This window comes from Dermochelys coriacea, chromosome 2, assembly GCF_009764565.3.
Source record: "Dermochelys coriacea isolate rDerCor1 chromosome 2, rDerCor1.pri.v4, whole genome shotgun sequence".
Taxonomy (NCBI): domain Eukaryota; kingdom Metazoa; phylum Chordata; order Testudines; family Dermochelyidae; genus Dermochelys; species Dermochelys coriacea.
The window spans coordinates 28,962,703-29,034,791 of NC_050069.1; positions in this window are offsets into that span (position 1 = coordinate 28,962,703).

Consider the following 72,089-nt stretch of genomic DNA (forward strand, 5'->3'; position numbering starts at 1 on the left):
TTCCCAGCTCTGACACCACAAAGCCTTACATCTTTGTCCCTGTTCCCATTCCTGCCCTTAGCCAAACATGATTCCAATTTCCCACCCCCATTCCCTCTTCCCATTTCCCCCTTTAGCAAAATATGATTCCAATTTCCCCCACCCCCATTCTCTGTTCCCATTTCCCACCCACACACACACACTTACTTCCTGATTGACTGCAGACTATATGGTAAAACTTGAGTTCTGCTTAGCTATACCTTAACCAATCATTTTCCTGAAATTTAACTAACCAATCCTAATATATTGTAACCTGATTATGTAACCAATTATATCCAACCACCTTAATTAGTTTACACACGGCAAAATTAATTATCCAGGAGACAGGAACAATCACAGAACCAGACAGAGATTATACTGACAAACAATAGCAAAGTGGGAACTATAATGACAAAACAATACAGAATTTAGGATTTCACATCCCAGCTATTGATAAGTGAGTTCTTGCCAGACAGGATGCTGTCAAACTAAGTTTCCTTTTACATCTTCTAGGCACTTCCCTTTCTCTGGAGGCGATAGGCATTACCAGGACAGGATTGTATTCCTAACAGTCCAATAGCACCTTCTTTCAATGTGCCTAGTTTGGGATGTGACCGGTCACTTCCCAGCTTATGGCTGCCTTTGTTGCTTAGCCAAAGGCCTTAGCCTAAGAACAGGGCCTCAGACGCTCTCAGTAAGAGAAGGACCTTACACTGGCAGACAGTGATTTTGATTCTTTCTTTTATACCTCTATAACTAGCTAGGTGATAAGAAAACACCTAAATTCTGAGAGTATAGGCCTTTACAGACAGGCCTGAATATCTATATCCTAACACTCCACCGCTTTTTTTTTTCTTTTCCTTTTGGGATACTCCCGCCCAGGTATCCCTGGAAAAGCATAGGACATATGGTGACACATTTCCTGATAGGGCCAGGCATCAAGGTGGAAGGTGTCAATATTCCATTTGTCCCACTGCCCCTTGTGTAGTATAGTGCCCTGCACCTTCTCTCATACGGGCATACCACACCTATTTCAATTAGTGTTCCGGACTTCCCATTACAGTGGGCCTGAGAAGGTTGGGTCCAGGTTGTCTAGTACACTGCAGGGTTTGGAGGGCCTACTATATTACTTATAGGTTATCTCCATATGCAACGTAACACAAGTACAGTTAACAATACAAAATCCACAGCAACACCGAGTCCTGGCCACTGCAGTATGGTCCAACATCCGAGACACCCTGAAAACAGTGTCTCTCCTCCTTCGACAGGGTCATGACCTTCGGACCACTTGGCATGGAATCAGGCAGTATGCCCTGGTTTGATTATTCTCAGCAATAAGATTCACAGATACATTTGTGCACCAAAGTCCAAATAGCACCATGTAGATGTGTGTAGTTTGGTTATGGGTTGGTGTAATTGTGTCCCCAGTAATATGTACATTCCCAGCAAAACACCTTATACACAGTACACCCAATTGTCCACCCCTTGCATAGGCCATTGATTCTGCTCCTCCATAGTCATAGAAGAAGGGCACATCCAAACATCTTCTGTTAATTTACACTATTTTACACACCCCTCCACTGATTCCCAGTGAGCTCCTCCCCTTCTCATTATTTCCATTGGGCTTGTGGGGACCACCTTAGTTGCTATTCCATTTCCAGGTACCATGGTAGCTATTACACAGGTGCTGGCCTCCTAGTTGAGCATTTTGCATTCCCATACACATCTCCCCCCCAGCACCGTCAGCCTTTTGAAGCCATCCCTCATACATGTAATGAGGTTTTCTGTTCATTAAAACACAACAGTGCTAGCAACAAGACAAACACCACAGACAAACACAAAACACAGATCCATGGTATTGTGGGTTATTTTTCCCGTTGGCACCAGCTTGCTTGTAGAGTGTCTGAAAAACAAAAGAAACAATTTCCACCCCCCTGGTAGGGACAGATTATTGCTTAATAATAATAATACCACTTTCTTTTACAAATTTCCTTGCTAATTGCAGGAAAAACAGAAGAATTACCTCTAGTCTCTCCTTATTTTGTTCTATAGTCAGGCTAGTGAATTACCCCACTCACTGGTCATTTATGAAATTCATGAGGTGGTGTACCTCAGTTTCCCTTCTTGTACAACAGACAAAGTTTGCAATAGTTTCTCTGCTGTACCAAACTTTAAATTTATTCTCAGGTAATAGCTGAGACACAGCTTGAGATTTTAGCACTGTACACACACACACACACACACCCTACCTTAAGGTTAACCTGTCCCCCTTATTTTCAAGCTTGATTTGTTTTTTCACCTCCCCTTCCTGGATGGCCATAATCTGAATCTTCTAGTATCTTAAATTATGTAAATTAGGCTACCCAAGTTACACTGGGTGATTGTTTTTTCTTGCAGAGCAACCTAGAATCAGAATGGTTCAAAAGTAGGTGAAAGCCATTTTTGCCCTTTCTATCCTTAGGCTGCAAGTTTTGAGGTATGCCTTCCCCCTTTTTGAGTCTTTTGATGAATCTTAGCACATGTAGTATTTTATAAACATTACCTATGTGATCATCACAATCCACTTATAAGGCATTGAGTACTGTTCACATTTTACAGATGGGCACACAGAAGCAAAGATGCTTAAAGGTGATGTACAAACAATTTTGCAACAATGGTTTGTGCCTTCTTTGTTCTTGCTATAGAAAGAATGCCTAACCCTTCTGTTTATTTTTAATAGAAATATGGACTTGTGTGTCTTTTTTATTATTATTATTATTCTTACATTTGGAATATAAGGAGTGATAAGTGGTCTCCTCTGGCTTTCCTAGAGGTCTCAGAGAGGTGTATTCAGACACTAAGGAGAGCCTGAATCTTTAATAAAGGCAACCATTCTCATAAATAGTAATTAATGTGGTTGTGACTGGGCTCCTAGTGGGGAGCCAGCTATTGTCACTCAAGTAGGGTGAACTGCAAAGAATGGGGCAGACAATCCCCATACAACTGGTGGATATTCCAATACTTAGATTGACCAAGTCAGCATAAAATTGCTTCTTTATTACCTTACTCGTTATTCAGAAGTCCAAACAACACAGTTCCCTTAAAGTGATCCAGCCTCAGGCCTCCATCCAGATACCTATGTCAAATATGATGAAAATTTCTGTATATCTTATCTGCTCATATTAAAAAAAAGGTTCTACCAATCCCAAAGGATTGGACACATTACCTCCCAGGTTAATGAATGTTTTAGATCTTACCCAAATACATGCTACAGCCAATTCTTATGAACTAAACTAAAATATATTAAAAAACAAAAGAGAGAGTATGGTTAAAAGGTCAATATACGTACATTGGGGGTAGCCGTGTTAGTCTGTATCCACAAAATCAACAAGGAGTCTGGTGGAACCTTAAAGACTAACAGATTTATTTTAACATAAGCTTCCGTGTGTTAAAAACCTCACTTCTTCTGATGCAACTGAAGAAGTGGGGTTTTTACCCACAAAAGCTTATGCTCCAATAAATCTGTTAGTCCTTAAGGTGCCACCGGACTCCTTGTTGTTTTTGAATGTACATACAGACATGAGTTCAATGCATTAAGGTGCAGATTCATAGCAGAGATGGTGAGCTTTTTAGTTGCAAAGAGTTCTTTGATAAATAGTTCATAGTCCAATGACCAAATATCATATTCAGGGCATACCAGCATAACTGGGACCTCAGTCTTGTGAATCAAACTTCCCTGATGAAGCCTAAGCAGATCTGAGATCACAGAATCAGGACCCAAGAATCTCTTATACAATTTCATGTCTTTTGACAAATTGAAGTTCCTCAGAGAACAAAAGGTAATTAGGATGACTTTGAAGGAGGTCCACCACTCTTAGCTATACAAATTGTATTAGCTATACAAATTAACATAAGGCCATTTGCTTGTTCCTCCACCATTCACAGTACATTTTAAATAGAGATGAATACCGAGATATCCAGTGATTACAGTTCATTTAAATGCTAGATGTTGTTTGGATCTCTGAACTATTAGAATACAGCATAGAAAGGGACTGTTGATTACATATTTGACCCTACTCATACATATATAAATACACAAAAACACAAACATTATCTCCCCACATGTCTTTTAAGGGTTATTTATTTTGCAGGATGTTTAACCCTTTCTAGCTATGCATCACAGTGCTTAGAACAAAGTTTTATGCTGTTTGACCAAAAATACCTTCTCTCACAATTACTCAAATTTCAGCCTTTTAACTCCAGTGATGTTACAATTTCACTAGTTATAAAGTCACTGAGTCTTCCAAGCTAGGTAAGACCTGAATTTCTAGTGTAAATATCAGACAGAAATAATACCCAACACACACTTCGGCGCTGCTACTTATGTTGCAAAATGGCAAAATATCCTTTTTGATATTTAAGTGATTTTACTAAAGCCATAGTAGTGTTAGACTTGGAATCATTATTTATGTTGTGCCTAGAAGCCTAGTCATGGGACAGGACTCTATTGTTCTAGGTTCTATATGCATACAGAACATGAAGCCAATCCCTGCCCCAAAGAGTTACAAGTATTTATTGTCGCCGGTAGCATCGAAGATATGCTATGTGCTTTACAAAGAGAAATAAAAGTCAACCCTTAGTCCAAAGAGTTTGCAATATAAAGCAGCAGCTCTTGAGCTGTTAAAAGTTGAATTATATCTCTATTCTGTATTCCCTTGAATATAGAAGTTATTTCAGTGGTGTTGCTTATAAGCCATTTGATAACCATATTTCTCCTAGAAACAACAAAGGTGAGTTGTTTTGTTTCACAGATGCTTCTTTGTTTTCCATTTAAGATTGTTCTGTTTATCTCTATTCTACCATAAGTTTGACAATCTGAGCCTCTGAAGCTTTTATCATAATGCTAGTTAGTAACTGAAAGACTGGCAATTCTTTATTTTATTACTGTGCTTTTCTTGGTACTTCTTAAATAGGCAATGATACTTGGCTTATGAACTCTTCCTGGGCGCCATTTTTTAGTTGTGAGGACATAGTGCAGTACTTAGAAACAGGCAGAGCTTTAACAGTTCATCATGTACACATTTTTATTTATTGTAACCTGGGTTGGACCAGCATCTGCCATCTCTTATGTTCTTTTACAGTGCAACTGATAGACTTTATCGAATGAAATTTTTCACCACTGTGTTGGAGAATAACAGAGGAATTAGCCACACATTAAACTTATTTTTCTTACCTTATATCTACTCACAGCTACACATCTCTCCATAGACTGCATGAGAAATAATTTCACAATTTTTACCTTTAAAAAAACTTGGCATTATGAAGCACTCTGCAGCTCCTGAGCATCTCTTCTCTTACTGTGATTGCTGCTTTATTGGTTCAATCAGAATAATGTTGAAACAGTAGTAGTAGGTGAGAAAGAGGAAAGGAACAACAGAATATTCATGAAGAACCTCATCCAAAGCTCACTGAAATCACAGAGGGTATGTCTACACTGCAATTAAACACCTCTGGCTGTCCCACGTCAACTGACATGGCGTTTGGGCTATGAGGCTATAAAGTTGCTGTGTAGATGTTCAGGCATAGGTTGGAGGCCAAGGTGGGGAGGTTCCCAGAGCCTGAAATCCAGCCTGAGCCCAAACTTCTACACTACTATTTTGTATCCCTGCAGCCTGAGCTCCAAAAACCTAAGTCAGTGTTTAATAGCAGTGTAGACATACCCTCCGAGCCTTTACATTTAATTCAGAGGGCTTTGGATCAGCACAGAGGCCATCAGTTAGTGACAGTTGAATTACAGGACATGTCTAGACCAAACTCGTGATTGTAGTTTGAGCTGATGTACGCAGAGCTGACTTTAATCTAGCTTACTCCAGTCTTGGAACAGGGAAGCTGCAGCAAAACCTGCCTGAAACCTGCCTGAAATTGTGCATGGGCAAGTTCACACTGAAGCATGCACTATTGTTGCTTCAATACTCAGGACCCAAACTATCTAGATTAAAGCTACCTCAGGTATGTCAGTTTGAGCTGCAATTACACCCCCTGAATGAGTGGCAGAGTTAAAAGCCAGAAGGGACCACTATATCATCTACTCTGACCTCCTGTATGTCGCAGGACATCAGCATCACCCACGCACATCACAAACAACCTGGCAATATAATTGAACTCAAACTTGTCCAGCTCTCTTAGAACTAATTAAGTTATTTGCCCCAAAACTCCTTTTGGGAGACTTTTCCAGAACTTCACCCCACTGAGCATTAGAAACCTTCTTCTAATTTCCAGCCTAAATTTATTCATGACCAATGGTGCATCATTTCTTCTTGCATCAACATTATCCTTACTTAAGCAGGTCTACACCATCCTCAGTATTTACCACCTAACGTATAAATAGAGAGTGATCAAGTCCCCTCTCAGTCTTCTCATTATTAGACAGAAGAAGCAAAGCTCTTTCGGTCTCCTCTCCTAAGATAGGTCATCTAGCCCCCTGATCATCCTAGTAGCTCTTCTCTGCAGCTGTTTCGGTTTAAAATCACCTTTCTTGAATATGGGTGACCAGAATTGCAGAGTATTCCATGTGAGGTCTTACCAGTGCAATGTACAATGGCATGAATACTTCTCTAGTTCTACAGGAAAAGCCTCACAAATACATCCTAGGATCACATTTGCCTTTTTCACAGGCATATTGCATTAGTGGCTCAGTCATCTTGTGATTAACCTATACCTCCTCCTCTTTCACTTCCAACTGATGAGCCCCCAGCTCCAAAAGAAGTTATTGGACCCTAAGTGCATGACATGGCACTGTGTACTAATGAATTTCATGCCATTTCACTCATCTTGGGTGGCTCCACACGAGCGGTGATATGTCCCTGCTGCTCCTAGGCTGAGGCACCGTTGGGAGGTTCTGGCAAGGTCTCTGCCTGCAGGAGCTGCCCCTGTAGCTTCCATTAGCTGTGGTTTCCAGCCAATGAGACCTGCAGAGCCAGCACTCAGGGCAGGAGCAGCGTGCAGAGCCGCCTAGCCATGCCTGCGCGTAACAGCAGCAGGGACATGTCTCCGCTTGCGGGGAGCCACCCAAGGTGAGCGCCACCCAGATCTGGAACCCCGCAGCCCCTCCCGTGCCCCAACCCTCTGCCCCAAGCCCCCTCCTGTACCCAAACTCCCTCCCAAAACCCACACCCTGCACCCTCTCCCACATTCCAACCCCCAGCTTCCCCCCACACCCAAATTCCCTTCCTCTTAGTTAACCGGAATTTTTTACTTATTGCCCCCTCCATTTTCCCCGACATGCCAGATACCAAAGCTTAACTGTATTTGCAATCTAAAATGAAATGCAGGTTTAGACGTATGTCAAAAAGAAAAACCTCCTTTTGTACAACATTATGGCTTCTTCAGAAGTGCGGTCTCTCTGTTGATGATTCAAACATCCTTATTGGCACTTGATTGACATTTTGGACATCTTCATAAAACCACAATATACTATGTGAAGATTCATGTTTAGACTTTTCAACTGAGCTAGCTTTATAACTTCTCTTGAATTTATTTTTGATACACCAAATACAAAAATATGAAAATAAAGAATTATGAAGGAGTGTGGTTTTGTGGCTACAATGGATGGAGAACCAGTACAGCTCTCCCACTGACTCATTGTGCAGAGTGGGCTAAATTATTTAGGCACAGGTTCTCAAATTAGTTTCTAGTTTTGGGTGCCCAACTTTACACAGCTTGACACTGATTTTCAGAGGTACAGAGTACCTACATCTTCTCCCACTCTCTTACTTGTCTGGACCATTTCTGGGAATACTCATGGAAGATTTTAACTGCAGACATCTGTTAGCTAGCAAATAGAACCACAAATGCTTCATGAAGTTATATAGGAGACAAACCTAGGAGCCAAACCTAAAAAAAACAGAATAAATTATACAGGACTACACACCAAAAAGAAGATACTAATTCAGAATACTAAAAAAAAATGGAGGCTTGGAAATAGGGACCTATGAGCTTCTTGGATATAGCATAGGAAGGAACATGTATTACAAGCAGATGTCTGGGCTTCAAGAAAGAAAATTTCGAATAAGTTAAGAAATCTAGGAGCATCTCCTTAGTCTTACCCCAAATTTTACACAGCTTGATTTCAGGAGCTTTCCTAAATAAAAATTGAGTAAAAACTGAAGAAGGAAATTAGGAGTTGGCACCAAGTGAGCACCAGCCCAAGGAGAGGAACTATGGAAATCAACCAGTATTGGTAGTGACAGGAGGTTCCTGAAAGAGAAGGTGAAGGGGTAAGTTGATCACAGTGTAGAAATAGCTAAATAGGTAACTAAAGTTTGATAGAGGCCTGTTCAATCTAGCAGACAATTATATTACAAATTGCAATGACTAGAGATTAAAGCTAGACAAATTCATACTAAAAATAAGGTGCACATTTGTTTTAGTAGTGAGTGTAATTAGCCGTTAGAACATTAGCCAATGGTTGTGGTGGATTCTCCATCACAGGCAATTTTAAAATCAAGAAATTTAAAAAAAAAATCTGCTCTAGTTCAAACAGGAGATCATTCAGGGAAGTCCTGTGGTCTGTGTTAGAGGTTAGACTAGATGATTGTTATACTACTTTCTGGCTTTATATTCTATTTCATAATTATACTCTGAGGTTTAAAGATACCTGCACTGCAAGTGGGAAAAAGAATATTAACTGAAGCTTTGAAAATATAACAGGAAAGCGTTCACACAAGTATCCCTGTGAATAAAAACCACAGATTCATCTTGCTGGTATTTAGGAACCTTTTTATTCACTTCTGGTCAAGTATTAAGGGAAGGATAAGAATGTTTAGAGAAAGGAAAACCATCTTTCTTTCTAGCACCAATATTATAAGAAGTGACCCTCTGGCCATGTTGAAACCCTCTCTTAATTATTCTTGCACATATTAAATATCACTAAACTTCCCATGATTAAAACAATCATGAGCAATAAAACAGAATTTTTTAAAGAAACAGATCTTCTCAGATAATTTTGACTGATTTTTATTTTTCAGACTTACACAATGAGTGGGTAAGGAGAAAGATATTTGGTGCTTTCTGAAATCATACAAAAATAATTCAAGTTGCCCTAGACATAAGGACTATCACAGACTGAAAACAGAAAAAAGGTAGTAAGTAGTAAAATGTAGTGGGGCAGGGATATATGGCCGGTGGGGTACCACTGCAGTGTCCTGTTTTGGGGTATCTTCATTAGTGACTTAGAGGAAGCTAAAAGTAGTCTGGTGGCACCTTAAAGACTAACAGATTTATTTGGGCATAAGCTTTCATGGGTAAAAAACCAACTTCTTCAGATGCATAGAGTGAAAATTAGAGGAAGCAGCACATCACTGAAATCACTAGCTATACAAAATTGAAAGAAGTTGCAAAAAAAAACAATGAAACAAAGGGACCTAGATATATTAGAAACATTAGCAGAAAATAGTAACTAAGTGAGATACAGCTTCATTAGATAGTTAACTCTTCAAGACAGGACTGTGTTTTCTTGTGTCTTTGTGCAATGTCCAACACAATGAGCCCATAATCATGACTGAGTCTATAAGGTACAACTATAATGGAAATAATAATAAAAAAAGAATAGTCCACTTAGAAAAATGCAGGGTAGTAAATCAGAAATAACACAAGGAAAGTTACTCTGGGCTAGGTTGCGACTTGAACTGTTTGGCAGGAAGGAGTAAGAGTGCCCCTCTACTCAGGCAACCTGGACCTTTAGTGCACAATACATGCCAGTCAGGATCCCCAACAAGAGCAGTGAGGGCCAAGGGTGAGAGGAAGGGCAAACCCTGAGGCTAGGAGTAGCAGAGGAATTGACAGTCAGGTTCCAGGAACATGGCCAATACCAAGGGTCAGAGAGTCTGAGTCAGGCAGCAACGTCCATTTCAAGCCAAGGTCAAAGCCAGGAATTCAGGAACAGTCACAGCAGCTACAGGAAATCCACACTGTTGCCTACACACTTCCTGGAACACACTTGGGTTTATATAGGGCAGGAGCCATGGGACTGCTATCTGTCAAACCCTTGAGGTAGAGCATCCCATGGTCTGTGTCCATAGCCAGTCACGGAAGTGGAGCACAAGCTAGTTATAGCTACTGCTGGGTGGCACCCTGGAGCTGTCAGCTGCCAGCTGCCTGGTAGCTTTCCAGGCCTCAGTTCTAGACAAATGGGGCCTTAGAATGTCTGCCTACTGCATCCCCAAAGGGAAGGGGTGGCACTTTGGCTCCCTATCCCCAGCTTGCTATGTAGTGCAGTAATTAGTAACTTACTATGCTTGGGGAGCAAAGGAGAAATCATGGGAGGAATTGTAACTCAGAGTCTCACGATAACTCCTGGGTTGGTGCAGCTTTTCCGATGCCTTGCTTAGCACTGTGCCTCTAATCGTATTTTAGTCATTATGACCAAATGCATCCCTTCATTCATACCCTACAAACTATTGTAATAACCTTTGTCAGAAATATGGCTTGTGAGGTATTGTGAAAACTAAAAACTCACTGGTCAATATTATCATGGTGAAATGTATGTAGCAACATTATGTGTAAAATTAGGAAATCCTGCCTGTCTGATGTTAAAGGCACTTATTCAAACTCACATAGCCCTAATTAGGTCGAACTGGTCAAGCAGGCCTGTCTTAAACAAAGGGATGTGCATTTACCTCAACCTGCATATAAAATGTAAACTGAGTTCTCAGTCAGCAAGATGGTGAAGAAAGATGACAAAGAAAATCAGCATTTAAGCATGAAGCCTCCTTCTTCCATCAGATTCCATGTTTCAGCCAGAAAGACCTTTAACTAGGGGGTCACACTCAGGAAAATCCTTTTCAAAGGGTGACTGAACTACAAAACTGAGGGGCAAAAATGCTGCCAGTTCTTTCTCCCTACCCAACTCTCTCTTCGCACCTAAAAAAAAAAGACAAACAGGTATTGGACTTTGGGAGCAGATCCTGGCCTTACAGTTTAGTCAGTAATGTACTGAAAAGTGGTCAGAATTTCATCTTGAACCAAGTTCAGTTTTTTAAATTTAGTACTAGGAAGTATTTTATCTTTATTTTTCTTGTAACCATTTCTGATTTAATTCTGTAATATCTGTACTCACTTAAAACTTATTTCCTTGTATTTAAATAAACTTGTGTTATTCTTTAATCAAAACTAACTTAGTGTTGTGAACTGTGTGTAACTCAATTTAAGGTGGCAATCTGCTATATCTTGATCCCCTTAGGCAATGGACCTAACATATCAGGACTATCCAGGTGACAGCCAGACCGTGCAGGACACACAGTTTTGGGGAAAAAAATGGGACAGGGAGTATGATGGCGTAACCCTGCATGAAGTAATCAAGGATGATGGAAGCCAGAGCATGGCTGGAGTTTGCTGACTGTAGGTTAAGAGTTGCTGTGGCTGTACAAAGACGTTCTGGGTGTGACACGCATGCTGGCAGGCTCATTAGGAGCAGACCAAGTTGGAAGCTATAACAGCAAAGCATTGTAAGGCATGCAAGGTTGTAAGACAGGAGTGACATTGACCCTCACTTGCCTGGATTGCACCCACTTCTTTTTTTAAATGGAGGTGTCCTGAAAGATACCTGTTCTTGACTACCTGTGTTAGTTACATTTGTTCACATGATTTTACTTCCTTCCTTTTAAACCACTAGTATATTTCTATATACCATATCTCAGTATCTTTATCTATGGAAAGACTTTCTCAATAACCAGTGCAGCAAAAAGTCATTTGCAGCCTTCACGTGAAGGAGCTCAAAGACAGCCTTTGCTCTTAGACTTTGCTTTTAGTGGCAACAAAGAAGCTTAGTGTGCAGTTATAAGTTTAATTGAAATTATGTCTGATACTCACAATAATAAGAATCTATATGGGTTCAGTTGTCACTGACTTATGTTCAAATTACCTTTTCCCTCCCTTAAAGTTTGTGAGCAGTTAATGTACAGTGACTTACTTAAAATAAAAGTGAAAAAGTATATTAATTTGGTGGGGCCATTAAGTGAATGACATTAGATACTTGGCTCATTTGATTAGCCCATAGCAATACCACGAAGGAGACATTGTACATATGGCCCAGTTAGCAGGACTCCCATGCTGTTGGTGATGATAATCACACCAATATTATCCAGAGTATCTTATTTACACCAAGATTTAAGATGCAATCTCTGTAAGCTTGGTTCTAAATGAGCATCTCCCAGCACTGGTTGTTAAAGGTAGAGGTAAAATAGTGTTCTGTTAGTCTTATTAAAATTACATACAACAAAATTCTTACAAGATTAGAAAATGCCAGAATTAAGGCTCTCTGTGCAACTTTAATTTGCCCCCCTTATGTGACTTTATTGTGCAAGAGTCCTGTCCAGCATCACAGAGAAAGTCCGTGATAGAGCCAAGAATAAAATCCAGCTCACTTGGCTTCCAGTTCAGTGTCTTAACCACAAGAGAACAACCTTTACTGTAGAAGCTTCTGCCTCATTCACTATCTATCCTGTGCACTGAATGAAGCAGAAGATAAGTAGAAAAAATAGTGATTATATAATATATTTTATCATAATACAGACACACAAGGGTCATATTAAAGTTGCATATGCTTCTGCAGAGCAGATGGGAGGTCAGTGGATCTGGGAGCATGCTCAGCGTAATGATATATTCAGAAATGTTAGGATCAAGTCTTTTTACATTGAGCATGTGCACATGGTGATATTCAAAAGCTTCTTATTTGGTCATATCTAAGTAGATTTTCATGGCAACACAAAACCCCAGCACTATTCTGTCCCAAAATTTCCAATACCTTGTCCAAATCATTGCCATGCTCCAGCACTATCTTAAAACCCCCAAAACAATTAGACATTTGTTAAAAAGTCAAAAAAACTACTTACATTAATTTTCCCTAACCTCATTCTTGAAAACAGCTGAGCCATTTATTCTGAAACTTAAACATAAAAGTCAACCTGGAATAAAGACAAAGCTTGGAAAAATACAACCCAAAAACTTATAAAGCAACTGTAAACAATGGCTTAATATGGAAAATGTTAAGCAAACTTAATTATAACTGCAGCTGGTAGTGATATCTATAATGTAACATTTGGTCACAGTTCCAAGGTTATTTACTATAGACCAGTGGTTCTCAAACTTTTTTTTCGTGGACCACTTGAAAATTGCTGAGGGTCTTGGCAGACCACTTAATGAGCTTTCCAATTTTTTTGTTTGTACCATTAGCTAACTATTGTAAAGCACTTTGAATAAAAATGCTGTATAAAAAAACTTAATAATTAATGTTTTTTGTTCTACAGATAAAAGCACAGAACTCATATTTTACTATCAGTAGTCTTACCTTTCTAATGTGATGGATGTGCCCTCTCTCCCCCGCCATGGCAGCCCCTGAGCTGGGGCTGGGAAGGAGGGGGGACTCTCCCTCTCTCCCCCACTGCAGCAGTCCCCAAGTTGGGGCTAGGAAGGAGGGGGGTCTCTCCACCACCACAGAGGCTTAGGCTGGGAAGGAGGCCATCTTTCCCCAGCAGCCGCAGCTCTGGAGCTGGGGAAAGTCGCCTCTTTCTCTGGTTGCCGCAGCCCTGCACATCCAAAATTACCCCCACCTCCTCTTATCACCTCACTTCCCCCTACCCTCTATTCCCCCTAAGGCCACCATCTCACCTTAAATGTGCGTCTTCTCCAGGGTCCAGGCACCTAATTAGTGGAGCCACACCTGCACGGCTCCACTAATTAGGTGGGTGGCCCTTCATTCTCTTGTGTGCAGCCACCCTGGAATGCACCTTACAGGGAACTATCTGCGGACCACCTGAATGGAGCTCGCAGACCACTGGTGGTTCACAGACCACAGTTTGGGAACCTCTGGTATAGACTAGTGTATTGTTTAAAATATACTTTAACAATGATTTGGGTATAGTTATCTCAGTCTGCTTAAGAGTTTCACTAAGCTACCTAAACTACTATATGCCACAAGGGGCCACAACAATGGTTCCCGTAACCCACCCAGCAATATTGTTAATCTATCCAACTATACTCTTAGCCCAGCAGAAGAATCAGTCCTATCTCGGGGCCTCTCCTTTTGCCCCTCCACCCCCACGAACATGATACAGTTCTGTGGTGACCTAGAATCCTATTTTCGACGTCTCAGACTCAAGGAATATTTCCAACACACCTCTGACCAACATATTAACCCACAGAGACCTTCCTGCCAACACTACAAAAAGAAGGATTCTGGGTGGACTCCTCCTGAAGGTCGAAACAGCAGCCTGGATTTCTACATAGACTGCTTCCGCCGACATGCACGAGCTGAAATTGTGGAAAAGCAGCATCGCTTCCCCATAACCTCAGCCATGCAGAACACAGTGCCATCCACAGCCTCAGAAACAACTCTGACATCATAATCAAAAAGGCTGACAAAGGAGGTGCTGTCGTCATCATGAATAGGTCGGAGTATGAACAAGAGGCTACTAGGCAGCTCTCCAACACCACTTTCTACAAGCCATTACCCTCTGATCCCACTGAGAGTTACCAAAAGAAAATACAGCATTTGCTCAAGAAACTCCCTGAAAAAGCACAAGAACAAATCCGCACAGACACACCCCTGGAGCCCCGACCTGGGGTATTCTATCTGCTACCCAAGACCCATAAACCTGGAAATCCTAGACGCCCCATCATCTCAGGCATTGGCACCCTGACAGCAGGATTGTCTGGCTATGTACAGTCCCTCCTCAGGCCCTACGCTACCAGCACTCCCAGCTATTTTCCAGACACCACTGACTTCCTGAGGAACCGACAATCCATTGGTGATCTTCCTAAAAACACCATCCTGGCCACTATGGATGTAGAAGCCCTCTACACCAACATTCCACACAAAGATGGACTACAAGCCGTCAGGAACAGTATCCCCAATACTGTCACAGCTAACCTGGTGGCTGAACTTTGTGACTTTGTCCTGACCCATAACTATTTCACATTTGGTGACAATGTATACCTTCAAATCAGCGGCACTGCAATGGGTACCCGCATGGCCCCACAGTATGCCAACATTTTTATGGCTGACTTAGAACAACGCTTCCTCAGCTCTCGTCCCCTAATGCCCCTACTCTACTTGCGCTATATTGATGACATCTTCATCATCTGGACCCATGGAAAAGAAGCTCTTGAGGAATTCCACCATGATTTCAACAATTTCCATCCCACCATCAACCTCAGCCTGGACCAGTCCACACAAGAGATCCACTTCCTGGACACTACGGTGCTAATAAGCGATGGTCACATAAACACCACCCTATATCGGAAACCTAGTGACTGCTATTCCTACCTACATGCCTCTAGCTTTCATCCAGATCATACCACTCGATCCATTGTCTACAGCCAAGCGCTACGATATAACCGCATTTGCTCCAACCCCTCAGACAGAGACAAACACATACAAGATCTCTATCATGCATTCCTACAACTACAATACCCACCTGCTGAAGTGAAGAAACAGATTGACAGAGCCAGAAGAGTACCCAGAAGTCACCTACTACAGGACAGGCCCAACAAAGAAAACAACAGAACGCCACTAGCCATCACCTTCAGCCCCCAAGTAAAACCTCTCCAACGCATCATCAAGGATCTACAACCTATCCTGAAGGATGACCCATCACTCTCACAGATCTTGGGAGACAGACCAGTCCTTGCTTACAGACAGCCCCCCAATCTGAAGCAAATACTCACCAGCAACCACACACCACACAACAGAACCACTAACCCAGGAACCTATCCTTGCAACAAAGCCCGTTGCCAACTCTGTCCACATATCTATTCAGGGGATACCATCATAGGGCCTAATCACATCAGCCACACTATCAGAGGCTCCTTCACCTGCGCATCTACCAATGTGATATATGCCATCATGTGCCAGCAATGCCCCTCTGCCATGTACATTGGCCAAACTGGACAGTCTCTACGTAAAAGAATGAATGGACACAAATCAGACGTCAAGAATTATAACATTCAAAAACCAGTTGGAGAACACTTCAATCTCTCTGGTCACTCGATCACAGACCTAAGAGTGGCTATACTTCAACAAAAAAGCTTCAAAAACAGACTCCAACGAGAGACTGCTGAATTGGAATTAATTTGCAAACGGGATACAATTAACTTAGGCTTGAATAGAGACTGGGAATGGATGAGTCATTACACAAAGTAAAACTATTTCCCCATGGTATTTCTCCCTTCCACCCCACCCCCCACTGTTCCTCTGATATTCTTGTTAACTGCTAGAATTAGCCTACCTTGCTTGTCACAATGAAAGGTTTTCCTCCTTTCCCCCCCCTGCTGCTGGTGATGGCTTATCTTAAGTGATCACTCTCCTTACAGTGTGTATGATAAACCCATTGTTTCATGTTCTCTGTGTGTGTGTATATAAATCTCTCCTCTGTTTTTTCCACCAAATGCATCCGATGAAGTGAGCTGTAGCTCACGAAAGCTTATGCTCTAATAAATTTGTTAGTCTCTAAGGTGCCACAAGTACTCCTTTTCTTTTTAAGAGTTTCAGTAACTTAAGTGTAAATGAACCAGAGGCATTTTCTGTACATTTGGATGCTGGAAGCAACATTGGAAAAGGAGGAAGAGAGCTAGAAAGAAAACTTGAGCTGTTTGGCAGACATTCAGAACCATCACACGAATGTCCCCTCATTTGCAGGATTCTCAGAAATGAATGTTCGGGAATTATGGAATTAACTGATTCTAGACAGACACAGATGGCTTCAGCTGTAAAGATATTTGCTAAAATTCTTAAGCAGAGCACTGGAACAACAGGAATTGCATTGTGTCCTGAGTTTAATTCAGGCTATTTAGAACAGGTCCTTGTCTAAGTTTCAGTTAAATGAAATTGTAGGCATGATAGGAAGAAGCCTGCTATCACTGCATTCTAAACTGAAGAGTTTGTTAAATCTATACAAAAATTGGTGTACAACAAGTATAGCCCACTCTCCTGAAATATGTTAGTCTTCATGAAGATGGCATCTGTATTACTTAAGATATAAATGTTTCCAGTGTTTTCATCTCCAGAAACATTTGCCAGTCTGAAGCACAGCTCTGGTCTAGGTCTTTAACAAAACTGAATAACAATGGCCCCAGAATCAATCCTTAAGGAATCAAAGTATTGAATTCTCCAAACTGTGACCCATGCCACCTACAATGACATTTTATATATGCCTATTTACACAATTTTCTATTCAGTTTATATACCTGCATTCAACACATAATTTTGAATGTTTTTCTTAGCCATCTGCTCTCAATACACAAATACAACTTCATAAAAACAAACCCCTACAAACCCCTTGTGTCTTAATGGACTTATTGAATCTTCCAGCCTTAGCTGAAATCATCTTAACTGCTTCCTCTGAAAAGCTCTGCTTTGCTACTGAAATAGCAACACTAATTCTAAAAGAATATGTTCCATGTTCCATGCTCCTTTAGTTGATCGGATTAGAAGAGTGACAGTATAATCTAATCTGCATGCCACTGGTCAGATCCACTTTTAATTTCATGACGGCTATAATATGTGGTAGGAAAATGACTGTTTTAATGTTGCCATCTTTGACTTCAGCAGGAGAAGGATTGTTTCCACTGTCTATAATATGTATTAACACTATGAGATGTCTATTGTAGAGTTTCTTGTGGGAGTGCAGTTACATGTGCAGTTTGCTGCATCCTGCTTTTTTGATAGTCGTCTGAGGATATGTATCCTTATCTCTTTGATGGCCACTAGTTTGAAGTAGCTGATAGAAGACACTGTCAGTGGTTGGGAATCTTGCAGAATGTCCTAGTTGGGGAGGAAAGCAGTAGAGGCCAATGTGAAATGTTTGTCACATGTGTCAAGTTTCCTTCCCCACTCTGAACTCTAGGGTACAGATGTGGGGACCTGCATGAAAACCTCCTAAGCTAACTTTTACCAGCTTTGGTTAAAACCTCCCCAAGGTACAAACTATTTTACCCTTTGCCCTTGGACTTCCACTGCCACCACCAAATGTTGACTGGGTTTACTGGGAAAGCCGTTGTTTGGAAACGTCTTTCCCCCCCAAATCCTCACCAAAACCTTGCACCCCCCTGACTGGGGAAGGCTTGATAAAAATCCTCACCAATTTGCATAGGTGACCACAGACCCAAACCCTTGGATCTTAAGAACAATGAAAAAAGCATTTAATTTCTTACGAGAAGAATTTTAATATAAGAAAAGGTAAAAAGAATCACCTCTGTAAAATCAGGATGGTAAATACATTACAGGGTAATTAGATTCAAAACATAGAGAATCCCTGTAGGCAAAACCTTAAGTTACAAGAAAGACACAAAGTCAGGAATATCCATTCTATTCAGCACAGTCTATTTTCTCAGCCATTTAAAGAAATCATAATCTAACGCATATCTAGCTAGATTACTTACTAAGTTTTAAGACTCCATTCCTGTTCTGTCCCCAACAAAAGCATCACACAGACAGACCCAGACCCTTTTTTTCTCCCCCCCCTCCAGCTTTGAAAGTATCTTGTCTCCTCATTGGTCATTGTGGTCAGGTGCCAGCGAGGTTATCCTAGCTTCTTAACCCTTTACAGGTGAAAGGGTTTTTTAAAGGTGTTTACCCTTCCTTTTATTTTTTTGACACGTCCCCCAAATCACAGCTAGGGTGAAATGCTGGCTAGGATTTCCTCCTGGAGCTCTAGGAAAAAACAGATTTAATAAGACACATGCACCTCTAAATATACTACCAAGTATATAGAGACTAACAATATTTTCCACATCTCAAGGACGACTTTAACCAGTTGATTCTGGGAAACTTTCACAGGAGAGTGCATCAGCCACTTTGTTAGAAGCTCCTGAGATGTGTTGGATATCAAAATCAAAATCTTGGAAAGCTAAACTCCACAGAATAAGTTTTTTGTTATTTCCCGTGGCGGTATGAAGCCACCGTAGCGCAGCATGGTCGGTTTGCCAGTGGAAACGCCGTTCCCAAATGTATGGGTGTAGCTTTTCCAGAGTGTAGACAATGGCATAACATTCTTTTTCACTGACTGACCAGTTGCTTTCCCTCTCACAGTTTTTTGCTGAGAAACATTACAGGGTGGAATTCTTGAGCCGGTCCTTCCTGCATTAAAACTGCTCCCACACCACGTTCGGATGCATCTGTGGTTACTAGGAACGGTTTGTCAAAGTCTGGGGCCCTTAGTACAGGGTCAGACTTGAGTGTCACTTTAAGTTGGTTAAAGGCCTTCTGACACTCTTTGGTCCACTGAATGGCATTTGGCTGTTTGTTTTTGGTTAGGTCTGTCAGTGGGGCGGCGATTTGGCTGTATTACAAATCATCTGTAATAACCGGCCAAGCCTAAGAAGGATTGAACCTGTCTCTTTGACTTTGGGACAGGCCACTTTTGGATAGCATCCACTTTGGCCTGTACGGGGCTGATAGTTCCTTGACCCACTTGGTGTCCAAGGTAAGTCACTCTGTTTAGGCCTATTTGACACTTCTTAGCCTTAACAGTTAGTCCTGCCTCCTTTATGCGCTTGAAGACTTTTTGTAGATGTTCCAGGTGTTCTGCCCAGGAATCCAAAAATATGGCCACATTGTCAAGGTAGGCGACTGCAGATTCCCCTAATCCCACTAGGAGACCATCTACAAGTCTTTGGAAGGTGCCGGGTGCATTCCGCAGCCCGAAAGAGAGTACATTAAATTCATACAGCCTGACATGTGTGGTGAAGGCTGACCTTTCCTTGGCAGATTCATCTAGCGGTACCTGCCAGTACCCCTTAGTTAAGTCCAAGGTAGAGATGAATTGGCCCATCCCAGTTTCTCTAATAGTTCATCTGTGCGTGGCATTGGATAGTTGTCTGGCTGAGTTACAGCATTTAGCTTACGGTAGTCCATTCAAAAATGTATCTCCCCATCAGGTTTGGGAACTAGAACCAATGGAGATGCCCATGCACTGCCAGAGGGGCGGATTAAACCGATTTGTAACATATCCTGGATCTCCTGTTCTACAGCAGTTTTAGCTTGAGGAGACACCCGTTAAGGCTGGACTTTAATTGGGTGAGCATTACCTGTGTCAATGGAGTGGTATGCCCATTCAGTCAGTCCTGGGGTGGCTGAGAACATCAGCGCATAGCTAGTGCACAGCTCCTGGATCTGCTGTCGCTGCATTCGCCCGAGGGTCATGGAGAGATTCACCTCTTCCACGCCATCAGCACTTTTCCCTTCATAGTAGACCCCTTCAGGCCACTCAGCGTCATTTCCTCCCTGGGCTGTAAACTGACAAACTTTTAATTCTCTGGAATAAAAGTGCTTTAGAGAATTAATATGGTATACCATAGGCTTTCAGTTGGAGGTGGGGAATGCTATGAGGTAATTAACAGCTTCCAGGTGCTCCTGGACTGTGAATGGCCCTTCCCATGATGCTTCCATTTTATGGTTCTGGAGCGCCTTTAAGACCATAACCTGGTCTCCTACTTTGAAGGAACGCTCTCTGGCATGTTTATCATACCAGGCTTTTTGCTCTTTTTGAGCATCCTGTAGGTTTTCTTTAGCAAGGGCTAGAGAGGTTCAGAGGGTGTTTTGTAGGTTGGTTACAAAGTCCAGAATGTTAGTTCCTGGAGAAGGTGTAAATCCCTCCCATTGCTGCTTCACCAACTGTAATGGCCCCTTAACCTCACGGCCATATACAAGTTAAAATGGTGAAGACCCTAAACTGGGATGTGGTACAGCTCTGTAGGCAAAAAGCAACTGCTGCAACACTAGGTCCCAATCATTGGAGTGCTCATTTACGAATTTCGTATCATGGCCCCCAAAGATCCATTAAACTTCTCCACCAGGCCATTTGTTTGATGGTGGTAAGGAGTGGCAACCAAGTGATTTACCCCATGAGCTTCCCAAAGGCTTTCCATAGTTCCTGCCAGGAAATTAGTTCCTGCATCTGTGAGGATGTCGGAGGGCCAACCTACCCTGGCAAAAATGTCTGCTAGTGCCTGGCACACACTTTTAGCCCTGGTGTTGCTTAGAGCTACTGCTTCTGGCCATCGGGTGGCAAAATCCATGAAAGTCAGTATGTACTGCTTTCCTCTGGGTATCTTTTTTGGAAAAGGACCCAGAATATCCACAGCTACTCACTAAAATGGAACTTCAATGATGGGGAGTGACTAGAGAGGGGCTTTGACCTGGTCTTGGGGTTTTCCCACTTTTTGGCATACCTCACAAGAACGGACATTGGTAGAAACATACTTGCCCATTCCCTCCCATTGGAATGACCTCCCCAATCGGTCTTTGGTCCTGTTCACCCTAGCATGGCCACTAGGATGATCATGGGCTAAGCTCAAGAGCTTGACCCGGTACTTAGTTGGAACTACCAACTGTCTCTGAGGATGCCAGTCTTCCTGGTTTCCACCAGAAAGAGTTTCCTTGTATAAAAGTCCTCTTTCTACAACAAACCTGGATCAATTAGAAGATCTGAGAGGCGGTGGGTTGCTCTGTGCCGCCGGCCAAGCTCTCTGGAGGCTTTCATCTACTTCCTGTTCAGTCTGGAACTGTTCCCTTGATGCTGGAGACATCAGTTTCTCATTGGATTGTGGACCTATGCTTGGTCCCTCTGAAACTGATGTAGGGGATGGGGCTGTTTTCGTTGACTGTGAACCGCTCTCTGCTGGTGCACTATGTTGGGGTTCAGGCTCCAGCTGAGCTTCTTGTGTAGGGTTATCGGCTGCTGCGGGTTCAGGTTCAGTGGGGCCCTCTAGGGTTGGGGTTGCAAGTACTGGATTCAGTGCTGGCAATGGGTCTGGTGCTGGTTGTTCTGCCAGTTCCAGTTCTGGGACTGGCTCTGTCCGGGTCTCTGGGACTGCTGTTGCAGACATTGGCCTGGGGTCCGGGTCCATCACCTCTGACCGGGTCCTGGTAGAAGTTTTCAGAACCGCACTAGGCGTGATGGCTGGTTTAGTCTGGCTGCGGGTGACCATTCCCACCCTCTTGGTTGACTTCACATGATTGGCCAAGTCTTTCCTCAACAGCTTGAGGATGGGATAATCATCATAGACTGCAAAAGTCCACATTCCTGACCAGACCTTGTACTGGACAGGCAACTTGGCTGTTGGCAAATTGAAAGAGTTGGACTTGAAGGGTTGAATCGTCACTTGGCTCTCTCGGTTGATTAAATTGGGGTCCACTAAGGAAGCATGGATAGCTGACACTTGTGCTCCTTTGTCCCTCCACGCGGTGACCTTCTTCCCGCCCACACTCACTGTTTACCCTTCCCTTTATTTTTATGACACATGGCCTTAGAACCTTGCTTGTGCTGAAATTAGTGGCGAGAGTGAAAATTGAGTAAGGCCCTCAGGATATGACCCACGTAAAGGAAGGGTTAATACAGAAGTAAGAGCGCCCATGACTTGGATTGTAAAGACTATTGGCAGCTGGAAAGATCAACTTCCCCCAGAGATGGAAACTGTGGATTTCTTTGGTTATAGGTTGCTTAATGCTACGACAATAGTGGACTACTGTGTTCAAGTCAACCATTCATGAAAATGCTTTCCTTGAATTTATTATTGAGACCTGGCTAAATGCTGCAACATGGCCAATACCCACATTTCTCTCAGATGGAGGCTTCCCAGTCCAGACCATTGTAACAGGCAGGCTGGACTACTATAATGTGTGCCTCACCAGGCTTTCCTTTCCTTTTTATTCAAAGACCACACTAATTACAGAATAAATCTGCTCACTTCATTCTTAGGATAGGAACAAAGAGCTGGGTTATGTCCCACCTCCAAGTCTGTAGTATACTGTATGCTGTGTCTTTAAAATGACATATATACGAGCATTGGGGTGTTGCCCAGTGGCAGAAGCCATGGTGTAGGGAAATACAAAGGAAGCACTTGAATGCAACTGGACAACAGCACACATTTTTTTTTCTGACAATAAAGAGATATAATTTAAAATTATTTCGTGTTTAACTATGTTAGCCACTTCTTTAGTATTCCCTGAGCTCTAGTGACTGCAGTACATGCACAGATAGCAGCCCACAATTACCTTGTAACATGACTAACACCAGGATAAGCACACTGTAGTGGTGGTAGCTTTCATAAAGTTAACTCTGTGTTACATTTTTACATTTAAGAATTGTGCCTGCCCATCTGCTACAGGGCAGAGCTGTAAGGGGGGGGGAATCTTAGAGAGTGAGCAATATGCTCAGCTTTCTAGTCATCTCCTCCCTCCCCCACCCCTTCTTGTTTTCCTTTAATTTAACAAAATATTTCAGCATAAAATCATGTTTCAGAAAATACAATATACACCAAATGGTATCAATTTCAAGTGACAAGAAATGTTCACCCCTCCTATTTTAATGTAAAGTTAGCAAAAGCAGAACCAATTGTTCAGTTCTTATGGTCCATGTTTTCTGATTATTTAGTATTTCTGAGCACTTTAAAAGTGTGTGAGGCACTTCACAGGAGATAAGAAAACTCCTTCCCTGCCAGGAACACTTTACTGTCTAAATATGAGGCAAGATGCAGCAACCTGATAGGGAAAAAGGAGAACAAGCAGGACTGATATAGGCTTATCCAGTTATGGACTATTCAATGTCCATTGCTGTCAATGGAAGGACTCCTGTTGGTTTCACTAGGTATTGGATTGGGTTTTTACTTAGGTATGTTGTGTGAGTATCTTGAAATTACAGTGCAGTGATCTATATGTATCCATATACTATTTTAGAGGAGATGGAAATGAGACAAGAGAAGGAAGGAAGGAGGGGGTATGAGAAGGAAAAGAAGCAGGAGTTTTACAAACATATCACCCTAGAGAGAGGGGGGAGGGGAGGAAAGACTTTACAATAATTGTCATGCCTCCAATGTCAGTAACCTGAAATGAGATAACTGGATATGTGACAGAAATCAGCAATTATTATAGAGAACTTCTGAAAAAGGTCTGTCCTTCTGGAATATATTAAATATCTAACATTTTAACACCAGCACCATTGAATCATTTCAGAAACGGCTTCAGATTCACTATCTCCTTAGTAACAGCCTGAACCATTCACAAATTGTGAGACCAAGAATAGAACCTTTAGCAGAGCACCTCTGTTGACCTAAATTAACAATCCCATTCCTAATTGCAAAAGCTGAAGGTCGAAAAAAAGCTTGAGTGGTTTATTATTTTTTTGGTCATAATTCCTCCTCTCTCCTGTAGTTTAATAATGTCTTATCACTGGAGCTGCATGAAACTTTCAAAACAAAATCCAAGCCACAGGAATTGGGCAAGTTTAGACTGTGCAGCATGTGTTTATTCTGTTCAGAGCAGGCTGAGAAATACATCTGCTTAAAGAGACTTTGATCTCAAGCAGTAATATGCCATTTTACTTTGTACATGAAATCAAATTCACGTTTGCCTTAAAAACAGATCTTTACACATTTCAGCATTTCAGGGGGCTCATTTCACAGGCAGTCATTTAGATGAGGTTGTAATTTTATACCCAATTTTCCAAGATCACCCACTACAAAATATCACAAAAATCAAGCAAGAGCACAGTGTGACGACACATATATAACTAAATAAATTCCACTTGCTTATTCAACGTTAAGTAGGTGAAAACAAACACAAGTAAGCCAGCAATATATTATAAACATTCAATATCTACTTATGCTATTAAACAGCCTAATTCACAGTTCCTATGGTCATCTATCTGATTTATACATCATGCCACTGTGACAATTTGGGGAAATCTGTCTATATGATTCTATCCGAGATTGAGTTCTCTGTATACATCTTTGCCAGGCTGCAAACTTCATTTTGAATGTGCTGCACTTTTGTCTCGATTGTTTACTTGCCTCCATGTTAGGCCTTGTCTCCATTACAGGGAAAATTCAATCTAAGCTACGCAATTTGACTTACGTGAATAGCGTAACTCACATCGACGTAGTTTAGACCTACTTACCATGGGGGTCCACACTATGCGATGTCAACAAGAGACGCTCTCCCATCAACTCCCCCTACTCTTCTCAATATGATGGAGTACAGGAGTCGACAGGAGAGCGATCTGCGGTTGATTTAGCAGGTCTTCGGTAGACCCGCTAAATCGACCGCCAATGCATCGATCACTGCTCGTCGATCCACAGGTCAGTGTAGAGAAGCCCCTAGACTGGAATTCCAGAGGTGGCAGCAAAGGACTGATAAAAGTGCTTGAACATGTATGTGTCATCATTCTACACAAAAGGCCATCCCTTGTCTAGAGGAACTAGTTTAGCCAGAGAAAGGTAACCTATCAAGAAAGTCGCCTGGTAGGACTCTGTGGTCCCCTATTGAGACTGAGCAGGGCGTCACCTGACTGAGCGACTGGAAGATAATAAAAGGGCAGAAGCTGCTTTACTTTCTCTTTCTTTGCTCATTTTGCACCAGTTTAAGATGACGGAAGCTGCTGAAGGAGCTAAAAGTGGGAGACTGTAGCAACGTGAGCAAAGATTGTCCTCCAGGGACTCCCAAAGGAAGGGTGAGCTGGACATGGGGTAATGCATGGGGTAATGCATGGGGTAACAATGCTTGTGTTATTTTGTATGGATCTGTGAATTTCTTGCATGATTAAGAGCAACAGTGGAAAATATCTGTAACCCTCATTTGGAGTTTCCCAGTTCTTGGAACTCTGGACACAGCCGATAGGGTGGTCCTACCTGGTGGATTACAACAGTAATGGCTACCAATACCTAGCAGGGTGCTCAGCCTTCTTGAAGTCGGGGTGGAACAGAATAGACTAGAAAGCCCTGATAAGACCAGTAGGGAGACTTCTGCATGGGATAACATGGACAGGTAGTTTGCTGGTCCAGTGATCCCAAAAGTGGATGGGAATCTGGGAGGCAGTGACCATGAGTTGGTTGAGTTCAGGATCCTGACGCAGGGAAGAAAGGTAAGCAGCAGGATACGGACCCTGGACTTCAGGAAAGCAGACTTTGACTCCCTCAGGGAACAGATGGCCAGGATCCCCTGGGGGACTAACATGAAAGGGAAGGGAGTCCAGGAGTGCTGGCTGTATTTCAAGGAATCCCTGTTGAGGTTACAGGGACAAACCATCCCGATGAGTCGAAAGAATAGTAAATATGGCAGGCGACCAGCTTGGCTTAATGGTGAAATCCTAGCGGATCTTAAACATAAAAAAGAAGCTTACAAGAAGTGGAAGGTTGGACATATGACCAGGGAAGAGTATAAAAATATTGCTCGGGCATGTAGGAAAGATATCAGGAGGGCCAAATCGCACCTGGAGCTGCAGCTAGCAAGAGATGTCAAGAGTAACAAGAAGGGTTTCTTCAGGTATGTTGGCAACAAGAAGAAAGCCAAGGAAAGTGTGGGCCCCTTACTGAATGAGGGAGGCAAGCTAGTGACAGAGGATGTGGAAAAAGCTAATGTACTCAATGCTTTTTTTGCTTCTGTTTTCACTAACAAGGTCAGCTCCCAGACTGCTGTGCTGGGCAACACAAAATGGGGAAGAGATGGCCAGCCCTCTGTAGAGATAGAGGTGGTTAGGGACTATTTAGAAAAGCTGGACGTGCACAAGTCCATGGGGCCGGACGAATTGCATCCGAGAGTGCTGAGGGAATTGGCGGCTGTGATTGCAGAGCCCTTGGCCATTATCTTTGAAAACTCGTGGCGAACGGGGGAAGTCCCGGATGACTGGAAAAAGGCTAATGTAGTGCCCATCTTTAAAAAAGGGAAGAAGGAGGATCCTGGGAACTACAGACCGGTCAGCCTCACCTCAGTCCCTGGAAAAATCATGGAGCAGGTCCTCAAAGAATCAATCCTGAAGCACTTAGAGGAGAGGAAAGTGATCAGGAACAGTCAGCATGGATTCACCAAGGGAAGGTCATGCCTGACTAATCTAATCGCCTTTTATGATGAGATTACTGGTTCTGTGGATGAAGGGAAAGCAGTGGATGTATTGTTTCTTGACTTTAGCAAAGCTTTTGACACGGTCTCCCACAGCATTCTTGTCAGCAAGTTAAGGAAGTATGGGCTGGATGAATGCACTATAAGGTGGGTAGAAAGCTGGCTAGATTGTCGGGCTCAACGGGTAGTGATCAATGGCTCCATGTCTAGTTGGCAGCCGGTGTCAAGTGGAGTGCCCCAGGGGTCGGTCCTGGGGCCCGTTTTGTTCAATATCTTCATAAATGATCTGGAGGATGGTGTGGATTGCACTCTCAGCAAATTTGCGGATGATACTAAACTGGGAGGAGTGGTAGATACGCTGGAGGGGAGGGATAGGATACAGAAGGACCTAGACAAATTGGAGGATTGGGCCAAAAGAAATCTAATGAGGTTCAATAAGGATAAGTGCAGGGTCCTGCACTTAGGATGGAAGAATCCAATGCACCGCTACAGACTAGGGACCGAATGGCTCGGCAGCAGTTCTGCGGAAAAGGACCTAGGGGTGACAGTGGACGAGAAGCTGGATATGAGTCAGCAGTGTGCCCTTGTTGCCAAGAAGGCCAATGGCATTTTGGGATGTATAAGTAGGGGCATAGCGAGCAGATCGAGGGACGTGATCGTTCCCCTCTATTCGACACTGGTGAGGCCTCATCTGGAGTACTGTGTCCAGTTTTGGGCCCCACACTACAGGAAGGATGTGGATAAATTGGAAAGAGTACAACGAAGGGCAACGAAAATGATTAGGGGTCTAGAGCACATGACTTATGAGGAGAGGCTGAGGGAGCTGGGATTGTTTAGTCTGCAGAAGAGAAGAATGAGGGGGGATTTGATAGCTGCTTTCAACTACCTGAAAGGGGGTTTCAAAGAGGATGGCTCTAGACTGTTCTCAATGGTAGCAGATGACAGAACGAGGAGTAATGGTCTCAAGTTGCAATGGGGGAGGTTTAGATTGGATATTAGGAAAAACTTTTTCACTAAGAGGGTGGTGAAACACTGGAATGCGTTACCTAGGGAGGTGGTAGAATCTCCTTCCTTAGAGGTTTTTAAGGTCAGGCTTGACAAAGCCCTGGCTGGGATGATTTAACTGGGACTTGGTCCTGCTTTGAGCAGGGGGTTGGACTAGATGACCTTCTGGGGTCCCTTCCAACCCTGATATTCTATGATTCTATGATTCTATGATGAACCACGGCGGCTTGGCCCCTCAGTGGGAGGGGACAGCCTGACTGAGACACAAAGACATTAGTTTTCATTTCAGTTTTGAGCTTTGAAATTGGGAGCAGACAGAGAATAAGAACAGCTCAGGGACCCTCCTCTGATTAACTCCTTCTCCCCATGAAGGGAGTCTTTGAACTGCTGTGGGATCTAGTGCATGGTTCCAGCTTGGCAGAGACTGGCATCCAGAGTGCCAGAGATCCAACCTGGTGCCAGCTGAGACCTTCACAGGAGACACTGTAAGAGGGCCCCTTTTTGGTTAAGCTGTCTGACGTTCACGACACTGCAACACTCATCTCCAGACTCATCCGCAGTGTAGCACCTGCCTGGGAAGCTGTCAGGGAGGGAGCTAGGGCTTGCAAAGAGTTGAGTTTTAGGAGGTGGAGAATTAGTTCATTTATTGATATTTTAGTACTTATTAGTTAACCTTAACCCTGTCCTTCCCTGGATCCTAGTTTATCACTCCCCGTTGGTTATATTGTTGTTTTGGGGTGTGTCATTTCTTTGCTGGGGTTTGTGTTGACGTACTTTATTGTTTCTTGTGTATAGGAGTTGATGCTTCCTGCCAGCATTATTCATTTTCCCAAGGGAAAGCACCCCTGGTGTCTCAGACACAGTGACAAATCATCTTGGGTGAAGATACCAGGCATCACAAAAAAGAACCTAAGAACCAACCCATGTGAGGAGATGGAGGAAGCTACTCCAAATAAAAAACACCAGGAAGGAGGTTTGAGCCACACCTTGTGGGAGGGGCTACATGTCTCTCTGTGTTATATTCTACACCTACCATGTTTCCCCTGAACACGTTAACCTGTAACCCAGAAGGCTCACAGTGGGATTCTGGGAGCAGGAGTGTTTAAATTACTGGGGTATCTCGGGCTCAGCGCTGGGAATTAAAGCAGATGGGCTGACGCATTCCATTTCCATGAAGGGATAGCACACTGAAAGTTAGAGCCAAGGAAAGTTGCCAGAGGCCAAAAGAGGACACAGTTTTGTCACATGCTGAGGCCCAGGGAAGCTTAAAACACCCAACTCTCCAAAGGCTGTATCTCCTTCACAACAATTTGGTGTGTCACCAGCAGAAGCAGCCCAAATTAGATCTATAAGAGACACTATAGGCATTGTAGAAGCGATAAAGAGTCCTGTGGCACCTTATAGACTAACAGACATATTGGAGAATGTTTTGTGTTTTACTTAAAGCCCCAGATCCCAGAGTAATGTAAATACATAAAGATATCAACTTTCATTTTAAAAGAGTTTTAAGTCTTCTTGGTTTGGGAAAAAAACTTGAAAATATAATTGGAGTGTACTGTAAAGTCTCAGAAAACTGAAGACAAAGAACTCTTAAATTGTGGGGCTGTTTTAAGCTCATGAGTTATAATCCAATCTCATGATTACTTTAGAATGCTTGAGGTGGGAATCCCAACATAGGAAGAGCATGGCCATTGCACCATTCTGTCATAAGTTTCAGTACAAGTTCTTCCCCTTCATCTAATCATCCCTGCATGGCACAACCCGCTTCCCACTTATCACCCCCTTTTAGAGGTTCTAGTGCTGCTCTGGTTGCTAACATAAAGTCATCCTTGCTATTGAGGAAGGACAAGGACTGCAGTTGCTTCTGCCTGAGGCTCCTTGCTCCCTTCCTCAACAGTTGCACACAAATCTGACATTAAGCATTTATTCCAGTAGACTCGCCTCATTAATGAAACACAAGCTGTATCAACCTGATCTTGCTAACTTGGTGATGTGCTACACATATCTTCTGAATTATCTGTATCCAAATAATCATGGTTTAATGACAGTACTTTTGCCATCTTTATTTTTTGTATTCTTATATGGTAAAATTCACCCCTGTGCAGAGAGCCTATACAAAGTCTATCCTCCCACATAAGTCCTTCTTAAACCCTATCTAGAGACCTTAAGTGGTATTTGAGAGGCATGTGGATGACTTTGAACCACACTGGCATGCATGTCATATGGGTGATCTGGTGATACTCTTGGGGCAGATCTTCAGCTGGTGTGAATTCTCATCAGTGGGGTTATGACTGTTTACACCAACTGATCTCATCTGACTTTTTGTCTCTGGGTTATGTTTTCAAGTCTTATTCATGTAAACTGTGTGTCAAAGGTTATGTCCCAAAGTCATCCCTGGGTGTGAAGGCAGGTGCCTCCCTGATCTCATGCATAGAATCATAAAATTGGAGGACTGGAAGGGACCTCGACAGGTCATCTAGTCCAGTCCCCTGCACTCAAGGCACGAGTAAGTATTATCTAGAGAATCTCTGTCAGGTGTTTGTCTAACCTGCTGTTAAAAATCTCCATGGAGATTCCACAACATCTCTAGGTAATTTATTCCAGTGCTTAACCACCCTGATGGTTAGGATTTTTTTTCTAATGTCCAACCTAAACCACCCTTGCTGCAATTTAAGCCCATTATTTCTTGTCCTATCCTCAGAGGTTAAGGAGAACATTTTTTTTCCCTATTCCTTGTAACAACCTTTTATGTACTTGAAAATGGCTATCATGCCCCCTCTCAGTCTTCTCTTTTCCAGACTAAACAAACCCAATATTTTCAATCTTCCCTCACAGGTCATGTTTTCTAGACCTTAATCATTTTTGTTGCTCTCCTCTGTACTCTCTCCAGTTTGTCCACATCTTTCCTGAAATGTGGCGCTGAGAATTGGACACAATGCCCCAGTTGAGGTGTAACAAGCGCAGAGTAGAGCGAAAAAATTACTTCTTGTGTCTTGCTTACAACCCTCCTGCTTATACATCCCGTAATGATATTTGCTTTTTTTGTAACAGTGACTCATAGTGACTCATATTTAGGTTGTGATCCATTATGACCCCCAAAATCCCTTTCCATGGTGCTTCTTCCTAGTCAGTCATTTCCCATTGTGTATGTGAGCAACTGATTGTCCCTTCCTAAATGGAGTATTTTGCATTTTTCCTCATTCAATTTCATCCTATTTATTTCATTTTTCCAGTTTGTCCAGATCATTTTGAATTTTAATCCTATCCTCCAAAGTACTTGCAACCCCTCCCAGCTTGTTATTGTCTGCAAACTTTATAAGTATACCCTCTAAGCCATTATCTAAATCATTGATGAAGATATTGAACAGAACTGGACCCAGAACTGATCTCTGTGGGACCCCACTTGATATGCCCATCCAGCTTGACTGTGAACCACTGATAACTAACCTCTGGGAATGGTTTTCCAACCAATTATGCACCCACCTTATAGTAGCTCCTTCTAGGTTGTATTTCCCTAGTCTGTTTATGAGAAGGTCATGTGAGATAGTATCAAAAGCCTTACTAAAGTCAAGATACACCACATCTACCACTTCCCCTTATCCACAAGGCTTGATACCCTTTGAAATAAAGCTATTAGGTTGGTTTGACATGATTTGTTCTTGCCAAATCCATGTTGACTCTTACTTAACACTTTATTGTCTTCTAGATGTCTGCAAATTGATTTCTTAATTATTTGTTCCACTATCTTTCTTGGTACTGAAGTTCAGATGACTGGTCTGTAATTCCCCTGGTTTGTCCTTATTCCCCTTTTTATAGAGTGGCACTATATTTGCTCTTTTCCAGTCCTCTGGAATCTCATCAGTCTTCCATGACTTTTTGAAGATAATCACTAATGGTTGAGATATCTCTTCAATCAGCATCATTCCGTGGGCAACAGCAGTTCTGCAGTCTGCGGTATAGCCCTTCAGCTGTACTTCTTAGCAAGTCTTCTCTCTTCTGGGGGGGGGTTTAAAAACTGTCTAAACAAAACTTGAAAATAGTTCCACAGTCCACAAGGACCCAGGCCCCCTACCTTCAGACTCCACAGGAGCCTGAGCTCCCACCTTCTTGTCTGGTTAAAGGCCAAGAGTTAGTACTAGAGATTTCAACAAAAGAAACAAACCAGCTCAACTTCTTCTTTCAGAGGGCTCTGTGTGCCAATACTCTTAGACTCCTTCTCAGCAAGTAACAATTGTTTCAACTCGATACCCCTACTAGGCTGAGTTCCTTTATTTTAAGGGGCTGCCTCTGACCCCTCTTCCCCCCACACACACACTCCAACAAGCCACATAGGGTGTATTGGGTTGAGGCTAACTTTGATCACCCTTTCTTGACAGGGTCATCTGCCCCACCACACTGTATCTCTGACAGAAAATACTTCATCATTAGTGGGATATTTTTACAGGTAGTTTGTTATTGTGTAAATACATATTTTCTTTTTAGTTGTCTTCTTTTGATGACTGAAACTGTTTTGGATTGTATAGTATCCTCTAGAGCAGTGGTTCTCAAAGCCAGTCTGCCACTTGTTCAGGGAAAGTCCCTGGTGAGCCAGACCGGTTTGTTTACCTGCTGCATCTGCAGGTTCGGCCGATCGCGGCTCCCACTGGCTGCGGTTCGCCGTTCCAGTGGGGACTGCGGGAAGCGGCGCGGGTGAAAGGACGTACTGACTGCCCTTCCCGCAGCCCCCATTAGCCTGGAGCGGCAAACCATGGCCAGTGGGAGCTGCAATCTGCCGAACCTGTGGACGCAACAGGTAAACAAACTGGTCCGGCATGCCAGGGGCTTTCCCTGAACAAACGGTGGACCGGCTTTGAGAACCACTACTCTAGAGGGCCATTTAAGACAGAGGAAGAGTGCTTTAATAAATGAAAGGACCCTGAATTTGCTCATTTTTTGTGAACTCTGCAGCTAGATTTTTTTTTGTTAATTAAGTCCTTTTTAAGTAATCCCTTTTAACATTTTACTGAAGCAGGCCCTGATCTAGGAAACTTTGTTTTTTGTTTACATTTTGGGTGCATCAACCAAAACATATGTAGATAGATGGGATTTGATAAACCCAGTAATCTTGTTTCTCTGCACTTCACAGCTGCTGGTGCCAATATTATTAAATAATTCATATTGACACAAACAAACTCAGCATGGTAAAAACAAACAGAACAAAAAAGCTTATGGTCAACTAATACCTTTTACTGAAATGATAATAAATTGTTATCTGGAGTAATGGTTACTTAAAATGTATAATTAAACCACAAATGAATGTCAGTATTAAAATATTCATTTAAAGATATTTTGAGTGAATATAGGAAAGCCAGGGCCATGTTGTCTGCTGGGTACAGACTCTTGCACCATAAAGCAGTCACAAAGGATAGGATCCATGAAGGGACTTAAGCATTGCAATGTTGAGCATCACAGTGCCTAGAAAATCACAGGAAAAACACTACAATCCACAAATCTGAGACAGCCACCTAGGCTCCTATAAATGAATGGGAAGAGATAGGTGCCTTAGAGTGTGAGCCACGAAGTGTACATGCTGTACAGAGAGCCACTTAAGGTAGCCAATAGAAGAAGTTGATGACTGAGGTATGTCCTAAGCCCTGCCTCTCTCTGTGTCCAGGCTGCAGGGAGATGCCTGCTTGTGATCCACAAACTGGGTGAAAATTGGCATTTGGCTGCCTAAGTCACATGTGGGGCCTGAAGAAATAAGCCAAGGAAGTTGTAACCTAGTGGATGGGGACTGACCCTGGATGTGGAAGTTCAAGTCTCCCCTCCTCCTGAGGATTTAAACAGGCGTTTTCAACCTCAGAGGTGAGTGCTCTAATTACTAGGCTATAGACCAGTGGTCGGCTGCATGCGGCCCCATCAGGGTTATGTGCTTCTGTTCTGCAAGACATTTTGTTTATGCTGACCGTTCGCATGCACAGCCCCCCACAGCTCTCAATGGCTGCGGTTCGCTATTCCCAGCCTATGGGAGCTGTGGGAAGCATCAGCCAGCATGTCCCTGTGGAACCTTAACCACTGAGCTAAATGTAGAAGGTAGAGTTTGTGTGACCCAGTTGTGGGCCTCTGATCATGCATACCAGACTGAGCCCCCACACATGACATAGGTGGACATAAACACATTTTCCAGTTTGTGAATTGCTCAGGGGCTCAGGCAGGAGATGGGCACATGGAGTCTTAGAGGGTGGAAGTAGAGTGCATGTCCAGAAGCAAAAAATTTGGGGCTGAATGAGTTTAGGCTCCAAAAGGGTTATCTTTACAGAATATACAAAATTCTCCACAAATACAAGAAATATAAGTTCATCACACTCAAAGTGGTTGCACATAGATGGCTTCCCTAAAAGATATAAACAAAGTTGTTATTAAACAAAGGTAATGGAGGTCAGTGGTCATGTCACATATGCATTTTCAGATGTCCTTAACACGTAATGCATGCAATAAAGCATTAAGATTCTGAATTAGATACACATATTAAGGCCCTTTTAAAAACAGATTATTGACTTCATTCATAAATATGTATTTAACACTTTCTTAATGTATCTTAGTGACTCTGTACAGCTGTGTAGTGTAGCTGCTTTGAGGCAACTGTTGTCTTTCAGATAATTCTATAATTAGATTAATAATAGTCTTATGCATTGTGATAGGTTTGAAGGCTATTTTCATATTATGTGGGTTTGTATTTTAGTCTTTTTAAACTTCGGTACCAGACTGTTTCCTACTGCAGTTCTGTCAGAACCAGTACCTAGAGTAGGCATAGCCTGTCCTGGGAGCAGTCGTCAGTTGCTCTAAATTAATGTGGGGGACTAGACTAGCACCGGTTTGAGAAAATGAAAAGACCACTATTGCATCTCTCCCTCCCTGGGCCATAGTCAAAGATATTGACCAAGACAGACAAAGGGTGGGAGTATTTATTTCCCTATTCTACACATGGAGAACTGAGGCACAGAGATATTGTCTTCACTTTCAAGGACTTTCAGAATCTATCACCATCCTGCCTATAATTTCTCATTCAGTATCAAAAGATCAGCTCCTGCATCCAATAGGCATGTGATGTCAGCCTCCACTGTGCACTTGTTAATTTTTCAAACAAGCACCTTCATGTTTTCTGCCCCTCATGTATGGGAAGTGCTCCCCATAAACATCCACAAAACTAATTCACTATGCGCTTTCAAATCCTCCTCAAAACTCTCCTTCGCCATTAGGCCTATAAAAAGCTTGACAACAGCTAGGCTGCCCATGCACTGAGACTATACAGGCTGTCATACTGACTGATATTATCTCATTGTTTCTTTGTAATCTCCCATTTGGGCTATCTGTATCCGTTTATTGTCTCTTGTCTTATACTTAAGTTGCAAGCTCTATGAGGCAGAGATTGTCTTTTTTTCTCTGTGTTTGTACAGCACCTAGCACAACGGGGTCCTAATCCATGACTGTGGCTTCTAGGCACTATAATAAAATAAAAATAATGATCAATAACAACAACACATTAAGTCTGTAGCAGATCCTGGAATTAACTACAGTGCCTTAATGCTGGCTGCCTTAACTACAAGATCAGTTTTCATCCTAAATCCCATTTTACAGGTTAGGAAATGAAGCAGAGAGGTCAAGGCAATGGAAGGAATGAATGTCAGAGCTGGGATTACAACTCCAGACTTCTGAATTCCTAGTTTGGTATTGAAACCACTTGAATCCCACCTTTCTCTAGTCACTTTATAACATTCAAAATGTCTTTGCTAAGAAAACATATTTATGCAATGGTATCCCAACTCAACCATCTGTAGAAAAAAAGAAACTGGAAGCAGGGCAATCACTGGCTCAGCATGGGTGTAATATGAGGAAGAGGAGGTGGGTGCTAGGATCCTTTATGTCTGTATACAGTGGCAAGCCATACCATGACTGGGAATAGGAATTTCTACTCTGTACTGTTGGTGGTGCAAGCATGCCCTAAGGGGGACATGGAGGAACACTAGACATAGAGCTTGTCAGGTTCAGGGAAAGTTAGAGTATCCACTTGGCTTCAGATCTTCTGAGGTGTGAAGCTCCTTGACTCCATTGGAAGTCAGTGGAGATCACACATGTTCAGCCATTCTAACAATCAGCAACTTAGAGGGAGCAGTCAGCAGCCTCCAGAATCAAATCCATCTAGGGGTCCTGCTGCAGCAGAGCACAGTATGCAGCTCAATGCAGGCATAATCTAGTCCTAATTAAGAGAACTTAACCAGGATCACACTGGCATGAGAAATCTAGCTGACAATTGTTTCTGTGACCCCAAGGTGCCAGTTGCAGAGCAATACAGAGAGTAGATATTAGGTTTTGTTCAATATCTTCATAAATGATCTGGAGGATGGTGTGGATTGCACTCTCAGCAAATTTGCGGATGATACTAAACTGGGAGGAGTGGTAGATACGCTGGAGGGGAGGGATAGGATACAGAAGGACCTAGACAAATTGGAGGATTGGGCCAAAAGAAATCTAATGAGGTTCAATAAGGATAAATGCAGGGTCCTGCACTTAGGATGGAAGAATCCAATGCACCGCTACAGACTAGGGACCGAATGGCTCGGCAGCAGTTCTGCGGAAAAGGACCTAGGGGTGACAGTGGACGAGAAGCTGGATATGAGTCAGCAGTGTGCCCTTGTTGCCAAGAAGGCCAATGGCATTTTGGGTTGTATAAGTAGGGGCATAGCGAGCAGATCGAGGGACGTGATCGTTCCCCTCTATTCGACACTGGTAAGGCCTCATCTGGAGTACTGTGTCCAGTTTTGGGCCCCACACTACAGGAAGGATGTGGATAAATTGGAAAGAGTACAACGAAGGGCAACAAAAATGATTAGGGGTCTAGAGCACATGACTTATGAGGAGAGGCTGAGGGAGCTGGGATTGTTCAGTCTGCAGAAGAGAAGAATGAGGGGGGATTTGATAGCTGCTTTCAACTACCTGAAAGGGGGTTTCAAAGAGGATGGCTCTAGACTGTTCTCAATGGTAGCAGATGACAGAACGAGGAGTAATGGTCTCAAGTTGCAATGGGGGAGGTTTAGATTGGATATTAGGAAAAACTTTTTCACTAAGAGGGTGGTGAAACACTGGAATGCGTTACCTAGGGAGGTGGTAGAATCTCCTTCCTTAGAGGTTTTTAAGGTCAGGCTTGACAAAGCCCTGGATGGGATGATTTAACTGGGACTTGGTCCTGCTTTGAGCAGGGGGTTGGACTAGATGACCTTCTGGGGTCCCTTCCAACCCTGATATTCTATGATTCTAGGTGACCATTTAAACTCTGACCTTTATAATAGCGGTTGCCCAGCTGGTATCTGTGTTGGTAGTAACGAAGGCTTTATGCAATTATTAATTCATGATGCAAAGTCATTGACTCTTTCAAAGGATCATCTTTGTCCTACTGCAGCTACGTTAGCCCAGTTATAGCATCCCATTCATCAATGTTTTATCTCAGCCCTGACTTTTCACTGAAAGTTCAGACAGTTTCTGTTGAAGGAAATGTGTCTGTTCACACATTCTGGAAGCATTATTTATCTATAAAACCACATGACAGCAAATAAGAACAATGGCAAAAAGATTCCCCTCTAAACTCTTTCACTGCCGCTCTCCTGTTCATTCACTGCCTAGGAGAGAACGTCACTACAAGGGACCTGAAGGACAAAACATGTTGTGAATTTAAGACTGTAATCTTAGAGATTGTTAAAATGGAAATTAAGAGTCAGAGGGAGCAAGTGCACACTACTGCTCCTTATCTGCCATAACACACACTTACCTACTCCAGCTGAAATGAACAGTTGTCACACAGGCACACAAAGAAAGCATGAGGCCAATGTCTATGGCTAGGTCCACTGGATATTTTGGTGCCATTCCCAGAATCTGTTCTGAAAGCAACTTCAGCTCGACAGGACATTTGGCCAGTAACAAGAACAGAAAAAGAATGAATCCTGAAAATGAATGAACAAAAGGAATAGAATGAGGAAAGTCACTTTTTGTAAGGCAAATTGCAAAAACTATGGAACAAGACTGGCCCAAAGGGGGAAGGATGGTGGTTGCTCTATGTGTCCGGGTGTAGTAGCAGGCAGAGTCCTGCACATAAGGGAAGTCAAGGAAGAAGTCTGAGGTAGAATATCTCCTTGGTGCTTCCTTTTGGACAACGTGGCTCTGCATTGCCCCAACCCAGGTGCTGAAGAGGCACAGTTTGGCCCCTTATAAAGCCATATGTATAAAACACAAAGCAGCAGGAAATGGCAACACTGGTTCAGGGATTTGGTTTTAGTTTTGCTTGGCAATTCAGCTTTAGAGTGAATCATAGAATCATAGAATCATAGAATATCAGGGTTGGAAGGGACCCCAGAAGGTCATCTAGTCCAACCCCCTGCTCAAAGCAGGACCAAGTCCCAGTTAAATCATCCTAGCCAGGGCTTTGTCAAGCCTGACCTTAAAAACCTCTAAGGAAGGAGATTCTACCACCTCCCTAGGTAACGCATTCCAGTGTTTCACCACCCTCTTAGTGAAAAAGTTTTTCCTAATATCCAATCTAAACCTCCCCCATTGCAACTTGAGACCATTACTCCTCGTTCTGTCATCTGCTACCATTGAGAACAGTCTAGAGCCATCCTCTTTGAAACCCCCTTTCAGGTAGTTGAAAGCAGCTATCAAATCCCCCCTCATTCTTCTCTTCTGCAGACTAAACAATCCCAGCTCCCTCAGCCTCTCCTCATAAGTCATGTGCTCTAGACCCCTAATCATTTTCGTTGCCCTTCGTTGTACTCTTTCCAATTTATCCACATCCTTCCTGTAGTGTGGGGCCCAAACTGGACACAGTACTCCAGATGAGGCCTCACCAGTGTCGAATAGAGGGGAACGATCACGTCCCTCGATCTGCTCGCTATGCCCCTACTTATACATCCCAAAATGCCATTGGCCTTCTTGGCAACAAGGGCACACTGCTGACTCATATCCAGCTTCTCGTCCACTGTCACCCCTAGGTCCTTTTCCGCAGAACTGCTGCCGAGCCATTCGGTCCCTAGTCTGTAGCGGTGCATTGGATTCTTCCATCCTAAGTGCAGGACCCTGCACTTATCCTTATTGAACCTCATTAGATTTCTTTTGGCCCAATCTTCCAATTTGTCTAGGTCCTTCTGTATCCTATCCCTCCCCTCCAGCGTATCTACCACTCCTCCCAGTTTAGTATCATCCGCAAATTTGCTGAGAGTGCAATCCACACCATCCTCCAGATCATTTATGAAGATATTGAACAAAACGGGCCCCAGGACCGACCCCTGGGGCACTCCACTTGACACCGGCTGCCAACTAGACATGGAGCCATTGATCACTACCCGTTGAGCCCGACAATCTAGCCAGCTTTCTACCCACCTTATAGTGCATTCATCCGGCCCATACTTCCTTAACTTGCTGACAAGAATGCTGTGGGAGACCGTGTCAAAAGCTTTGCTAAAGTCAAGAAACAATACATCCACTGCTTTCCCTTCATCCACAGAACCAGTAATCTCATCATAAAAGGCGATTAGATTAGTCAGGCATGACCTTCCCTTGGTGAATCCATGCTGACTGTTCCTGATCACTTTCCTCTCCTCTAAGTGCTTCAGGATTGATTCTTTGAGGACCTGCTCCATGATTTTTCCAGGGACTGAGGTGAGGCTGACCGGCCTGTAGTTCCCAGGATCCTCCTTCTTCCCTTTTTTAAAGATGGGCACTACATTAGCCTTTTTCCAGTCATCCGGGACTTCCCCCGTTCGCCACGAGTTTTCAAAGATAATGGCCAAGGGCTCTGCAATCACAGCCGCCAATTCCCTCAGCACTCTCGGATGCAATTCGTCCGGCCCCATGGACTTGTGCACGTCCAGCTTTTCTAAATAGTCCCTAACCACCTCTATCTCTACAGAGGGCTGGCCATCTCTTCCCCATTTTGTGATGCCCAGCACAGCAGTCTGGGAGCTGACCTTGTTAGTGAAAACAGAGGCAAAAAAAGCATTGAGTACATTAGCTTTTTCCACATCCTCTGTCACTAGCTTGCCTCCCTCATTCAGTAAGGGGCCCACACTTTCCTTGGCTTTCTTCTTGTTGCCAACATACCTGAAGAAACCCTTCTTGTTACTCTTGACATCTCTTGCTAGCTGCAGCTCCAGGTGCGATTTGGCCCTCCTGATATCTTTCCTACATGCCCGAGCAATATTTTTATACTCTTCCCTGGTCATATGTCCAACCTTCCACTTCTTGTAAGCTTCTTTTTTATGTTTAAGATCTGCTAGGATTTCACCATTAAGCCAAGCTGGTCGCCTGCCATATTTACTATTCTTTCGACTCATCGGGATGGTTTGTCCCTGTAACCTCAACAGGGATTCCTTGAAATACAGCCAGCTCTCCTGGACTCTCTTCCCTTTCATGTTAGTCCCCCAGGGGATCCTGGCCATCTGTTCCCTGAGGGAGTCAAAGTCTGCTTTCCTGAAGTCCAGGGTCCGTATCCTGCTGCTTACCTTTCTTCCCTGCGTCAGGATCCTGAACTCAACCAACTCATGGTCACTGCCTCCCAGATTCCCATCCACTTTTGCTTCCCCCACTAATTCTACCCGGTTTGTGAGCAGCAGGTCAAGAAAAGCGCTCCCCCTAGTTGGCTCCCCTAGCACTTGCACCAGGAAATTGTCCCCTACGCTTTCCAAAAACTTCCTGGATTGTCTATGCACCGCTGTATTGCTCTCCCAGCAGATATCAGGAAAATTAAAGTCACCCATGAGAATCAGGGCATGCGATCTAGTAGCTTCCGTGAGTTGCCGGAAGAAAGCCTCATCCACCTCATCCCCCTGGTCCGGTGGTCTATAGCAGACTCCCACCATGACATCACTCTTGTTGCACACACTTCTAAACTTAATCCAGAGACACTCAGGTTTTTCCACAGTTTCGTACCGGAGCTCTGAGCAGTCATACTGCTCCCTTACATACAGTGCTACTCCCCCACCTTTTCTGCCCTGCCTGTCCTTCCTGAACAGTTTATAACCATCCATGACTGTACTCCAGTCATGTGAGTTATCCCACCAAGTCTCTGTTATTCCAATCACGTCATAATTCCTTGACATCACCAGGACCTCCAGTTCTCCCTGCTTGTTTCCAAGGCTTTGTGCATTTGTATATAAGCACTTGAGATAACCTGTTGATCGCCCCTCATTCCCAGTATGAGGCAGGAGCCCTCCCCTCACAGACATTCCTGCCTGTGCTTCCTCCCGGTATCCCGCTTTCCCACTTACCTCAGGGCTTTGGTCTCCTTCCCCCGGTGAACCTAGTTTAAAGCCCTCCTCACTAGGTTAGCCAGCCTGCTGGCAAAGATGTTCTTCCCTCTCTTCGTAAGATGGAGCCCGTCTCTGCCCAGCACTCCTCCTTCATGGAACACCATCCCATGGTCAAAGAATCCAAAGCCTTCTCTCCGACACCACCTGCGTAGCCATTCGTTGACCTCCACGATTCGACGGTCCCTACCCAGGCCTTTTCCTTCCACGGGGAGGATGGACGAGAACACCACTTGCGCCTCCAACTCCTTTATCCTTCTTCCCAGAGCCACGTAGTCCGCAGTGATCCGCTCAAGGTCATTCTTGGCAGTATCATTGGTGCCCACGTGGAGAAGCAGGAAGGGGTAGCGATCCGAGGGCTTGATGAGTCTCGGCAGTCTCTCCGTCACATCACGAATCTTAGCCCCTGGCAAGCAGCAGACTTCTCGGTTTTCCCGGTCAGGGCGGCAGATAGATGACTCAGTCCCCCGGAGGAGAGAGTCCCCGACCACCACCACCCGCCTTCTCCTCTTGGGAGTGGTGGTCGTGGAACCCCCAACCTCAGGACATCGCATCTCATGCCTCCCAACCAGCGGAGTCTCCTTCTGCTTTCTCCCCCCAGACCTATCATCTGGTCCACTCTCCGCAATGGTACCTGTGGAGAGAACATGAAAGCGGTTAGTTACCTGTGTCTGTGTTACTGGAACCCGGACATTCCGCTTACCTCTTCTGGAGGTCACATGTTGCCAAGCTTCTTCACTGGCCTCTTGGCTCCTCTGTGCAACCTGCTCTATATCTTTAGAGCTTTGTGCCCCTAGAAGGCTATCCTGAGTTTGGTCCAGAAAATCCTCAGTCTCTCGTATACAACGCAGGGTCGTTACCTGTTGCTCCAGACCTTCAATCTTCTCTTCCAATATGGAGACCAGCTTGCACTTTGTACAGACAAAGTCGCTTCTGTCCTGTGGAAGAAAGACAAACATGGCACATCCAGTGCAGGTCACAACAGCTGAACCCTCCCCTTCCATATCACCTACCTACTATGAGCTTCCTCAGAGACGTTGGCAAGATGTAAGCCTCACTGGGCTCACTCCAGGCGAACTCCCAGGCAAACTCCTGCTGTGAGCTGCTCTGCTGTCCCCGCTGCTCCGCTGGTTCGCTGAGTTTGAGAAGAGAAAAATTACTAAATATGTAACCATCTTACCACACAGAACTGCTTCAGACAGTCTTCATAATACCCGCTAAACTTAGCGACAACAACAACAACAAAATGGCTTTACTATTTTTTGCTCCTGTTAGTAATCCAGAGAAGACAAAACTATGGAGTGTTGGGTTTAGGTTCGGTTCTGTTATTAATAAGATGTCAAGCAATCATGCTCCACTGGAATTTATTAATCAAAGGTTATTAATCAAAGCAGCACAAAACAGAAAGGAAGGTTATATGTACCAAACCAGTCTGGGGAGCAGTGTTGGACAGTTCCAACTAGTTCCCAGAACTACATTCTTTTATATAATATGCATGTTTACAAAAGACAGACAAAGAAAAGACCTATGGACCCATGGAGCCCTTTTCATGGTATCTGGTTTACATAATGGTTAAGCTAAGGACAACTGTTTGATAATTCATTATTTTATCAATCACAAAAGATATCTGTAACCAAGACCATATGACAGAAAACATGTTAGAGTAGTTCCTGATAAGCTAAAAGCATCTCTGGATAGATCAATATTTAATCAATTACAGAACACAGCTGCCTCCCATCAATCACAAGTAGTCCCTTTATGGCCACCTAGATGCATTTCCTAAGAGTCAATGGGTCAGAATAAAAAAAAATACACGATCCATCATTGGTAACATGCTAAGATTCAGCTAAAATTTAGCTTATTGGTAACACATTAGGGTTAGCTAAGGTTCAGCTTAAAGAATTAATAACATGGTATGACTTTGGCTCACCTATAAAGAATCAATAGGTTATTGTAGTTAGTTCATTTACTAACAAGAGAAATGAGCTGGATGCTCATGCATCACTAACATAAATGTTAACTACAGGATCAAATGGGCCTTTAAGGTCTCATATTGAAAGTGGCAAGATCCCAGGGAAAGCATTAGTTGGCATTCTCTCAGCTTCTGGGTGGACAGTGGGAGCAGCACTTTTAGGGGGTGCAGCTTCCCTAATCTGCAGTCCTGCCCTGTGGTCTGGTACAGAAATGTTAGAGGCTAAATCTGCAGGGTTGGTAGTAAGAAAGAACATTTAAAATAATAGTTCTGATATGGAAACCAATGAGAACCAAAAGCATGAAATCCCCTTTTGTCATTATTGCAAAATTACAAAGCCCCTTTCAAAGGACAATGCAAGGACACTTGATTGGTCACATTGGTGAATCCTAAAGGGACTGGATATACGTTGCAGCTATATGCACACATTAAGGTGACAGAAGAGAGTAGTGTGAAAAGCACAGCAGCCTTTTAGAGTAGGATGAGGATCATTTCTTTGCCCCTATGTAGTGCAAGTGTTTTGCTTTATATAAATTATTAGAAGCATCTGTACTTTCAGATGAGTATCTGGATTGCTGCACATCTGAACTTTGTGGCTTCTCCATTACTAAATTGTTTGTGCAAATACAGACACTTGATTATGAAAATATAAATAGTAAAAGCTGTGATAGATTTTTCACTACCTTACACTATGTTGAGTCATGTACACCTGTGCAAAATGAATATAAATGGCTGCCAGATCAGAATGGGATCACTTGAAACTCAGTTTGCCCAGGCAAACTGCAAAGAGCTACAAAAGGATCTCACAAAACTGGGTGACTGGGCAACAAACTGGCAGATGACATTCAATATTGATAAATTCAAAGTAATGCACATTGGAAAACATAATCCCAACTGTACATATAAAATGATGGGATCTAAATTAGCTGTAACCACGCAAGAAAAAGATCTTGGAGTCTCTGGAGTGGATAGTTCTCTGAAAAACATTCATTCAATGTGCAGCGGCAGTCAAAAAAGCTAACAGAATGTTGGGAATCATTAAAAAGGGATAGATAAAAAGACAGAAAAATATCATATTGCCTCTATATAAATCCATGGTATGCCCACATCTTGAATACTGTGTGCAGATGTAGTCGCCCCATCTCAAAAAAGATATGTTGGAATTGGAAAAGGTTCAGAAAAAGGAAACAAAAATTATTAGGGGGATGAAATAGCTTCTGTATGAGGAGAGATGAATAAAACTTGGACTTTTCAGCTTGGAAAAGAGATGACTAAAGTGGGATTATGATAGACGTCTATAAAATAATGAGTGATGTGGAGAAAGTAGATAAGGAAGTGTTATTTACTCCTTGTCATAACACAAGAACTAGCGGTCACCAAATGAAATTAATACGCAGAAGGTTTAAAGCAAACAAACGGAAGTATTTCTTCACACAACACACAGTCAACCTCTTGAACTCTTTGCCAGAGGATTTTTTGAAGGCCAAGACTGTAACAGGGTTCAGAAATGAACTAGATATATTCATGGAGGATAGACCCATCAATGGCTATTAGCAAGGATGGGCAAGGATGGTGTCCCTAGCCTCTGTTTGCCAGAAGCTGGGATTGGGCAACAGGGGATGGATCACTTGATGATTACCTGTTCTGTTCATTCCCTCTGGGACACTTGGCATTGGCCACTGTTGGTAGGCAGGATACTGGGCTAGAAGGACCTTGATCTGACCCAGTATGGCCATTCTTATGTTCTTATATAAAGCACTACACATCAGGCACAGCAGCAAAAAAAAAAAAAAAAATCAGGCCCAATCTGTCTGTGTGTAAAACATAAATGAACTTTTATTTGAGTAATTTTTTTAAAAAATCAATGTATATTTTGACCCTTGGCTGCAGTAAAGTCATTAATAATGAAAACCCTTTAAAAAGCCCACTACTTAGCTTGTGCTAGCATAATGCAAGCAGTTGTTCTCCAAAGTGTTAGTAAGAGGAAAATTAACTATGTTTCTCTGATCCCTGCTATTTTATGATTTTTATAGCTTCACTAGTGCATAAACATTTCAGTGAATTGCTTTAATTGTGTGACTAGTAACCAATGAGCAGTCCCTATTGATAAAACATCCTCATTGCATTCTAGTCAGTATTTAACAACAAAAAAGACATTGCCAATAATGACTGCACAATCACAAGTCTCTTTGTTTTAAAATGGTTTGTCCTGAATACAAACTATCTTTTAGTTTCCCTCTCTAGTTAAAATTTAAAAAAATCTCTGCTTCCCACCCCCAACACATTTTTCTGCTCTGTAATCCTAATAATGCTCCTAATTTATATAGCACCTTTTATCTTAAGGTCTCAAAGTGTTCCAGTAACTTTTCTCCAGTTTTACACAAGACCCCTAATGAAGTAGGTAAGTATGAGGGTTCTCTGCAGCTAGAGACCTCATGGGAGTTAATTCACCTTTACAGACTATGCAGCTACAGAAGCTGGTCTGTGATCTGAGAGTACTTCCTCCTCAGAGCTACAGTGTAACAACCCCAGTGGAAGAGTCTGTGATTCCTTGCCACATGGTAACAATCGGCGCAAGCATCCTCTGTCTATCCCAAACTCATAATGATGGACAGCTTCTTCCCAGCTGTCTAGTAAGTGGTTAGGGGAGGGTTTATAGAGGGCTATGCAGATCAAATGATGAAAGATCATTGACAAAAGGACCTAAAGAGGTCCTGGCAATATCTTACATGCTTTTTCAGTCAAGCTACCTTAGACCTATTTACACCCACTTGCCAATATGAAAGACAGCCTAAGTTGGTCCCCACACCAAGAAGATAGAAAAAGGGGTAAAATGTTAGATGAAGTTGTAGATGGCCCTCTTTAATGTACTTCTTCTTGCAATCTCCTCTTCATTGCTGTTTTGTTACTTTCTTCTTGCTCTGGGGGTTACCAGTTTAGGCCCTGAACCGGCAAACCCATAAGTAAAGTTAAGCATGTGCACAAGGGTTTGCAAGATTGGGCTCTTAAGCTCAGTGACATTACAGAAAGAGATCAAAAGGTGACCATTTTGAAAAATTATAAATCTGTAAACAGGGAGTTAGAATTGAAATGCATACCTATTTTTAAATATAGAGGTTTCTGCAACTAATGTTTTAAACAGTTTTATTCTTACAGAAAGATTGCTAAAGGAACAACCACCATAATATGGCTATTTAGTGTTTCACAGTTTGTTCTGTTTTATTAGTTCCTATGCACTACGTTGAACTTCAGAAGGGAGCCTAAGTGCAGTTCCTAATAGTTATAGCACTGCAGGCAGTCCTATAGAAAGGTACAGGGAATTTGATGGGTTCCCTGTATGTAAACTGACATATATGAGAGAATAGCCTAAATCCTCAGCTAACATCAGTTCTTATGCTCAGCTCTTTGGAAAGTGGATGAATAGGATATATATAATTTTGAACTCCATAAGCACTTTTCTGATACTCCAGTACCATATTCAATCACAATGCAATTGGACATGATTATTCTACTGTACAGACTGAAGACTCAGAACACCCTGTGTCAAGAGTCAGTGAGCAAAACTAAAAGCAGCAGCTAACAACAGCCCCTTGTGTTTCTGTTCCTGGATGCACTCCAAAGGCCATGCTGGGGAGGGCATCAGCAATGTAACATTCAATAGTCTTAAAAACAGACTTGCCTCCAGACTCTGAGGAATATTTAATATTTAACTTCCTTGAAATTTAGAGCCATTCACTAGCTTTAAAGTCTTCCCCTGCTGCCTTTTAAATCACAGGTTCTCAACTTTTTCTTTCTGAGGCCACCCCCCACCATGCTATAAAAACTCCACAGCCCACCTGTTCCACAACTGGTTTGCTGCATATTAAAGCCAGGGGTGGTGTTAGGACATAGCAAGCAGGGCAATTGCTTGGGGCCTCATGCCACAGGGGGCCCTGTGAAGCTAATTTGCTCTGGCTTCAGCTTCAGCCCCAAGTGACAGGGCTCACGGCCCCAGGCTTCAGCATTGCATGGAGTAGCTTTGGCTTTCTGCCTTGGGCCCCAGTGAGTCTAACACTGGCCCTGCTTGGCAGATCCCCTTAAAACTGTTTATGCCTGCCCGCCTGCCCGCCCCCCGGTTGAGAACCGCTGTTTTAAATTATCAGAATTTTGTTCTACTTCACATGGCTGTCATACTACAATGAAATCATCATACTGACATGTTGATAATTCACAAATTTCCCTGGACCAGGGACTGGCAACCTTTGGCATGCAGCCCACCAGGGTAAGTCTCCTCGCAGGCCAGGCCGGTTTGTTTACCTGCCATGTAACATGGGAAGGTTTGGCCCATTGCAGCTGCCACTGACCACAGTTCTCTGCTCCAGGCCAATGGGGGCTGCGAGAAGCAGTGTGGGCTGAGGGATGTGCTGGCTGCCACTTCCCGCAGCCCCCATTGGCCTGGAGCAGTGAACCGCGGCCAGTGGGAGCTGCGATCAGCTGAACATGTGGACACAGGACGTAAACAAACCAGCCCAGCCTGCCAGGAGGCTTACCCTGGCGGGCTGCATGCCAAAGGTTGCTAATCCCTGCACTAGACTATGATGTCATAAACACAGTGTTATGATGACTTCATTGAAGGATAAGCTCAATGGTGAAGGAGAAAGGCTCTTATTCAAACCGAGGTGTCAACAATACTAGTAAGAGAAAAATAGAATGTTTCTGGCAAAGTTAATTGCTTTCAGTATAAATATCTTCTCTTTTTCCTCTCTTTTCATCCTTCCATATAACAATAAACAGAAGATAGTTCAGCCTCACCTTCCTCCACGTGCGGTTGCTTCCTCCCCATTTGATATTGTTTCATTGATAATGAATCACCTTGATAATAAGTCTGTTATATTTGGTCTAATAATTTATTTGGTCACAGAACCATCAGGATGTAACATTCCCTTGTACATTTGACACTTCTGCATAAAATCCAGGTCCAATCAGTAAACCTATTCCTTTTCCTCTATTTTTCTGATATAAAAGATCCACTGCTTCTGTGAAGATCCACAAAGGCTCTTTCCCTCACAACCCTTATACCAATTTGTTAATACTCAAAAATATTGTGTAGATGTTTTGATTTGGCAACACGTGAATTGAGGGTAATTGAATAAACAAAGCAGAGAAGCTAGATTTCTAAGTATTTATGTCTTCTTTCTTTGTTTTCTAGTTATTTTTCTTTGACAGGTCAGTTTTCTACTGCTTCTCAAATCTTATGCTGTCATGTCGGAAGTATTTTCCCCAACTTCTAATTATTTGCTATTAGCATTGTGGTTACCATCAAATTGTGGATTATCACAATATAACACTTAACTATATTCAACTCTATTTAGTACCAGTCCAAATAAATTCACTGAGTCCCTGAACCACAAGACAATGGGAATCTGTCAATTAACTTCAATGGACTTTGAATGAGCCCAGAGAGGATCTCTGAGTAGCATGGAGTTTGTCATCTGTTTAATTGATCCTCTAATCTTAAGCCAATATCCTTGAACATCTGGGCTTTTCCACAAAATATGAAAAAGGTACCTTTCTCCCCACATGCATTACAGATGGTATCAGTAGGGGTATTAATATTCTAAAGATTTTTTCCTGTATAGTACAACAAATAGAATTTGGTGTTTTCTGTTTTCTGTCATTTCTCAAGAGCTATCTCTTTTTGTATCTTTCTCTCCATTTTTTTCCCCATAAACATACACTTGCATGCAGCTTCTGCTGTTCCTAAAACTGTATTTATATTTGAAATCATCTTATTTGATATATGTTTACCATAACTGCATGTTTAAATTTTGTGGGTTTTCTTTTTAGAACTCTGAATTAGGTAGTGGCTAATGTATAAATAATAAATATGCTGAAATGGTAGACAAGGATTCACAGATTTATTTTTAATCTCTATAGATTTAAAAGCTAGGACTCTTTATAAAGACCTATATTCTCCCATATCTTCAACTCACCTAATTTTGAGTTCAAAATTCCCACTATGGACATCATACGAGGTGAGAAAGAGTTCCATTTACTAGATGTCTCATCATTTTTGAAGTTCTGCTCTGGAGTCTTTCTTATTCATCCAGAGCTAGATGTTTATTTTAGATCAGAGTCTTTTGGCTCATTCAGTTTAAATACATCTAATCTGGGAATCTTTGTGAACAATCAATTTTAATTTTAAAATGATATGACAGTAGGTCTTTATGTACCCCAGACGTATTTCAGTAGTCTTGTGGTTTTTAAACTCTGATGTCTATGATGTCATATCCAGTTTATTTTTCTGTTATGTATTTCTTATATTTTTTTATCTGAGATTAATATTAACAGCGTGAAAAAGAAATCATGATTCCAGGAGAATATTTTTGTGTGATGATAGCTATTGGGCCCAAGCAGGACATCATGTATTTTTTTCCAGTTTTCTAAGTCTTTCTTTAAAATCTGATTTTATTAAGAGCACCAGATTAAAGACATATAGTAGTTCTAGATTATTTGGTATTGGTACCCCATAATTGTCAATGGAAGTTGTGGTTACTCAGCAGCTCTCAAGTCAAGCCCTTAGAAGCTCATTCCTACTTTTGTATTTCAGCAGCCACATCAGGCTGGTTGCGAGAACTGACTGATAACCCTGAGAGTGTAAATGCTGCCCTTTTCCAGGTCACACAGGAGTTGCTTATGAATGACTGAGATCCTTTATTGTGTGGGAGAAGTACCATCACAGAAAAAATCTCTTGATAGGCTCCCTCTGTGCCACCAATTGAAATAGCAGTCTGGTACTGGAATATGCACTTTTGTTTGAATGGAGGTCTTAATGAAAAATTACAATTAAGAGGATAGGTGAGGTATTACTTTGTAGAGAGTACTTAAAACATTTCCTGGGTGTATCTCTGTCTAGCTTAACCCCATTACCATGCCCGAAACTTGGACATGAAACTTGGTGGAGGGGCAAAAGGAGAGGCCCCGAGATAGGACAGATTTGTCACATTTGGTGACAATGTATACCTTCAAATCAGCGGCACTGCGATGGGCACCCGCATGGCCCCACAGTATGCCAACATTTTTATGGCTGACTTAGAACAACGCTTCCTCAGCTCTCGTCCCCTAATGCCCCTACTCTACTTGCGCTACATTGATGACATCTTCATCATCTGGACCCATGGAAAAGAAGCTCTTGAGGAATTCCACCATGATTTCAACAATTTCCATCCCACCATCAACCTCAGCCTGGATCAGTCCACACAAGAGATCCACTTCCTGGACACTACGGTGCTAATAAGCGATGGTCACATAAACACCACCCTATATCGGAAACCTACAGACCGCTATTCCTACCTACATGCCTCTAGCTTTCATCCAGATCATACCACTCGATCCATTGTCTACAGCCAAGCGCTACGATATAACCGCATTTGCTCCAACCCCTCAGACAGAGACAAACACCTACAAGATCTCTATCATGCATTCCTACAACTCCAATACCCACCTGCTGAAGTAAAGAAACAGATTGACAGAGCCAGAAGAGTACCCAGAAGTCACCTACTACAGGACAGGCCCAACAAAGAAAACAACAGAACGCCATTAGCCATCACCTTCAGCCCCCAACTAAAACCTCTCCAACGCATCATCAAGGATCTACAACCTATCCTGAAGGACGACCCATCACTCTCACAGATCTTGGGAGACAGACCAGTCCTTGCTTACAGACAGCCCCCCAATCTGAAGCAAATACTCACCAGCAACCACACACCACACAACAGAACCACTAACCCAGGAACCTATCCTTGCAACAAAGCCCGTTGCCAACTCTGTCCACATGTCTATTCAGGGGATACCATCATAGGGCCTAATCACATCAGCCACACTATCAGAGGCTCGTTCAGATGCGCATCTACCAATGTGATATATGCCATCATGTGTCAGCAATGCCCCTCTGCCATGTACATTGGCCAAACTGGACAGTCTCTACGTAAAAGAATGAATGGACACAAATCAGACGTCAAGAATTATAACATTCAAAAACCAGTTGGAGAACACTTCAATCTCTCTGGTCACTCGATCACAGACCTAAGAGTGGCTATACTTCAACAAAAAAGCTTCAAAAACAGACTCCAACGAGAGACTGCTGAATTGGAATTAATTTGCAAACTGGATACAATTAACTTAGGCTTGAATAGAGACTGGGAATGGATGAGTCATTACACAAAGTAAAACTATTTCCCCATGGTATTTCTCCCTCCCACCCCACCCCCCACTGTTCCTCTGATATTCTTGTTAACTGCTGGAATTAGCCTACCTTGCTTGTCACCATGAAAGGTTTCCTCCTTTCCCCCCCCTGCTGCTGGTGATGGCTTATCTTAAGTGATCACTCTCCTTACAGTGTGTATGATAAACCCATTGTTTCATGTTCTCTGTGTGTGTGTATATAAATCTCTCCTCTGTTTTTTCCACCAAATGCATCCGATGAAGTGAGCTGTAGCTCACGAAAGCTTATGCTCTAATAAATCTGTTAGTCTCTAAGGTGCCACAAGTACTCCTTTTCTTTTGCGAATACAGACTAACACGGCTGCTACTCTGAAACTGAATATTCTGTCAATGTTTACAATAAGGATTTTGAAAAACTGCACATATCCCTTTTATAGTGTCTAGCTGATGACTACAACTCCACTAAGTGATGTGCCAGCAAACATGGGTAGCTGTTGAAGCTTTCACAAAGTGAATATAAAATCTGTCACTCAGATTGCCATACAACGTCTACAGCTTTTGAATGAAAATTTAGAACTTAGAGACCATTTCTTTTGTCTGCAAGAAACTTGAGGCAAGAGTAGTCCATGTTACTCATGAAGATTTAGCAAGACCAGCAGGCCAGCAGGTTAAGAACCCGATGGTTTGTACTGGGCTAAAAAAAAATTGATCAAGTTTTATCTGTGTACTCTTCTGCTACAGGGGAGTGATACATCCTGATGGTCCTGTGACCAAATAAAAAACAATAAATCATTGTATAAACCAATTTGTTGCATTACTGGAATGTTAAAAATCACTGGTTGTAAATTATATAAGAAGGCTTCTGTGGGGAAAAGAGATGGAGTGGCATCAAGACACCATCACTTGTTTAGAGGTATGGGGCTAGAAGTTGTGGTTGCTTAGTGACCAGTGATCAGGATCTGATTACATTCAGCATTGTCAGAGAACAATCCCAACTAATACTATACATATTTAATGCTTCAAAAGGGCCAATGTCTCAAAGATGAGGAAAATTATGAGCAAAATTAAACTGAAGAAATAGATTGAAAAATATGAATGAAAATTGGGATTTCTTTAAAAAAGTATGTTAGCTGGCCAAAATCCTATGAGTCCACAATCAAGAAAGAAGAAAAGTTTGGCTAAAAGCCCATCCTGGTTCAGTGGCAAAGTGAAGACAGCAACTAAAAATATTTTTTTTTAAAAAATCGATATATAATAAATGGAAAAAGGGTGAAATAGATAGTGCTCAATATAAATTACAGGTTATGAAGTACAGAAAATTGATAAGGGACGCTGAAGACATCTGAGAACTTTCATGGCTGGGAGGACTAAGGACAATAAGAATGAGTTTTTAAAAAAAGTATATTATGAACAAAAGAAATATTGGTAATGGTCTAGGCCTATTACCTGATGAAGATGGTAAAAGTGCTATGATGCAGAAAAAGAAGAATTGTTCAGTAAATATTTCTGTTCTGTTTGGAAAGAAACAGTATGATGTACTTGTATCATATGAGGATGATAAAGTACTTTCCAGTTCCTTAGTAACTAAGGAGGATGCCAAAGAACATCTACTACAGATAAAAATTTTAAAATCAGTACACCCTTCTATCTTGCACCCAAGAGTCCTAAAAGAGTTGTCTGAGAAGATCTCAGTCCCACTGATTTTCATTTTTAATAAATCTTGGAATACTGGGGAAGTTCCAGAAGACTGAAAGAGTGCTAATATGCCAATATTTAAAAAAAGCATGCAGAATGACCCAGGTAAGAATAGGTCCATTAGCCTGACATCAATTCAAGGCAAAATAATAAAAAAGCTGATAGAGGATAAATAATTAAATAATAGGAATATAACCAATGCCAGTTAACATGATTTTATGTTAAACAAACTCCCTTTTCATTATTTGATGAGATTACCAATTTGGTTACTAGGCCCACTATTATTCAACATATTCATCAATGATTTAGAAGTAGATATATAATCACTGCTGATAATAGTTGTGGATGACAATGTGATGCTGGCAGACAAGGTGCTAGCTCATGCCAAGGCCCTGGGCCTCATTGAACACAGACAAATGCATAGCTGGAAACCAGTCTAGTTCACCTGTGTGTTAGCATTGTTAAAATAGATGTTAAGTTGATAAAAATGTGTTTATAGTGTCTAGACCTTGTGACTAGCTTGCAGGATGCTGCATTATTAATCTCACTTATCTGTACCCCATGTTAGAGAATGACAGCAAGTGTTTGCATTGTCAACTCTGTAATTGTGTAACTCACCAAACAGGAAAGAAGCATTTAATTAGTGAAAAGTGCTGAGCCTGCAGATAAAAGTGCTGAGCCATTGTGTATCATCAAAAGGACAAAGGCTTTGTTGATTGCCCTCCCCACTCACATAAACAGGAGACAGCACCAATACTTCTATCAGTTTGAATTCTGGGGAAGGGGATAAAAATTCCTGAGACATGGAGAAATATGGTTCTTTTTGCTACTTAGACTCTTAAGGGTCAAGAATCATAAGCATAAGCAAAGGACCCCCGACTATTTTACCTGGGTTAACTTGAATGGACTCATAGAGATTGCTTATTATAGAAGTTTCTATGATCTTTGGAACCCAGGATGGTATCTCCTTTGTGTGTGTATGCTACCTGTTTTAATCTTATAAATAACTCTTATTTCTTTTTCCAAGTATAAATATTTATTTATTTCATTACAGGATTGGCTACAGGTGTTGTCTTTGGCTTGAGATCTGAGTACATTTAACCTAGGGTAAGTGACTAGACCTTTAGGACTGGGAATAACCTGAATATTGTGATTTTGGGAGTAAAGCAACCATCACATTGTTTGTTTGTTTTTTTTTAAAAAGTAGGTTTCTAGTTCTCATGATTGCAGATAAAAGTTTAAAAACATGAGCTGTATGTATCCTGAACGCAACAAATGGAATGAACTCATATTTTTTAATTTCATGGTTTTTAAACCTGTCTCATAATTTTCATAGATTTATTTATAGGCTACATCTGCACTTGGAGTTTGGGTTGTGATTCCCAGCTTGCATAGATGTATCTGTGCTAGTTCTGCTCGAGCTAATGCACTAAAAATGTCAGTGTAGCTGGAGTTGCACAGGTGTCAGTTTGGACTGGACTCCCCTAATACATCCCCACCCAGACTTTCTGGGTATGTATGTACTTGGGCAGCTAGCCTGAGCAGCTATCCTGGCTACACTGCTAGCATGGGACTGCCTATGTGAGCTGGGAATCACACCCCTCAGCTCCAAGTGCAGATGTAGCCATACATTTGATTTAGGGGGCCTCAGACACAATTTTTGAACACTGTATCAGATAAGCAAAATGTCTCTAGGACCTCTGTGGGAGTACAACTATCACATCATCCTTGGAGATGGTAGAGCATGGGGTCAGTGCAACTGACTAGTGAAGGTAGGAAGAGCTAGACTCTGTCAGCTCTCTGCTAGGGAGTCTAGCATCAGCAGCGGTGCTTAAGTAGTCAAACAGGACCTGGAAAATATCATTTTCCTTCCTAGTTGCTTTAACTATCCTTCCACTGGCTGCCCTTTTCCAATAGCATCTTCATTTTCAAAACTTTAATAGCCCATCCGACATTACATGCCAGCACTCATACACTATTGAGATGTTGCTCCCACCTCCAATCAGTCCATTATGCAAGGCATCACTGCCCACTTGTTACATTTTCAAACAAGCGCCTTTGTGCTTTCTCCCATGCTGCCCCATGTCTTTGGGAGGAGCTCCCCGTAAACATCTGCAGAGCCACCGCATTATACTCCTTCAAATCCCTCCTTAAAATTCTTCTTTGCCATGATGCCTACAAAAAACTTGACAATGAATCATAGAATCATAGAATCATAGAATATCAGGGTTGGAAGGGACCCCAGAAGGTCATCTAGTCCAACCCCCTGCTCAAAGCAGGACCAAGTCCCAGTTAAATCATCCCAGCCAGGGCTTTGTCAAGCCTGACCTTAAAAACCTCTAAGGAAGGAGATTCTACCACCTCCCTAGGTAACGCATTCCAGTGTTTCACCACCCTCTTAGTGAAAAAGTTTTTCCTAATATCCAATCTAAACCTCCCCCATTGCAACTTGAGACCATTACTCCTCGTTCTGGTTTGGCTGCTGATGCACTGAGAACTAACCTATGTTGTATGTAACCTATGTTGTTTCTCCTATATTGTAAGCTGTTTGGGGCAGGGGCCATGTTACACTACATGTTTGTCTTAAACATTTCACCCTATTACATCTCAGCCTTTGGTCCAGATAATCAGTCTGCAACTAGTTAATCCATTTTTTTCTCATTAGCTTAATATTAGAGCTGAACAAATAGAGTAACAATATTTTATAAACATTCATTCAAATTCTAAAGCCTATTCTGAACTGATCTTGTTTTGTCATGACCTGTTCATGTTTCTTTTCCATGAGAAGTTGAGCATAATTAGTACAAATACCAATTTATAGCAAATATCAGGCTGCATGCTTGAATGTTTTCCAAAAGTGAAATTTACATACTGTTAATTGGTTGGTTACCCCATCATCCAATCTGGGCACAGAAATAGTACAATTATTTATACTTATTTAACTAATGAGCACACTGTTGGATTATTAAATATTCACAACAAGTCATTCTTGAGCTATGGTACAAAACTACATTTCAGGAAGAAATACACAAATTCTTCTGAATAATGAATACATCTGAAAATAATGTGTTCTGCTCAGTTTCTGAACAGAAAAATTCAATGAATAAATTATTTGTTGAGAATTTTTTCCTCACTTCCATAAAAACATTACATATGCCATTTATCTTAGTCCTCCATGTGGACACCTGGGCTCAAAATCCCCACTGCCTTAGGAAATTCACAAATCACCAGAGAGATCAGAGAAGAACATCAAAGGTAAGAAGAGCTAGAGAAAATATTTGTATTGTTTAAAAAAAATTCTTTAGAAAAACGAAGCCACTGCCTTGTCTCACTCCCAAGAAACCCAAGGCAGAAAATGTCAACCCTTCATTTTTAATTTAAAGAGTTTATATGGAAGTTTTTACAGCTCACAGGTAAGCCATTCACACCAAATGTAAGAGCCGAAAGCAGTCATAAATAAACTTTAATGCAAACCATTGCTTCATCATGAAATATGACTTTAAAAAAAATGACATGAGTTTCCTGACTGTAGTGGTCTGTGGCCATCCCTCCCCATCAGTCTAGGAAGGAGGCCATGCCCCCTTACTATTGCCTAGAAGTACAGTGCTCCATAGGGGAATTAGCTGTCTCAGGGATCTGACCTTCTGGGCAGGTCAGAGCCATAAGCAGTCTAAAGCTCTGATCCTCATGGGGTGGAGACTGGATTCTCCCCATCAGTCTTGGAGAGAGGCCACATTCATACATAGGTATTTCATATTTACATATGTAACCATGCCTTAGTGGGTCACAACTGAAGATGCCAAATTCAGGATGAACTGCTGAGAAATAGGGCAAACACAACACAAAATTGGTGGTTATTCTTTTATAAGGTATCAAACCAGACACAAAAGTAAATTTCTGTTTCACCACACTGGCTAACAAGAAAACATAAAGGCATTCCAGTTCTTATATCACCACCAAAAACATTGGATTCAGAGACGAGTGGTTCTTTACAACTGGTCTCATGAAATAATAGGTTCTTCTGATCCCAAAGGACCAACCACACACCCAGGTCAATATATAACTTAGGTCTTAACCAAAAATCACAGTGATGCAAATCCTTTCGTATCTAAAATCTAAAGGTTTATTGAAAGAAAGAAAGAAAGAAAGAAAGAAAGAAAGAAAGAAAGAAAGAAAGAAAGAAAGAAAGAAAGAAAGAAAGAAAGAAAGAAAGAAAGAAAGAAAGAAAGAAAGAAAGGTAAGAGTTAAAATTGGTTAAAGGAATCAACTGGTTAAAGGAATCATACAGTAATGGCAAAATTTTTGGTTCAGGCTTGTAGCAGTGATTAAATAAACTGCTAGCTTAAGTCAAGTCTCTGGAGTACATCCACAGCTTGGATGGGTCATTCAGTCCTTTGTTCAGAGCTTCAGTTTGTAGCAAGGTTCTTCCAGAGGTAAGAAGCAGGACTGAAGACAAAGAGGAGGTGTTTCCAGGCCTTTTATAGCTTTTGCCATGTCGAGGGCATCCCATTGTTCTTACTGTGGAAAATTACAGCCACAAGATGGAGTTTGGAGTCACATGGGCAAGTCACCCGTTCATACACAATTTCCCTTAGTCATTGCACAAAGCCATTACCTACACTCCAGACAGCATGTTTACATGACAGTCCACTCAGTGTAGATGGGCGTCTTCCATGGGTCCATTGTCAACCAAGCGTTTCTTAATGAGCCACTTAATTTGAATAGTCCCTTCAAGATGTGCTGAGCATTATCTTGTGGGCGTTATCCCAGGAGCAAACATTTGAAATCAAAGTATAGAGCCAATACTTATAACTTCACATACAAAGATGATACATGCATACAAATAGCATAATCATAACCAGCAAATAATAACCTTTTCATAGACACCTCACTCGACAACCTTCATACAATATTTGCTGCAAATATATAAAAGTGGTTGCAACAATGATCTATATGGACATATTTTAATCAGATAACATCATAACATATATATATATATATCACATAAAATTATTTTAAACAAAAGTTGTCCAACTAACAAAATACTAGAACTAAATGAAACAGGATTTCCAGTTCTCAAGAAATTTCACAATTTTGAAATTTCTTGCAAATCAGAAGTTCTGGGGGAAAAAATTGCTCCCCTGCATCTGAAGTTATGATTCTATCAAGTAGGATAGCTATCATATCTATCAGAACAATTCCATCCAAAAGAATTCAGTACACTATTATGTGGCCATAATAGATCTGACTGCTTGATCACTCCAACGAGAGTGCTCATTTGTTCCAAAGACTGTGTACTGGCTGCTGTGGTTGTTGACTAGAAAGGCTGACTAACCAAACCAAATTATTTTTGTGCTAGGTTTGCAGCTGGACACCTGGCAGCACCAATGCAGTGTAAAATGTGAATACAGGGTGTACAATGCTCAATACCTTTGTTCCATTTAATGCTTTTAAAAAATACTGCCTTTGCCAGTAGCCATTTGTCCAGCAGTGTGTTGAATTGATATTTCGAGAAGCACCCCAGGTTTCTGCTGTTTGACTTGAACAAGCACTTGAAAAGGCCTTTCAAAAGTGATGAACAAGATCAGACAGAACAAGACCAGGATTATCCTTTATAGTACTGACCTGGACGAGACAGGGTTAATATCCTGACCTACTTCATCTCTGTTTCCAGCCAACAATCAAGCTTCTAATCATTCCACATCTCCTCTCCCAGGGTGCAAGTCATGTACTTCATCCCAGTACTTCCTCCACCTCAGGGATTGGTTCCTCAGTAGTTTGCAGGGTTAGAATCTACCTGCTTGCCAGAAGTGCAACAATTGTTACTGAGCAGTGGAAGGGAGTCATCCTGAATAACTTACTTGTAGAAGTGAAAGAGAGTCAACCATTGGTGTCAATTTCACTGACTTCTACCTGAATCTGCATTGTTCTCAGAAACTACCTCTTGGGCCTAAAGAAATCAGGGGTATCAATTAGCTTGATTAATATTAACTTGGCTACAGAATTAGCCTTTCATCCTCCACTAGAGGGTTTTTCTATATTTGCTTGCTCTATGTCTTCAAGGTTTATTTAAAACTTTGGGGAACCTGCACACACAGATTAAGGACCGCTCTCCAAATCTGGGACCTCAGCCTGGTACTTAAATATCACATGAAACCTCCATTTGAACCAATGGCAACCTGTTCCTTGCTTCACTTCTCTACGAAGACAGCCTTCTTAGTAACTATCACTTTGGCCCCCAAGGTTAGGGAAATTGGGTCCTTGATGGCTGACATCCTCCCCCCCTTTAATGGAGTTCTTCAAAGACAAGGTATCTTTATGCCCACACCCTAATGTCTTACCTAAGGTGCTATTGGAACTTCATCTTAACCCATCCATTTATCTACGTGTTTTTTCCCAAAACTACATAAGTCTCAACAGGAGACATGTTTTCATACTCTAGATGTTAGACAGGCATTGGCCTTCTATCTAGATAGAACCAAACAATTTCAAAAGTCACCCAGACTGTACTAGATGAAGAAGAAGAAGAAGAAGAAGAATGCAGAAACTGCAGTTCTTTGAGATGTGTGTCCCTATGGATGCTCCACCACACACTCTCCTTTCCCTCTGCTTTGGACTGTTCTCTCTAGGATGTTCAGATGGAGAAAAGGCTGAGAGTGTTTTGCCAACACAGCCCTATATACCCTAAGTGCATGGCACAAGAATGCACAGGATGCATGTGTGGACCAAACAGACACTGCCAATGGAAAATCTCCAATTAAGGGCTCCAGAGGTGCATGCATACTTGAAGTGGAGCACCCATAGAGACATAAATCTTGAAGAACCACAGTTACTGCACAAGGTGAGTAACCTCTTCTTCCTTCCCCTGGATGTTGTGGGTGAGGGTTATATTGGTTTGCATGCTTTCTATGAGTGGCCAGCAGAAATTCAGTGGTATCAGATTAGTTTTCTTTTTTTTTTTGATTGTTCACACACAAAACATTCAAAGAGAATTCTCTCCATCTGTCTGTTCCTCCCAAAGAGGTTTACCATATTTCCTAGTAAAAGTTGAACATTTCTTTTACATATTATCTATCTAGGAAGATGCTCCCCATCAAAGTATACTCACAGTCTGAGTGTCTATCCTATGGATAATATGAACCAGTTGAACCAGCTTGCGGTTGCTTCTGAACCTGAAATAGAGTAATGGTAATGCCGATGTAAGAAACTAAATTCCAAGAGCCAAATTCTTAGCTAATGGAAAAGTGATCTACACTCTATTGTATACAATGGACCTACATCAATTTACAACAGTTGAGAATCTGGCCCCAATTTTTTCTTTAAACAATACAAAGATGTGCAGCTAAACAAGTCCATCTCAGTTAGAACCATACTAAACTGTTCCCATTTAACCATAAGGTGATCTAAAGGCTGTTACAAAACTCCCACGATGCTTTGTACATAAAGTTCCCAGACCCATCTTTCTACAAACCAAACTGTGACTGCTCTGTGCCTATAAATCTAAAAGTGTTCTGTACTTAAGTTGAAACTTAGTGGGTGACAAAATGATCGTCTGTATATAATCACTAATGGGATGTGTGTAATCTTTTACTCTGACCCCATTGACACATGGAGAATGTGTCCAGAGGTCCAGGAAGGGGCCATTTGTGATTCATGAAGCTGTGAGGGGGCATGCGCTCACAAGCTCTTCTGGGCTCAGCCTGCATGATTTCCTCTGCCTGAAGGGAGGAAGCTTAAAAGTGGAAAGCCTACTTCAGACAGCTAGTGGTAGACTGCTGTGTCTCAGAAAGAGCTGTCTACAGGGAGAGATCAATGAAGAGGAAGCAGATTCTAAAGGGAACTTTGAAATGCTTTGTTAGTAACTATCCAAAGCACTGGGACCAGCAACTCCCACTTCTCCTGTTTGCCATAAGGGAGGTCCTGCAGGCCTCGATGGGGTTCTCTCCCTTCCAGTTACTTTATGGCTCCCAACCAAGTATAATGTGGTTATACCTCACGGCATCACCCTTTAGTTTCAGGATGCAACACCAAGTGAGAAAGAATCAAGCTAATTCTGATTTTTTTTTGTGGGAAATGGGAGATGGGGATGACATACCCCAAGATCACCTTTCCAACTTGAGGGGTGAGGTATGTGAGGGGGCACACCCTCACCTGTTACCCCAAGAACAGATGCAGGGATTCCAGAGTAGCCCTCCTGTTGCATACTTTTGGGTTCCCAAGGTGTTGACCTATTAATTTGTTCCTATAGTAGAATTGTCAGGATTTCCCCAGGATTTTCCTATGCTCTTCAGGAAATTCCCCCAGAACAGACTAGATCTGTTCACCACTGGGAGGACACGGATACAGCCCTCCACTCAAAGGATTGACACCCAGGCTGTACTTTCGAAAACAAAGTATTTTCTTTTTTTAGTATAACCAATCTTTCCTAATACAATTACTCTAAACCTAAATTAAAAACATAAACATAAATCCCTTAGCACAGGTATACAAGCTAGAGTACCCAGTACTGTAACGTTATACATTTGGAATGGCTTAAGTGTTTATGTTCTGCACATCGTGATCAGTCATATGCAATCTGATATCAATCTTTAACTCTAATAAATTCTAAACTTTATACATAATAACATAGATATACACCCCAAAGACACTCATCTTTATTATCCCAAGCATACACATTCATTTCTATTCTATATTCTCTACTATAGCTAGCACGCTTACTCTCCATAGTCTTCTTTCCCCTCTGCTCTGTCTAAGGATCCTTCTGTTCTGTCCCAGCAGCACTGCTGCTGCTGCTGTCACCCTGCAGTTGCTTCTGCTGTATCTTCTGGATCCTTCTTCTGACTGCTTCTTCTTCTCCTGCGCCTAACTTGACTGGCTTTTGCCTGCTGGCTCTCTGTCTTTTATACCATTTTTGGCCTGTTCTGATTGGCTTGTTTCCCATTCCTAGTATTAGCATATCAATCCTCCAATCACCTTTATATCCTCTCTGATTACACAACAAGTTTTATTATTATGGGATGTTTGCTATTATGGTCTGGGAACCCTCACCTCATTTTAGACTGAGCATGCCTGACTGGCCCCTCCCTTCAGTTTTGGAGTGACCTTTACCTCACCTCAGTGTACGGCTACCTACCAACACACCAGCCATAGGCCAAATTGCTTACAACTGCCAATTCACTGTCCTTGGGTGTGTGCCAACATTGTATGCACACTTAAATTACCAAAGTTTTGAACTATAAATAATTATCTTATGTCTTTAATATATACTTACTTGTTAACTTATGCATATTAATGTGAAGGGCCACTGTTGCCACCCCATTTCTTACCAATTTAGTTAATTTTATTGCAGTTCTTCCCCTATTTTCAATAATGGTGGCAAAGCAATATTTTCAGTACTGTGCTTAAGAAACAAAAAATATCTGGAATCCCTGCATCTGTTCTTGGGGTAACAGGTGAGGGTGTGCCCCCTCACATACCTCCCCCCTCAAGTTGGAAAGGTGATCTTGGGGTATGTCATCCCCATCTTCCATTTCCCCCCACCAAAAAAATCAGAATTAGCTTGATTCTTTCTCACTTGGTGTTCATCCTGAAACTAAAGGGCGATGCCATGAGGTATAACCACATTATACATGGTTGGGAGCCATAAAGTAACTGGAAGGGAGAGAACCCCATCAAGGCCTGCAGGACATCCCTTATGGCAAAAAAATATCCTCAATATCCTTTCATATCACACCGTTTTAGATAGGAAGATGACAAGCTCATCTGAGCCTAGCCAGTATTGACCACACACACCTGCAAGACTTGCTCTGCCTAGAAGGAGCAAGTTTAAAAGGGGAAAGCCTACCAGAGGCAGGGATGGTAACAAGGGGAACACAGCTGTACCTCTGGAATAGCTGGCTACCGAAATAGATCAGTGAAGAGGTAGTCAGTTGTGGAGCCTTCCACCCCTGAGACTGTAAGGACCAGGTACAGAGTGGGGGTACCAAAAGGAGGGTGCTTAAAGACAGACCCTAGCCCTGATCAAGAACAGTAGAACCTACAGATAAGCTGAGCCCCAAAGAGGTAACCAAGGGACTGCCTAAGAGACTGAACACTCTTTTTATATTTTATTCTTCCTGTCCCTGAAGAGAAAGAGAGGGAAAGAAACCTTTTTCTTTGTTTATTTGGAGAAACTCTTGTGTACCACATGCAAGGAAGGACTCTGAGTGCTAGAGAAGAGAAACAACCACAAACTGGTGTGGTGGAGGGGAGAATGTGGGCACTACTCCACCTAATACAAGGGATACTTGATATTGCAGATGTGTTCTGTGATTAATGAGCTATGAATCACTGAGAAATGTTTTTAACACATCAGGAATTTATTTTTGTCACAAATGTTTTCTGCAATAATGACTTGGTTAGAAATACTTTAGTTTATCAGCCATGTAAACTGGATAATTTAAAGGAAATTCCACAAGTAATTAGGTGGTGGAAAAAGGAATTCCTTTGTCTCCTTTTATAAACACCTACAGTATACAAGAAGCTGAGGTTTTGAGAGTTAATTAGGAATGAAACAAACTACAGAGACACTGCTCCAGAATCAATTTGGTAATGTATAGCCTTTTTTCTGTATTGTGCATATTAATCATTAACTAATAATCTTTGATTAATAAGTTCCAACTGAGCCTGATTATCTGACCTCTTATTAAGAATTAATTATTATTATTAATAATAATAATAAATAATGTATCCTAACAGAGTAAATCCACAATTTTATTATTATTAATTATTATATTATTATTTATTATTATTATTTAATACTTTGATGGGCAGTGCCTAGAAGCCAACCATTTTGAAATCCCATTAGGTGCTGTATATGCATAGAAAATGACAATACCTGGCCCGACAGAGTTTGCAGTCTCAGGCATGTAGACAGCTTTTTTTTTTTATTAAGTGACCTCTGATTGAGCAAAATACAAAAACAAACCATATCTATTCAAAGTGCTAAAATGAAATCACTTAAAACATGGCTGCATAAAAAGGAGGAAACTGCACTTCCCTGCAACAGGAACCAAATGCCAGTTGTCTAATACCATTAGCATTTCTGAGACATCTCATTAACCACAACTTAAGTCTTTCCATGTATGAAATTTTGGAAAACAAGGCCTTTATTTCGGGTCATCCTGATTTGATGTTTTTCAATGGATCCATTATTCTGAAGCTATTGACAGCTTGTTGTCAAGCTTTTAGGCACTAAGTACTTTTGATGAAGCTTTCACACAGCCTGGATTCTCTAATTGCAAACAGGCTCAAGACAAATTTAAGAGGCATCAAACTACATTGTATTACCATGAAGCAGCTGATATGTAAAGAGAAATGCTAAATTTTCAGTTTTCTCAGTACAGTATTTTCACTATTCAGTATTCTCAAAAGAAACAAGAAAATAGGAAGATACTAATGAAAATAGAAAGTAGTGTATGTTATCTTGCCAGACAAAGACTTACATTGATTGGCCATTATAGTGAATAAACTGAAAATGCATCCTTAAATAGAAAGATTAACTGAAACTTATTCAATTGTTTCATTTTCAGGCAGAATATTATCCTAATATTTCAAAGTAGCTGAAAAACAGTGAAAAGAAACACACAAATCCAGTTATTCAAAATGAATTAATGGAAATTGTGGTTCTTAAAATCATGAGAGATATTTCTGAAAAAAATTCTGGAAAATGGTATATATGACAGATGAAACAATAGACTTCTCCAACAAAAAGAAACTGATTTTATGCCTGTGATATGTGATTGATGACATGAATATTCATGAAGATTTCACTGGATTGTGCAATATAGCCTATACATTAGCAGAGATAATTTTATCTGTAATTAAAGATATATTATGTCTAAATTGGAGATTCAGTAACTCTGGTGGACAATTCTATGATGGTGCCATTAATACAGTAGGTTTAATATCAGATGTAGAAACAAGACTATCCTAGGAGGAACCACAAGCTATATATACTCATTGCTTTGGCATGCTTTGAATTTGGCATGCCAGGACACTATTCAAAATAATAGTATCCTAAAAGATACTCTTGAAACTGTTTACAATATTACAAAATTCATTTAAAAATCTCCCTTAGATATTGTAATCAGGATATAAAATATGAAGGTGTTAAGTACATCACCAAGCATCTGTGTCCTCTGTTTGACAAGGACACTCTGGGTATGTCTACACTACAAAATTAGGTTGAATTTATAGAAGTAAATTTTTTAGAAAGTGATTTTATACAGTCGATTGTGTGTCCCCTCCACACTAATGCACTAAATGCATTAAGTCGGCAGAGTGCGTCCACAGTACAGAGGCTAGCATCGACTTTCGGAGCATTGCACTGTGGGTAGCTATCCCACAGTTCCCACAGTCTCCGCCGTTCATTGGAATTCTGGGTTAAACTCCCAATGCCTGATGGGGCAAAAACTTTGTCGTAGGTGGTTTTGGGTACATTGTCAGTCGCCCCTCCCTCTGTGAAAGCAACGGCAGACAATCGTTCTGCACCTTTTTTCCGTGTGGGCACCATACTGCTTTCAGCAGCCGGTGCAGTAGATCTGCAAACCATCATCGTCATCCACTGATTTCACTGCCACTCTCCTCTCCTGCTCTCCTGATGCTATGAATCCACCTTGCAGGTCCTCTATATGACTGTCATCATCCACCGCTTCCGCTGGCACTCTGCTCTCCTGCTCTCCTGATGGTCTCGCAGGGCCGCTTCCGCTGCAACTCTGCTCAGCTGCTCTTGTCTCGCAATTCCACGGAAAACGTGCAGCCCGCTCAGCTGTTGTGTCCTGGCAGCAGACGGTGCAATAGGTCTGCAAACCATCGTCACTGAACGAACGCTTCCGCTGGCACTCTGCTCTCCTGGTGTTCTCTCAGGGCTGCTTCTGCTGCAACTCTGCTCGGCTGCTCTTGGCTCGCCATACCACGGCAAGCATGCAGCCTGCCCAGCTGTTGTGTCCTGGCAGCAGACGGTGCAGTAGGTCTGCAAAACTGTCATCCAACCACTGCTTCCCCTGCAACTCTGCTCTCCTGCGGACGCCATACTATGGCAAGCATGGAGCCCCCTCAGATCATGTGGCAGTTATGAGCATTGTAAACACCTTATGCATTATCATGCAGTATATGCAGAACCAGAACCTGCAAAAGCAGGTGAGGAGGCGATGGCAGCACGGTGATGAGAGTAATGAGGACATGGACAAAGACTTCTCTCAAAGCACGGGCCCCAGCAATTTGGCCATCCTGGTGGCAATGGGGCAGTCTCATGCTGTGGAACGCCGATTCTGGGCCCATGAAACAAGCACAGACTGGTTGGACCACATAGTGTTGCAGGTCTGGGATGATTCCCAGTGGCTGCAAAACTTTTGCATGTGTAAGGGCACTTTCATGGAACTTTGTGACTCGCTTTCCCCTGCCCTGAAACGCAAGAATACCAAGATGAGAGCAGCCCTCACAGTTCAAAAGCGAGTGATGATAGCCCTCTGGAAGCTTGCAAATGCCAGAAAGTTACCGGTCAGTCGGGAATCAATTTGGAGTGGGGAAATCTACTGTGGGGGCTGCTGTGATCCAAGTAGCCAGTGCAATCACTGAGCTGCTGCTATCAAGGGTAGTGACTCTGGGAAATGTGCAGGTCATAGTAGATGGCTTTGCTACAGTGGGGTTTCCTAAGTGTGTTGGGGCAATAGACAGAACCCATATCCCTATCTTGGGACCGGACCACCTTGGCAGCCAGTACATAAACCAAAAGGGGTACTTTTCAGTGTTGCTGCAAGCACTGGTGGATCACAAGAGACGTTTCACCAACATTGACGTGGGATGGCCAGGAAAGGTACATGACGCTCGCATCTTCAGGAACTCTGGTCTGTATGAACAGCTGCAGCAAGGGACTTACTTTCCAGACCAGAAAATAGCCATTGGGGATGTTGAAATGCCTATAGTTATCCTTGGGAACCCATCCTACATCTTAATGCCATGGCTCATGAAGCCATACACAGTAGTCAGGAGCTGTTCAACTCTAGGCCGAGCAAGTGCAGAATGGTGGTAGAATGTGCATTTGGATGTTTAAAAGCACGCTGGCACAGTTTACTGACTTGGTTAGACCTCAGCGAAATCAATTGTTATTGTTATTACTGTATGCTGTGCGCTCCATAATATCTGTGAGATTAAGGGGGAGACATTTATGGTGGGATGGAAAGTTGAGGCAATATCGCCTGGCCGCCGATTACATGCAGCCAGACACCAGTGCAGTTAGAAGAGCACAGCAGGGCGCTCTGTGCATCAGAGAAGCTTTGAAAACCAGTTTCATGGCTGACCAGGCTACAGTGTGACAGTTCTGTTTGTTTCTCCTTGATGAAAACCCGCCCCCTTGATTCACTCTACTTCCCTGTAAGCCAACAGCCCTCCCCTCCCCATTTCGATCGCCACTTACAGAGGCAATAAAGTCATTGTTGTTTCAAATTAATGCATTCTTTATTAATTTGTCACACAAATAGGGGGATAACTGCCAAGGTAGCCCAGGAAGGGTGGGGGAGGAGGGAAACACTGGATGGGGTGGGGGAGGAGGGAAGGACAAGGCCACACTGCACTTCAAAACTTATTGAATGCCAGCTTTCTGTTGCTTGGGCAGTTCTCTGGGGTGGAGTGGTTGGGTGCCCAGAGGCCCCGCCCGCTGCGTTCTTGGGCATCTGGGTGAGGAGGCTATGGAACCTGGGGAGGAGGGCGGTTGGTTACACAGGGGCTGCAGTGGCGGTCTGTGCCTTTACTGCACCTCAACCATACACCGTAGCATATCAGTTTGATCCTCCAGTAGCCTCAGCATTGCATCCTGCCTCCTCTCATCATGCTGCCGCCACCTTTCCTCTTGATTCTGCCACCTCTCCTGTTGTTACTGCCATCTGTCCTCTCATGCATCCTTCCTGTCCTCGCATTCATTTTGTGCTTTCCTGGACTCTGCCATTGTCTGCCTCCATGCATTCTGCTGGGCTCTTTCAGTTTGGGTGGACTGCATGAGCTCAGAGAACATTTTATCTCAAGTGCTTTTTTTTTCGCTTTCTTATCTGTGCTAGCCTGTGGAACGGAGATGCTAGTGGCAGCGTTGAAACATTTGTAGCTGTGGGAGGAAAAAAAGGGAGAGTAAAATTGAAAAAGACACATTGTCCATTTAAAAGGAGGGGCTGATGTTTTCAGGTTAACATGCAGCACAAACCCAACTAAACCCCCCTACGCACCCAATTCTCACTTCACCCCTCACCCCACCGTGTGGCTAACAGTGGGGATGATTTCTTTTCAGCCACAGGCAAAAAGCCCAGCAGGAACGGCCACCTCTGAATGTCCCTTAATAAAATTCCCCTGTTTCAACCAGGTGACCATGAATGATATCACTCTCCTGAGAATAACACAGAGAGATAAAGAACAGATGTTGCTTGAATGTCAGCAAATACCGGGACCACACGGTGCCATGCTTTCTTACGCAATGATTCCAGACTATATGCTACTGGCCTGCCATGATAAAGTGTCCTACCATGGAGGATGCAATAAGGCTGCCCGCCCCAGAAACCTTTTGCAAAGACTTTGGGAGTACCTCCAGGAGAGCTTCATTGAGATGTCCCTGGAGGATTTCTGCTCCATCCCCAGACATGTTAACAGACTTTTCCAGTAGCTGTACTGGCTGCGAATGCATCCCAAGTCTTCAGGGAAAATTAATCATTAAATACGCTTGCTTTTAAATCGTGTATTATATTTACAAATTTCAGAGTAGCAGCCGTGTTAGTCTATATTCGCAAAAAGAAACTGGATACAATTAACTTAGGCTTGAATAGAGACTGGGAATGGATGAGTCATTACACAAAGTAAAACTATTTCCCCATGGTATTTCTCCCGCCACCCCACCCCCCACTGTTCCTCTGATATTCTTCTTAACTGCTGGAATTAGCCTACCTTGCTTGTCACCATGAAAGGTTTTCCTCCTTCCCCCCCTCCCCCCTCTGCTGGTGATGGCTTATCTTAAGTGATCACTCTCCTTACAGTGTGTATGATAAACCCATTGTTTCATGTTCTCTGTGTGTGTATATAAATCTCTCCTCTGTTTTTTCCACCAAATGCATCCGATGAAGTGAGCTGTAGCTCACGAAAGCTTATGCTCTAATAAATTTGTTAGTCTCTAAGGTGCCACAAGTACTCCTTTTCTTTTTATATTTACAAAGGTATGCTCACCAGAGCTGCCTTCTCCGCCTTCAAGGTCAGGGAGCCCGGGTTGGGAAGGTGCTGTCTCCAGGGTGATAAACAGTTCCTGGCTGTCAGGGAGAATGGTTTCTCCACTTTCCTGGTGTGTGCTATCTTCAACCTCCCCCTCCTCATCATCTTCCTTGTTCCCAAAATCCTCATCCCTGTTGCGTGAGACTTCCTTGAAGGAGTCTACGTACAGTGTGAGGTAGTTGTAGGGGCACCCCCTAGAATTCCATGCAGCTCATCATAGAACTGGCATGTCTGGGGCTCTGACCCCGAGCAGGTATTTGCCTCTTGGGTTTATTGGTAGGATTGCCTGAGCTCCTTAAATTTCACATGGCACTGCTGTGGGTCCCTGTGATAGCCTCTATCCTTCATGCCCTTGGAGATTTTTTCAAATATTTTGGCATTTCGTCTTTTGGAACAGAGTTCTGATAGCATGGATTCATCTCCCCATACAGCAATCAGATTCAGTACCTCCCATTCGGTCCATGCTGGAGCTCTTTTGCGATTCTGGGACTCTGTGGTCACCTCTGCTGGTGAGATCTGCATGGTCACCTGTGCTGATCAGCTTGCCATGCTAGCCAAACAGGAAATGAAATTCAAAAGTTTGTGGGCTTATCCTGTTTATCTGGCCAGTGTATCTGAGTTGAGAGTGCTGTCCAGAGTGGTCACAATGGAGCACTGTGGGATAGCTCCCGGAGGCTAATACCATTGACTTGCGTCCACACTAACCCAAATTCAACCCAGCAATGTCAATTTCAGCACTAATCCCCTCTTCAGGGAGGAGAACAGAAGTCAATTTTAAGATCCCATTAAGTCAACAAAAATGGCTTCGTTGTGGGACAGGTGCAGGGTTAAATCAATCTAATGCTGCTAAATTCGACCTAAACTCATAGGGTAGACCAGGGCTCTGAGCAGAAGCATTTACTTCAGTTTCAAGAACTACCTTTCACTGTGTATAGCTTGGGAAGTTGTGTAGATTGCATCAAAATACGCTGTTTCAGAGTAGCAGCCGTGTTAGTCTGTATCCGCAAAAAGAAAAGGAGGACTTGTGGCACCTTAGAAACTAAAAAATTTATTTGAGCATAAGTGTCATGAGCTACAGCTCACTTCATCAGATGCATTCAGTGGAAAATACAGTGGGGAGATTTATATACACAGAGAACATGAAACAATGGGTGTTATCATACACACTGTAATGAGAGTGATCAGGTAAGGTGAGCTATTACCAGCAGGAGAGCAGAGTGGGGGGGACCTTTTGTAGTGATAATCAAGGTAGGCCATTTCCAGCAGTTGACAAGAACTTCTGAGGAACAGCGGGGGGTGGGGGCAGTGGAATAAGCATAGGGAAATAGTTTTACTTTGTGTAATGACCCATCCGCTCCCAGTCTTTATTCAAGCCTAAGTTAATTGTATCCAGTTTGCAAATTAATTCCAATTCAGCAGTCTCTCGTTGGAGTCTGTTTTTGAAGTTTTTTTGTTGAAGAATTGCCACTTTTAGGTCTGTAATCAAGTGACCAAAGAGATTGAAGTGGTCTCCGACTGGTTTTTGAATGTTATAATTCTTGACGTCTGATTTGATCACTCTCGTTACAGTGTGTATGGTAACACCCTTTGTTTCATGTTTTCTGTGTGTGTATATAAATCTCCCCACTGTATTTTCCACTGAATGCATCCGATGAAGTGAACTGTAGCTCACGAAAGCTTATGCTCAAATAAATGTGTTAGTCTCTAAGCTGCCACAAGTCCTCCTTTTCTTTTTTTCAAAATACCCTGTAATGATTGTTGAACTGGTGGTACAGCAGGTGAAATGGAAAAAAAAAAGAATATGATTTCCTCTTTGGTATTGAATGAGATTAAAAAGTCCTAAACATGATAGAAAATGTGTCTAATACTCTGCAAGGGTCAGATGTTTTAGCAACAGAAGACTATTCTCTGATGAAAATGAAACTTAATTCACTTCAGTCCATTCTATCTGAATAAAGCTACAACTTATACTAGAAACAAATAAATCAGAAAAGTTAAAGGTTGGAGATAGTCAGGATGCCTGAGGTTCCAAGAAAGAGAAAAGTTCCCAAGAAAATGCAGATTGGGACAGGTGAACCCAGCTATCCAGATTCAGTGAATAAATTTTAAATGTGTATCCACTTTGAAGTAACTGATTTTACAATATCCAGTATTAAAAAGAGAAACTACAAAATTATTCAAAATCATGAAAATCTCATAACAACCCCAAACATAACAAACACAAGTTCAAGACATGCTTCAGATGTATGGTTCCGATTTCAACCATGATTGACTGATTACTCAGCTTCAAGCCAACTGTCAGCTTAGAGAAACATCAATGAAGTCAGTTTAAAAATCTCAGTTCACTCAGACAAATGGAAGTCAGCCCTTTTCCAAAGAAGTGAAATTGAGAACAATGCTGTAAGCGAGCATAACTTCAGTGTTCCACATTGTATTAAAACATGGCTTTGATCCACAAAGAAGCAATCACAGCTCAACTTGTATAAGATTTTACATATATACAAGGACAAAACTGGTGACTCACCCTTAGAGATGTTGATACAGAACTGATTTCAAGAAACCCAGGATGAAGATAATTGTTTGCAACTTTTTCAGATTTGTAGGTCATTCTTTTTACTAAGGTTTTAAACAGGTAATGCTTTTATAAGTAGTTTTGTAATTAATAAATTTGTCTACTTTGAATAAAGTGAGATTAACAAGCTTCTGTTCTAAACTCAGT